The sequence below is a fragment of the Oenanthe melanoleuca genome, chromosome 1 (assembly GCF_029582105.1).
Source record: "Oenanthe melanoleuca isolate GR-GAL-2019-014 chromosome 1, OMel1.0, whole genome shotgun sequence".
In the NCBI taxonomy this organism is placed as follows: Eukaryota; Metazoa; Chordata; class Aves; order Passeriformes; family Muscicapidae; genus Oenanthe; species Oenanthe melanoleuca.
The window spans coordinates 105350099-105411991 of record NC_079333.1 but is presented as its reverse complement, the minus strand read 5'-3'; the positions used below and the strand labels follow the sequence as shown (position 1 = coordinate 105411991).

Below are 61893 nucleotides of genomic sequence, written 5' to 3'. Positions count from 1 at the left end.
CCACTCCAGCAGGTTCATGTCTTTTCTGTTCCCAAAGTATCTGTGAAACACACACTACCACATCCAGTGGGACTGTACCCAGTGCCATGGGGGCTCATCATGGGAGACAAACCAAGTTGTTTTGAGTCCAAGCTGGTCTCACCCTGTGTTTTGACAGAAGGTGAGATGCTGTTTCTAATTTAGAAGCAAAGGGTATTAGCTTTCTTCCAGAGCTGTTTTTTTTTTGCTGTGTGCACAGTGAATTTTCTGATAGCAATGTTTCTAATCCTTTCTTAACAGAAATAATCCATATCCACTCAGCTCCATTTACTCTGACATCTACAGGCTCTGTAGACTCCTTCCCACCATCCCTCCAGCTTTATGGGGGAGAAAAAGCCTCATCCAAATCTAAGTGATCCATTCATCTGACCTACAGCAGAAAGGGGCTGAGCACAGACCAGCCCCAAGGGCACAATGCCACTGAACTTTACAGTGTCTTTGAGAGGAAGAGTGTCTCTGAGTGCCATTTCCCTGCAGCAGCAGACTCCAAGAAGCACTTGAGGCAGTGGTACCCAGCAGAAACACCCCCTTTGGATGATTTGGTTTGTCAAGTGGCTCTGTTTGCCCCTCTGCCTACTGGGATTTAACCTTCACTTGAATATGCTCTGGTGCCTGGCTGGGAAGGAGCAGGGGAAAGGAAACATATCAATAATGCACTGAGGCATCCTTGTCAGCCCCCAGGCTGTGCCAAATTTGCATATGCTCCAAGCTGTAAGAAAACACTTTGCACAGCAGTGTTGCATTTAGCAGAAATTACATTATAATTTCAGATGTGGAAACTTCTATTCCAGGTCTGAGGCAAGGAGGTGTCCCATCAGGCTGTGCAGTCATTATCTCAAACAATTGAAATGCATGCTTGTGCTTAATCAAAATCAAAGGAAGACATTATTCCAGCCTCCACTTGCCAATTCAGTCCAAAGTGGAACAAGAATATTTAACTAAATTAGAAACTATATTATTTCCCAATAATTCTTTATGAGATGGAGTTTGGCCAGAGCAATTTTTCAGAGTGTGCATATTTGAGCCTCTATCCATCTCTGCAAAGCAAAATGCCCCCACAGAAACTCTCTTCTTTGAGAAGGGGAATGTCCAGATGCACTTAGGATCTGTGCTCACACTTTTCTTCCAGCTCCTTTATGCTGCCAAGCAGGAGAAAGGACTCGAGTTGCTCTTTGGAGGAAGTTTTGGAGTGCTGGCAGAAGCTTGGTGCCTCAGCCATTTCCCTGCCCTGATTTCTGCCAGGGACTGGCCAGAGCCAGGAGGCAGAGGCTGCAGGGATGGAGCCTGGCTTTCCTGCTTCCTCCATTGTGCCACATCAGAGCTTGGAGATGGGTGAGAACTTAGGCTTAAAGCTGAGGACTTGCATCATTTTCCTTTAGTGTGCTTCTCTTCCAGAGTTCGACAGGAAGGGTGAACACCAGTGCAGAGATGTCCAGAGACCTTTCTGCAAACCAAAGTGTGAAGCTCTTGCCACATTTTTATTTATTTTTTTTTGTGAGGTGATAAAAGTATGCAGTAGCCCAGAAGATGACAGCCTTTATTTCAGCCTTGAGCTCTGCTGTGCCATGCTGCTGAGCTGGCCTTGCCTCAGCTCAGCTGTCTGCAGCTGGTGTCTGCTGACAGAAGCCATCCTCAAATGCCATCCTCTGCCTTTTGGAATTGGGTCAGATGTCCTGAGTTTAACCAAGATTTTGATGAAAATGATGGGCTCAGGCTATAATCCAAGCAGTTTTCAAGTGAGTGGTCTGGTCATGGAAGTCCAAATGCCAACACAAGCAATAATTACATCCTTGGCTTAATTTTCAACCCCATTTCAATGGCAGCTGTCCTCTTGTACTGTGAGTGACAGGCATATTTCATAAAGAAGAACTGTGGGAAGATACAGATGGCAAAGGGCATCTGTCTTTTATTTTCTTGTGCTTGGTAAGGTTAGAGCCAGTGCAAAATCATGCCCCTCTCTGTTCATCACAGACTAGGGAGCACCACATCCCTGGGACTCTGGAAGAAGACATGTGTGGCTTGAAGGCACTGCTGGTCTCCTCTGGCACCCAGCAAGGTGCCAGCACCCCTGCTAAAGCTTCTCTCATCTGTAATTGGGTCTTGCTTGGGAAACTTTTTCCCTGCTCCTTCTATGTGTCCTGGATTATTCTGTCTCTGTTATGTAAGATGAGTCAAAAAACCCAAAACAAAGAGAGAATGAATGGAAAACAGAGCCTGGAAAGCCAAGCACTACAAATAAAGAGCAGAATAGGAATTGCAGCTGTAGCCCAAAGCATTTGTTGCCAAGTGGGAAAAGAAAAAGTCCCAGTTCACTCACAAATAGCACATTTGATTTCCCCTCCTGGATTTTGACCAAGATGGAATTTCCTTTCTCTGTGTGTGTGTGTGAAAAGCAACTATTGCAGGGGAGAATCAGCCCACAAGGAGGAGAACTGACTATAGCCATGTTTCCACAGTAGAGGACTCTCTGCTTTGTCAGTTTTTCTGTGTTTGCAGCTGGGAGCTGCACTCTGTGCAGAGCATAAAACCAGTCCCCAGCCTGACCCCAGCATGTTTCTGGCTGAGGAAAGCCCTTGCTGTCAGGCATCAGAACTGGTCAGTGGGACATGGGAACCAGCTGGTGGGAAGCCTGGATGTGGATGTGTCAGACTGTGTTGTCACATTTCCCTGGGTGGTGTTTTTGTTCAAATAGATAATGCTAATTTTGCCAGTAGTTGGGGGGTGTGTTTGATCCTGGGAAAAGAGAAGTATGAACCTGGAGGCTGAATCAAATGTCAATTGAAAAGTACTGCTGGTGAAGGACTAGCAAAGAGACCAAGTGAAGGCAGCAACCTCTTGCTTCCCCAGAATGGATTTTCACAAAGTAATAGAAAGCTCTGGGTTGGAGGGGACCTTAAAGATCATCTCATTCCAATTCCCCTTTGACAAAAATAAGCTGCTTGGAGCTCCATCCAGGAGCTTGAACACTTCCAGGAATGGGGGAATCCCAAATTCTCTGGACACCCTGTCCCTCACAATTTTGAGGCTGGATGTGCCTTTTTAACCCCTGGGTGTGTCTGGTCAGACCTCCCCCTGGTCCCACACAAAGAGCATGACTGGAGGGCCACTGTGCCTTGGGGGACACAGTGTGGGGGACATCCACATGCTCCAAAACATGGAGCCCCTACAACCTGGCACTGCTTCCTTGGGGTGGTGGCCCCTTCTCAGACCTGCCACATGGTGGTTTCCAACCAGAGGGGCTGAAATTGTCAGTTCCCATGCCAGGAGGTTGTGGAATGGGCAGGTAGTGAGGGAAGGAAAGCCTTGCTAGGCTGATGGTGCTAAAAATCAAGGCAGTAGCTCTTCTCCTGCAGCCCACCCTGTTTCAGGGTCCCTGTTCCCATGGGCTGGTTGATGCAGGGAGGAACAACCTGTCACCCTTTACAGACAGGAGCTGCATCCAAGGGGAGTGGGCCAGAAAGGAGGAGAGAGACTCTCAGGAGTGTTATTCCATCCCCAGGGCTTGGGCAAAGCTGCTATGCCATCTGTAAGCAAACCCAGAAGCTTGATTAAAAAGAGGCAGATCTCACATATATCATCTCCTTGTTTATTTTGGATCTCCTGATGTATGTGCTCAGTGGTGCTTCTTATTTCACTGCTACTATGGAGTATTAGGGTTCTTTCCTCCCTCTGCTACCCCTTCTGCCAGTGCTTGCTCTTATCTTTGTTTTGCTTCCAGCAGCCGTTTCACCTAAGGTTTTTCCATTTCCCAGGGGTGTCAATACATTCAGTTCCCACACTGCTGCTGAAGGACTTGGTGTAGACCTCAGCCTTTCCCACCTCAACCTGTATTTGAAAAGGACAAAACATTTCCCACTTCTGCCAAGGGAGTGCAGAGCTCTTTCTCCAAAAACTGGGGCACTGAGCACCTCTGCTTAGGGAAGGTGTCCAAAGACTTTCCTACACCCAAGCCTGGGTAAGGGCTCTTCCTGCTCCCAGTAGAAAGAGGTGTTTCCCTGGTGCTTCATCCTCACAGCTTTAATACCAGCAGCTCAGAGCTGGGGAGTTGTCAGTGGTGATAAACTCGGTCCCATTCTGTTTCAAAATTGGTTTAAGAAAGATGCCTGGCTGTTTAATATTTAAGCTAAATGTTTAATGTTTAAACAGGGAAATTGGTGTGATTGTCAGAAAGGGCATTAAAGCAGGATGGGAACTGGTCTATAATCTCTGACAAACGCTGCCCTTTCTCTGCAGCAGCCTGGTGCCTGGGGCTGCAGGAGTTTCAGAAATGCCAATTTTAATCAATCTCTCTCATTTCACTTCCTGCCTGCCAATCCCACAGCAGTGAGACGTGCCTTTCCCTGGGAAGGGGGAACATTGTACCTGGCCCTGTTTAACAGCTTGAGATGAGTTCAGCTGAACTGCACTGGTGTTTCAAACCCCAAACTAATTTCAATAGAAAATGTGAGTGGATAAGGTGAAAAGTGAAGCTGGACAGTGTTGGCTCACGGGTGTATTGCAGATAATTTGGGGTGCACACAGAAGTTCTGATGTTGTCCAAAGTAAACCAGAAAATGAACAGCTCTAATTGCTACAAATACACCTATGGATAAAATATTTTTGAACAGGTATGGGAAGTGTTTTTCAGGTGGTGGAAATGTCCCCGTGGGGAAAGCCTGTGGCAGTGTAGAACTGTTTCACACCACAAAGGCTCATCAGAGCCTGTGCTCCCTCCCTGAGGAGGCACTGTGGCTGTGCCAGGCTGCATGCACAGGAATTCCTGCTCAGCAATGGCTGGAGCTGGAGAGAGCACATTCAGCAGGGAGCCCTTGAATCAATCAGCAATTCATGTAACTCACAAAAAACTGAGCAAGAAAGAATCTGAAGAAAAGTTTATAAGAAGATCAAGGTTTCAGGACTATTGAAAGGCACATTTCACCCATGTTGAACAACAGTTGAGTTCATGGACACGTACAACGCTCAAAATTCATGGCAAAAGACCACATCATGATGGTACATTGTGAAACATACATTCCAGACTTCAGTAAAACACTAAAGTGATTATTTTAAGTGTATCATGTACATAATAAGAGCGGAACAGGCAGATGCATCCAATTACTGTAATTTTCAAGGCAGTAATTCGAACCTCAGATACATTTCTCCTTATTGGAAAGAAGGAACTACAGATTAGCAGTGAAATGAGGGGCAGCAAATGGACAGGGAGCCAGGGAGCTGCTGCCATTTAGAAAATAACAGCCAGCACCTGCTGCAAGTCGGGGGAATTTAACTTTGCTATTTCATTTCACTGTGCTGTGGCAGCACAAGGCTGGGCTGGATGGATGCTCTCAGGGCAGGCACCATGCAGAGCAGATGTGCACAGATGTTTCCTTGGCAGTGGGCAGAATGAAGCCCAGCCATGCCTCCTCTCTCCCTGTTCAGTGCTGTGCCTTGTGCTAATTACCTCCTCTCATCCAGCTCGGGGTTCAGTTTCACGTTGCGATGATTAATAATTAATCAAATGCATTTGAAAATTAATTTGGCAATTCTACGACTGATCGGCATGCTAATCTCTTCTGTGCAGTGGGGATGGTATGGGAATAACCTCAGATGGTCTGAGGTGAATGCATGAGGGCATTTACTGTCTTGTGTAGTGAAAAATAAAACACTGAGTGGGAACAAAAGCGTTCTCCCAGACCTCTTGGCGACTCAGAAAAGGTGTGATCTGCATTTTGCCTTGCCTGTATTAGGGATATATCATTGATATTATCATGTCCAACCAAAAACAAATGGACAAATTTGAAAAACACCCCCACAGCAGATTTAGCTGGTAGCAACCTCAGTAGATTCAATGCATTAATTATGGGACTAAAAAGAAAAATCACATGGAGAATAATATCTTTTGCTCTTTCCAGCCGTCCATGCCACTTTTCTCCAAAGTAACACTCATCTGGTGAAAGGGGAGGAGAGGGGGCGTGGTACCCGCTAGTTTCGAGCGATCAGTCCCTTTTTACAGGCGAAGAGCCCCGCAGCAGCCACGGAGGTGACACACAGGGTGCAGCTCAGCAGGCACAGCAGCCCCGGCGCCGAGGGCAGGTTCCTCTCCCAGAAGGTGGTGGGGAATGGTCGGGCTGGGACATCCTGGGGGAGAGAGGAGATGGTGTCTTAGGTTGCAATACAGGATGTGACCAAAAGTATGTATTCTATCACCTCTACTAAAAACCAGGTGGGGCAGTGATCCGTATCTCTGTGGGAGATATCTTCTGCTAATGGACCATCTGTTAAAAACCAGCTGGGGCAATCATCTTTATCTTTTCCACAACCCATCCTTCCTCCAGGAAGATATCTTCTGTTAATGGGCCATTGAGTCCCACTGCGTGACTGATAAAATTACACCATCCCATTGGGAGATGCCCCACCCAGTGAGAGGAGCCAAACATTTCCTACCTAGATAAAAACTGAGATTTTTGAACAGCAAGGTACATTCTTTCCACTGGATTCCAGAGGAAAACTGGACCTTTCCACATCATCCCTGGACCTTCAGAGGAAAAGTGCACCTTCTACAGGAGCACTGCTCCCCAACAGAACCACATCTGTCACTCCAGGAGGATGCAGCCACCACTTAATGGCACTGCTACCAACACCCTGACTGACAGGGTGTCAGGTTGTATTCTGACTCTGTCAGTGTTTTGGGATTGTTCTTTGTAATACTGTATTTCTATTTTAATTTTCCTAGTAAGGAACTGTTATTCCTATCCCCAAATCTTTGCCTGAGAGCCCCTTAATTTCAAAATTATAATAATTTGAAGGGAGGGGGTTTACATTCTCCATTTCAAGAGAGGCTCCTGCATTTCTTACAAACACCTTCTTTCAAACCAGGACAGACAGTGACTCTGTAGGGTCCCCCCTCACCAAGCGAGCAGGAAGGTGGCAAATGGCCCCCATGAGGCTGGGTATGTTTTTCCCAAGGACCAGATTGAGCAGGGTCATGGCTGTGAGATGTGTTTTCTCTCATCCTGAACAGCCACAGGACAGTGAAGATTGAGTTACTTGTGGCTGGAATGAATTCTATTTGGTTTTAAACCATGGGCTGGGACTGGGCAGAATTAGGCTGCACTTTTCAGTCCCTCAGGCTCTGAGATCATTGTCCTTGGCTCTTAGTCACCCACCCTTCAGACATGGGCAATAGTATTCCTTGGACAAGTCAACAAAATCAATACCATCAAAATGTGAGGCGACTAAAGCCTTGCCTGGCAGCAGGGTGCATAGGAATCACTGAAACAGGGACACACATGCCTAACTGGGTGACAGTGATACTCTGACTTACCTTTGACTCTGGCTCTGGCATCCAAATTTCACCCTTGGAGATCTTCCCCATGCTGTGCAGTACCTAGAAAAAATAATTACTTGTACCACGTGAAAAAAATTATAACCCAAAATACTTCCAGTTTTGGAGAAACTGAGGAAGTCACAGCAAGATGACATTGGTAAAAGGTGTAACTATGAGTAGCTGAAAGTCTTTTGAACCAGAAAATGTACAGTGATTTTTACTAGAGCTTCTCTAAATATTTTTGTGGGAAGTTTTTCATTTTGGTTTTTTTTCTGAGTAGAAATGCTTTCTGTCAAGGCAGATTGAGAAATACCAAGGTGAGGTTACTGCCATGCACTTGGGACACAAAACCTGTTAGGAGTGATGCTTCTGGGATATAGAAAGAGGAGACATGCAACCCTGAGCTCTCACAGCATTGAATTATGGAGCCCTCCCTCGCCTATTCAAGCAGTACAAAGCTCATCAAGGATTTTTCTTGAGAATAAACTGATTGCAACAATCATGGGGATTCTTGGGGGCAAATGTCTTTGTAACTACTGCTCACAGGAATGGAGAAAAGAGAAATTAGGTGACTTGAAATGAAGCAAGTAATAAGGATTATAAGGCAAATATGACATTCTGTCAAATGGAAGTAAAAGACTGATTTTCCCTTATATAACAACTCCGTGGCTTTGCCATGCAGCAGTTGTAACTGTAATGTGCACCCTTTAATGCTTTTTTCCCCTCCCTCCAGATTGTTGTAAAGGGATTTCACTGTGACTGGGATCACAGCCTGATGTGTGTCACTCTGAGGAGATTTAGACATTATCAGAGCTGCACATTACAATTTCATAAAGCTCAGCTAACAGGACTGTCTTGTAAAAGAAGAAGCAGAAGGGATAGACCAAAAACAGGAATAATGTTCAGTTTTCCAGATTTCTGCACAGGAAATAGCTGTGAGCATTTGAAATGACTTAGATTAGTTTTAAAACATGCAGTGATTCATTTGTTAGAAACTGAGGTAGTGTATCTACAAGCAGCATCAGGTTAGGGGATTTTTTTCCTCTAGACATGCAGTACATGGCATACACTTTATTTTAAATCTCCATTTCAGTAATATACTGATTTGGTTGAGATTCTTGGCTTCACTTTATTCAATAACTAATCAAGTACATTTAAAAAAATAAAAATACTTCGGTCACGTTGTTTTCTGGGATACTTCCTATCAATTTTAGGAGCCTTTGCACTAAATCAGACCCTCCAAGCTGTATTTAATCCTTTCTAGCCTTTTGATAGAGATGTAGAAAGCAGAGCAGTGGTCTGTACCTCTCTGGCTGCTCTCTCTCCTGCCTGCACGGCCCCCTCCATGTATCCACTCCACTGCGTTGCTGTCTCCGTGCCAGCAAAGTAGATTCTGTCAACAGGCTGCCGAATGATCCTTCAAAACAAGTGGAGAATGTCAGGTGACAAGTGACAAAAAGGCAATGATCCTTCTAAAAGCAATTTATGGCTTTGATGGAGCTTGTGGCTTCAGCTCTCCAGAATCCCTGTCCCTGCAGACCTGGGCTGAGGTGCAATAGCTGTCCCTGCAGGACCACCTGCTTGCTTCTGCACACAAAATTCAAGATCTGAGAGAGGGAAAAACCTAAGGCATAAATCAGTGCTCCCAGCTTGCATGCAAAATAATACAGGCCTTATTTTAGTGCTGGGATAAGGGATAATCCTAACAGCCTCCAGCAATGCAGTGCAGCTGATAGATTTATGTCTTCTGCATGGCAGCTTTGCTGTGATCCTGACGTTACAGTGGAATGAGAATGACATTTTTGCAGAGATCACTACTATCAGCTTCTATTTGGGGGCTGGACATGCCTGGCTGCTGAAGGTCTGGAATTCAGGGAGCTGCATTCACCCCACAGGGTCATAAGGGCAGACCCTCAGCCCTACAGTACTGCACAAGCATTGCAGGCAACCCAGCTGGAGGAATGGAGCTCCCTCTCCCACTGGGAATGTGCTTGGTCTAAGGGCTCCCATCTAATCCCCCATTAGTTTTTCCCTGTGTTCTGGAGAGCAGCTTCCCCAGGCCAGACAGCTCAACCCACCACTGCCCAAGTGCTTGGGTAAATGACAGGAGAAGAGACTGCACATGGGATGATTCTCCTCACATGATTTTGGCTCAGACAGGGTGTAACCCCATGCTGGACATGTTGAGGAGCTCCTGGGCTCCTCCTGAACCTCATGCACCACCTACACAGTCAGTGAAGACTCTTCATCTGACCAAGATGTGTGTCCTCAAGGGCTTGGGGGTCTCTACAGGGATCCATTGCAAATACTGCATAGCAAAAACTACTGTAAATAACCCAGAGGGGAAAAGTTTTGTGGCTTTAGCAGGTCCCTCTGTGACTGTGTTTCATTTCCTTGAAAGGCACAAGAGAAACTCTGCTCTTAGTAAAGTAAATAACAAGATCTTTGTTAGCTGGGGAGTGGAAAGAGGTTTGAAGTTCCCCCAGTATTCTAAATATGCCATAGGTGTGTTGCATAAGGTATAGCACTGTACATGAGCTAAGAAATGTGAATTAGAAAGCAAAGCATTCTCTCTTTTACCTTCCATAGGAATGCATTATGCCTGGTGGGAAGTAGGCTGTGTAGCAGCCCCCTGAATACTGCTCCTCACACCAGTTCTTCTCTTCATAATGCACAGGCTGTGAGTGTCAACAGAGAAAACAGTGAAACACTGGCAGAGAAATTGGAAATAAAGAATATATTTCTTTTGAAGAGGGGGAAAAATCAGGCTAAGAATTCCTGACAAATGAGTGCCATGTCATCTGGCTAATGCTATCCATCTGCACAAAACAAATTTTTGTGCTTTTACAGAAACACCAGTCTCCCATGGGCACATGACAGGACAAACTAAAACATGCACTGCCTTCTCTTTTCTTGTGCTGGGTGAGACTGGCAGTTCTTTTCTTCTTGTACTCAGTCCTGCCCTCCTCTTGGGAATATAGATTGTATGGTACAACATGCAATTTTAGGTACACAATTTAGGTGCCAGGAACTTTGCCTTCATTATCCAGAACAAAGGAGCAACATTATTGTACAACATAGGCAAAAACAGGCATTAATTCCTTACTTGTAAAGCCTCTTTCATCCCCAGTGCCTTGGCATATGCCTCACAGATCTTGGTTTTCCTATATGAAAATAAAATCAGAGTCAGAAAAAAAAAAGTGGAGGGGGGGGGCAAACCTCCCTACTCTCATCTTTCCTATAAAAATCCCAAATTTATTGCAACACATTGGAAAGAAAGTTGGGTTAGGCTTTGTTTTTAAGTCTGATTTCAAGTCCTTATCTTAACATACATATTTCAAATGCTGATGTTTAAAAGTTACATCTAAAATGGATCCAGGGAATGGGAAATGAAGGTTGATCTTGGCAATGAGCTCTCAAAAAATAAATCTTTGTAGAGCTATTTTAGGATACAAAGCCAATTCATTCTCATGTTCGCTGGTGTAAGACCAGAAGAGAAGCAATATAAATCAATTAAATCCCTACAGATTTACTATAGCTGGGAATAAAATATGAGCTGAAGAATGCAGCTTACATACCTAAGCAGAGCTCCTCCTTCACTTGCACAGTACCAAAATTCACATTTAAAAAAAATATTGTTTGTTCATTTCACTGACCAATGGGGAAACCATACTTTTGTAAACACAGAAATTTAAAAATTTTATCACCCAGTCTGAATCTGAAGGAGACCCAGAAGGAGACCCAAAAGGAGACATGTCAGCACTCCAGTATCCCTGGGTTAAATCATCATTCCATGGAGATGTAGTCTGGAAACATGGTTTGAAAAATCTTCTCTGTTCACATAGAGACCCAGAATTGGTAAATCATAGCATGGAAGTGTGGGTAAGACTTGGAAATTTAGAAATATGCACAACTGGATGAATATTAGCATTAATGTCTCCACCTTCTTATGCTAATATCTCAATTTCTGCCCCATTTTCCAGTGTTGGTAGTTGCACTGAGCATGTATAAATGTGCATATTCACAAACATATTCACACATTCCTGTGGGGAAGCACCCCAGAGAAACAATTTGTTTCTGAATATCTACATCTTCTGAACTCTTACCTCTCTTCCTTGCTGAGATGGGCCAGTTTGACAGCCTTTCTGGCAAGGATGAAACTGAAAAGAAAAATAAGGCATGTGAACATCACCCTAGCTGATTTTTTTTTTTTTTTTTTTCAGCAAGAGCTGCAAGCTCTTGCTCAAAATTACTCTAAAAAGGGATTGGCAAAGCACTTTACTGGTATGTGATGAGCTTCATGTTTGTCATCACACCTCAACATTTAATAATTACAGGTCACAGAGGTGAATAAGTCTGTGCAGGGTAACCTACAGAGCTAACTGAAAGGGAGGGTGTGCATTTCCAGAGGGCACCTATGTAGGTCTGACCCAAAAGGACTGAGCCCTTGAGCTTCCTTGAGCTTTTGAAGTGCAGCAGGCAGCTGCCTGTGTCACTTGGTGTTAGTAAGTGGTGGCAGCCTGCTGCTCTGACAGGCACTGCACAGTGCCATGCATCACTCCTGCAACAACTGGGATTAATATTTATTCGTCTTGAAGGAAACAGATTTGGCAATCAGTTCATCTAACCCTAGTGGAGATATTCAGGGGATGAAGTATGTTCCTACACTCTTTTAGAAAGTCACATAAATCCATGAGGAGAAACAAGGCTGGAAACTGTTTGCCATATGGGGTTTGGAGGAGGCTTGCTGCTCTCATGGAAGCTTTAAAGCCTTGAACATGCCCATAAACATGCACAGTTCAGTAGAAGTGGGGAGCTTTTCCTGCCAGACACTGAAGGAGTAGTTGCCTGACATTTATATTGACATTTTTTTGGCAGTCTCACCTCAGATTACAGTGGAAACACTTGTGAAGATTGTTTGTTCATTTGGTTTCAGCTATTTTAAAACCCAGTAAATGCTGTCATGTATTTTCCCACCTGTTTGTCCAAACTGTAACATTTTTACTTGACAGTTTCTACAGAATCTAGATTTTTTTCACTACATAGCAGCCTCCCTGCTCCAGCAGCTGATGTTCCTTGTCCTAACTCAGCTCAGTGGGGAGAGGACACAAATCAGGATTTCTTGGACAATTACATTGTCGTTTTGGACCAGGCACTAAATATAAAAGCCTAACATAAACCAAGTACAGGCTCAAACAGATAGGTTAGAGAGGGATTTATTTCTAAACCTACTCCACAGCAAAAAACACATGAAGTGAATGCTTAAAAAAGACTACAGCTGAATTCAGCAACTCCTTCCCAAACACATCCTTTTTATTAGGCTGTTTGTTGCAGAACCTTCACCAAAAGTTTATATGGACTAGAGAGGCACAAAGGCTTGGCAGAAGTGCAAACTCCATCTGTACAAACTGTGGAAGTGGGAAACACTGATGTAACCTGGTCATTTCCCCTCTCCCTCCTGCACCCACTAACTCTCACAAGAAGAAATTCACATCTGTGAGTGTGGGCTAGCAGCTTTTACCCCATAATGGCAGGGAAGGTTCCATCAGGTTTTGTGTCATCTATGGTTATTCCAATTGGAGACTCTTCATGCTCAATCATGAAGGAACCACAATAACCTAAGGGGAAAGAAACCCCAAGATGATTGTTAGAAAAACCTGTTGATGATCACTGTTCCTGAGAGTAATGAGCAAGGCAAATTATCCATAAAAGGAATTGTACAGTAATTCCATTATTACCAACAACACCTACATGTCTAAAGTGCCTCTGTAACAGTTTCTCTACTCTCTTCTCTCTGACTCTGGGAAATTGTGCAGACAGACTTGTAAAATTTTTTAAAATTCCACTTTCACCTAACAAGGAATTTCTGTGGATTGCTGCAAGTCCCTTTGGCTTTCTATTTTGGGGACAATAAACATCAAAAATAAATTGATCTAGTCAGAACTGTGGTGATTCATTCCATGAGTAACTTTGACCAAAACAAAACCCAGTGTAATTACATCTGGTTACTGTAGGCTAAAATTTACACTATTTTGATTTTGCTGGTGATAAGATTGTTAGGAATGGTGTTCCATAACAGTAATGCAGCACAAGCATGGGCTGTCTATTCCAGGATCACATCAGGACATGTTTCAGATGAACATGAGAAAAATCTCATATAGAGAATAATACATACACCTGACTGCATTCCTATCTCATCTCAATGGCCAGTTTATACCCTGAAACATATAAAAATTATATTACTTTGATTAAGAAATATTCTTACCACTCTCAATATTGTTAGGAAGAAAGTGGAACAAATCTATTCATACAAATAGTTCTGAAAATGGTATCAGTTAAAGTTGAGAAAAACAAGATATTACAGCATGGAAAAAAGTTAAACTAAAACCTAACCTACTTTTCCCAGTCCTCTGAGATATCAACTCTGCAGAACAGAAGATTAAAATCAGGGAAAGGGCTTGCTTACACCTTAAGCTCTGCTTGTCATCTGCTGTAAATTCTCTTTGGCTGACCTAACTGTCCCTGGCAGGAGAAGGGAGCTGATGCTGCAGGGAAGCTGATGATGCTGTGCTCTGCAGGTTTCAGCAAGGCTTCCCAGGGAAACACTGCTTCTTCTCTTGGTCATCTCACCTCAGGCAACTGCAATGAGATTTGGGATCCTGTTTGGGTCTGGACTCATCCTTGGGACAAGGCATGCACTCAAGCTCAGAGAAAGAGTTCTGCTTTCTGAGGAACTTTACTTTTCACTTTTCTGTATGTTTGATTTTGGGGTTTTGCACATTTAATCTTCCCTTGGATTTATTCCCTGATTGTTAGACAGCAGAGTGTCAAAATTTTCACAGAGTTCCCAACTCCTCTGCTTTCCCTACCTACCCTTCCTCCTCCAGAAGGCTTCCCTGTAGTACATCATGCACTTTATGACACTCCCCATAGGCAAACGCTGAATTAACTGGTTTCTCTTTGGTGGCAGCTCTGGTTTGAAATGAATCTTTGTTGTCAGGATTGGAGGGATGGCACTGATCACGTACTTGCCCTGAAATGTAGAACAAAGTCAGCACAAGGCACTGCCTCCCAGCGAGCTCATCCCACAGGATGTGTTTGAAAGACACTCTTAATAGCTGCTAACAGCCTTCCCACACCTGACCCTGCTAGGTGGCCTTCCCACACACATATTTCCAGGTGACAAAAGCAATTCTGCCATTTCAGAAAAAAGGAGCTGGAAAAAACAGACCAGAAATGAAACTTGGCTGGAGACAGGTGGGGACATGGGACAAGAGACATCCTAGGGCCTAGGTAAAACAGCCTTTTATCATCTCCAGAGAAATAAGACCCACATTTATCCCAATTATAAGATGCTAAAAAAAATCACATTTGTGCATATTCACAGGATGTTACTTCAGGACAAGGAACACTAAAGGTGGTTCCAGCTCTCCTGAACATGCTCCAAGCCTCTCACAGGCCCTGGGTCTGACTGGAGCAGTGCAGACTCTGTAGGGTGGCACTATACCACAACACAGTATAAAGTACACAGTACAGAGGCAAAATCTTACAAAAGATGTTTGAAATGTCTTTTTTATTTTTTTTTTTCTGTGAACTACAAACTTAGACACAAACAGGAAGGTTATTTTTCCTTCCTTTGAAATGGTCTCAATGCAGAACTAAAATGTAAAAATAGATAAAGGCATAGAAAGCTAAGGTAGAGAAGTGAGAGTAATAACAGAAACCAGGTAGCAGAACAGCAAGAAGAGAGCCAGTCATAAATAAATCTGTAAAGCAGGTTCCATGGAGTGTCAGCACAGTCCAAGAAATAGACACACACAAATGGGAACTTCCTGATTACATCTGGCTAAGAGCTACAGCAGACTTATTCCCCTACTAAATGCATACTCTACTTTTATTCTGATTGAATTACCTCATATATCTCATGGTTCAGAGTCTCCACAAGGACACTATCACCTGTCTGATCAATACTGATCACAGGTCTCTCCAGTTTAACTCTGCCTTTGAGGCGTTCCATTATTTTCTCCGAGATCTGACCAGAGCCCCCTTTAAACTTCCTCTCCTAAAACAACAAAGAGAAAAGAAACACAAACAAAAAAATTAACAGCATTAATCACAACAACATTGAATATGATTTCTGCTCACCATCACGAAATTCCAGGCCAAATCTTCAAGTCCTAAGGGTGTGTAAAGACACTCAGACTTTCAGAAGAGTGAGGGCACAAAGCTGAGCCTCCGTGGGGATTACTGACTAAACCACTTTTGCAATGGCTTCCCTAATGACCTGGCTTAAAGACTCTTTAAGCCTAGAGAACATGCACATATAATGTAGGCTTTCTAGCAAAAATAAACATATCACTTCATTCAAAACAGGTTTTAAGTATTTTACCCACCACTGTGCACCAAAGCCCTCAAGTGTGACAAAGAAAACAACTGTAAAATGAAAGACTGTGCTAGCCCAGAAGCAAGACAGATCTTTAACTGAGTCTGGTCTTAAGGGAGTGAGCTTTCTCTGTCCCTGGGAAGATAATGCTGTCAGGACAAAAGCACAATTTGTGACACACATTTCCCTGCAATGTCTGTGCAGAGGGTCAGGGGAAGCACTAGAGGCTCTTCCATCTACCAGCCACCAGTGGGAAATAAAGCAGCTCATTTTTACATGTAAGATGCTAGTACTGGCAGGGAGGAAAGGATCCATAATGTCTCATGCCGAAAGACTGAAATGGCTGCCCAAGCAGGTTTTATAAGGCTTGTCAGGGCCACTAAGCCAGAAAGCCTTAATGCTTTTGATCAACTAAAATTGATTGGGTGAGGGAAGAAGGAAGCATGATAGGAACAAAGACAGCTTTTCCCATCCAGCTACAAAGAAAAGGAAGTGCTTTTCCCAGGTAGCTTTCCCTTCTCCACACGTTTTGTTTAGCTCTGAGTATCTTGGGATTAATTTTATTTTTAACTCTTGCTGCAACAGCTAGCAGTTGCTGATGTAGGACAGCACACATGATTGAGGAGGCTCCTGAGGAAGAAGGCTTTTAGTTAGATCTGTCTCCTACCACAGGACAGCACCAGCACTGCTTACATCCTTGTGCTTGTATAGTCTCACCACAAGGGACAGATGTTGATGGAAACTGTTGCCATGTGAGCTGACTCAAGAAGGAAGGGCATATTTACTTCCAACTCTCGTCATTAGAGGCTTCAACAGCAAAAAACACCCACATTTCAGTCTGAAGTACACTTGTTCTGAACTCTTGTAAACATTCAAATGTGCCAAGTAACCCAGAGAAAATAAATTGGCTAAAAAGCAACACAACTGCAACAACAATATTGTGCTGAACTGAATGCAGAAAACACCCAATTGCTTAAATAGTCCCAATTTATTCCACATTTTAGCATAAAATCCGTCATTAAACAGGGCTAATTGACAGGGTTGTATCACCCCACGAGAACACATTTCTCTCTGTGCCACATGCTCTCATCTTTTCATGAAATGCAGAGTTTCAGTGAGCACAACACTGCACTTGCCCGTTACTGTTTCAAGAGAAGAGGAAGGAAATGAGATATTTTGTACCTGGCCCCCATTGGTGATAGAGAAAATCCTGAATGTGCCCCCACACTGCCTCACATACCACAGGAACCAGAGGGCAGAGACCTCGTGGGGCTCAGACGTGACGTTGATGTTCACAAAGGCCGTGGCAAAATCCCTGACAGCTCTGCATGAGACACAGGACCAGGAAAAGACTGAGAAAATACAACCTCCTGACTGCTTCCAGGATTTTATTTGTCATACTAAACAAGGGCTGCTTTCCCAAAGTCAGAAAAGTCAAGGTGATTAATATCTGTTCAGTTTTTCAGTCTGGATTGAGTCTGCTTAAATGGGTTTCTACCAGCACCTCCCTCCCTCCCAATGTATTTACCCACTTAATTTGAAATCCCACTGATTTCACTTTGGTTAAATAGTTTCCCAGCTGTTATTCCTTTCATCAGAATAAATATTTTTCTTAGCAGAAGAACAATTTTTGTAATTTGTTAGAGAAACTTTTCTGCACTTCTCATGGGGAGCTCAGGCACATAAGTTCCAGGGTCTCATGGGTCCTGAGGGACTGAAGCAGCCACAGAGCCTGGACATTCCCCACCTGACATCTAACACTGCTGTGCTGCTCTTTTGTGAAATCAAGAACCAGACTTGGTAAATAATCCAGACAGAGAAACCAAATTGGCAATCACTGCCATAAAAATAAGGAAAGGGTCACCTGCCTACCACAGTATGTTCTCTGAACATAAACAGAGAAAAGGCAGCAGGAGCAGAGGATCTGGCTGCTCACATTTCTTGCATTTGTGGCCACAGATTTCTAAGAAAATTGAGATAATTTTGCAAAGAAGGTAAAAGGACTTTGACTTCGATGAAGCTTCTCGAAACAACATGAATTTATTATCATCTGATAAAAGAAGGAACTTTGCAAGTTATCTGGGCTAAAATATGTAACTTATAAACTTTTATAACCTCATTTCCCTAAGTATGAAGTCCACTCACCCCTATTTCATCCTATTATGCACAAAAGAACCCTCTGTGACAATTGTGAGAGCACCAAGACATAAACAGCTGCAGCAGGTTCAGGCCTAAGAAATGTGAAAAAATCTCCAGGATCAGTAGATGCTGATCTGTGACACAAGACAAACAAATCTTTTGCAATCTTGGCACCAAGTCAGACAGAAAATGCTGTGGAAGAGCTTTCCTGTTTAAGCACTGTTTTTTAACTGCATGTAGAAAATGTGGCTTGGCTTAAAGATCTAAAATGGGTTTTTACTGAGTTTTTTAATGCATTTCAGCTGAGCACATCCATTAAAACTGGATGTTTTACTGACAACATTGGCAGTAGATGATGGACCTAGAAGCTGCCTAGCAGAGAAGTCTGTTAAAGGAGGGATCACTACAAACCCAGTCTGGCTTATGCTCCACCAACTCCATGGCTAAAAGCAGAAGTAAAAACTAGAAGAGGAAGAGTCAGTGCACTTGCAACAGCAGTTCAAAGTAACCAAGTTTGCAGGCAAAAGGCTCAAAAAACTAATTGCAAAGAAAACTCCAATGCCACAGAGAGCACAAGCGAGTCCAAAAGGCTGTACAGCACATCCCACAGAGCTAGAGCAAGCCCTGAGCCATAAAAACGAATTTCAGATGGAAAGTTTTGGTCAGGAAGCTGTGCAGGCACAGCACTAAACTGCAGTCAGAATGAAAGGGCAAACAGAGAACAGCCACACAAATAAAAGGCACTGAATAGGAGGGAGGAGAGTGTTAGAGAACAGCACAGGGGCTGGCACAGCAAGTGGGGACATGAGTGCTCCTAAGAGCACACTTCTCTTTGCCTTATATAAAGAAATGATTGAAAAGAGAAAGGAAAGAAAGAGAATTTAATTTCCAGTTGTCATCACCTCAACATATTGAACATTGGTCCTTTTTTTATTTGTACAGTGCAGTCCTTCACAGAAAACACATTGGTCATTTTATAGATGATACAACACCTTGAGCCCTCTTCCAACCAACTACTGTTGATGTTCTGTTGGATCTGTTACTCACAAACAAAGAGGACCTGTGGGATAATGCAAAGCTGAAGGGCAGCCTTGGCTGCAGTGGCCATGAGACTGTGGAGTTTAAGATAATGAGAGGAGTAGGGCAAACAGCAGAACTGCAGCCCTGGAATTTGCAAGGGCAGATTTCATCCTCCTCAAGGGCCTGAATGTCAGTGTCTCATAGGAAGCTGTACTGTAAGGCAAAGAGCCACAGGAGAGCTGGCTGGAGCTCAGTGATCCAATGGTTTGAAGTGACAGGATGGTGGGAAGAGCCCACACCAGCAGTGCTGTGTGCAGGGACCTGCTGAAGCAAACCCCAGGCTCCCCCAGCACCTTTGATGCCACCTTGCCAGCCAAGCAAAGCCCATCTCAAACACCTCCTGATCTGTACTCAGCTGTACCACAGAACCTGCCAAAAAGCCACTATCATTCCACAGCTGCAATTTCAAAGCAGGTAAAGATTTACATACTTGGTCCAGCAAATCTTATTTATCAGCTCTTTCATGGTCATTTTGTCCCATTCTTCAGCATGTGGGGCATCCCATGGTGCATCAACAGGAATCTGGAGACAGAGGTGAAATATCCAAGAAATGATTCAGTACTCCACCATTGCCTGGTCATAGCTAGTTAGTAGCACAGATTTAATTAATATGTTGGCCAGGAGTTTCTTTTGTCCCCTGCACATGGATATAAATTTGGAACAAATTCACTAGATGGAATAGTTTCCATTCACACCTTTGGGAATGAATTGTACCATAACCACCAAATCTGTCTTTATCTGACCAGTGAGCCACATCCATGTGGGACTCATCTGGCTTTTAGTTGTGCAGAAGTTATTCCAATTTAGTTCTCTTGACATGCTCTAGAAGTTGAATGGAAAGTTCTTTTTCCAGTCAGTTCCAAGATGAGTATCCAAAGGCTCTCATGTCTCTCTGCTAATTGCAGAGTAAGAAAAGATGTCTCGATACTTTGAAATATTTTAGGCAGTCAAATTCTTAATAATAATCTTTTGCATGTAAGTAACATGATGTGGAGGATACCCCTTAACGTTTGAAAAATTACTATTGACAAAATAAAATGTGCAGTATAATACATAAATTTGATTCTGCAAAACCACATAAACCAATGGAATTTGCAGCAGTACAGTGAGTTACGCTTGAAGATTTTGGTAAGGTAAAGCCCTTGGTTTGTTGCTAGATTATATAGAAACTGATGAATATTTGAAAGAGAGTATAATGTTCCAGGGGCTGCAATTGTGCTGCTTATATTCTGAACTTTAAAAATAAAGTTACTGTGAAGTCAAACTGGAGCCCAGCTTAGGCAGCTACAGAAAAAAAAATCATCTTTACTCAAAATGCTGTCATGAGGGAAGGGGAAAAAGCCCATTCTAATCTCCCAGCTCATGGAATATTTTTTCCTGTCATGACAAAATACTTACACTGAGCTCAATCTCATTTTTTTCAGATATCTTAGATATCTCCAGGTCTTTTTATCTCCTCTCTTAGGACAGTGTGGGTTGGAAGGGGCCTTTACAAGTCATCTAATCCAACCCCCTCTCAGTGAGGAAGACCTGTCATTTCTGACAGTTCCTGGGCAATATAGAAACCTTTCTGATGGATGCTTTCTTTCTGCTTTGTTTCATTGTTGAGGGTTTTTTTTATATTGAAGAAGCAATAAATAACCCTGCCAGAAACAAACCAAAAACAAACTAAATTTATTCATGGTGACATAAACATTGTAGGAAACACTGAATTTTCACAGCCTACCTCTTTTCCCATCTTGTCCATGGTTCTCCAGAAGTGATTGTAATCCAGATAAACCAAGGGATTCCATGTTGAAGGGCAAATTCCTGAGAAATTTCGTGACTTTCCCTGAAATACACATAAGATCACAAACAACTGAAATACAACAGAGCTGTTCTTCATTACTCAAGAACACAAAATTCTCAGTCATCATGTTTGGCCTTTTGTTCCAAAAGACCTGGCTGGGTTTTGGCTTTTTCTTTTTTTTTTTTTTTTTTTTCCTGCAAATCCGTGCATGCAATGGAATGCATGTTGCTAAGTAGGAGGGATAAAAACAGCTGGACTGGCACTAAAAAGGACAGTAATATTTTTTATATTTTCTATTCTGAAGGTGTGGGGAAGGGTACATTTGTTCTGAGCAGTTGTCAATTTCTGGGCTAAGGATACTCAAGCCATGGCCAAAGAGGTAATATTCCTTGTTCCTAAGCATCCTTCATTATTACACTTCAATGAATCTACTATTTGCCTGCTGCTGAAATGTGCATCCTGAATTTTGTGTGGGTCTAAAATTGAATGCATTTCAAACTATTTAAGCACCTTTATGGTACACCTCACTTTAAAAGCAAACATTCCATTCTTCCATGGAAGAAACCTAGCCTATAAAAAAAAGTATGAAGAAGAAGTTTTTGGCTGCAGGAAGAAAAATATTGTACACTTGTAAAAATGGTGTCAGTACTTACAATGTGTGTGAGACAGAGCTGCAGCAGTGGCTGAAACTGTTATTATCTGAAACTGACTGTTTCAGATAATCCTGTGATATAATGATAAGAGAAACAATCTAACAGCAGCTGCTTCTTCGTGATAACTTTAATCTGAAAGAGGAAGGGATGAGCAGGTAACATCTTCTCTTATTAAATTGCTTTGAACCTTCCCCCATGGAAGTCAGTGGTGAAATTCTCATCACACCTCTCTATTGTCTGCTCTTCCAGATGTGTCAGAAGTTTGTGTGAAGATGTAGGGAACACTCTGACCATGACAGGCAGGAGCTGTGGTGCTAAAGCAGTTTGCAAGCTGCTTCTCAGTGCCATGGACCCCGTGCCAGCCCATCACACCTGGCAGGTGGGAGTCACAGACCAAAAGAGGCTGCAGTGCTGCAAATGCAGGGAATGGGGACCCAGGGACAGAGGACACAAAGCAGGAGCCAAACACACCTTCCTCACACTTGGTGAGAGGGAATTTATTGATCTTCCCCACTGACAGTTGTGTGTTTGTGTGTAAATACACATGGGTTTCTGATATTCTGCAGAACATTTTTCTCTGCAAAGATCATAACAAAGATAAAAGGTGCAGGACGAAACTCAGAGAACATAGTGAGCTTTCAGACTTGGAAAAAGTGGTAAAACACTGAAATTCCTGCACTTTGGAGAACATGTCAGACCCAGGGCAGGTACAGCAGGGGAGGAAAATGTATGTGGTAAGTGGCCACAGCAAGACTTGGCTGACACTGCCTGCTCCTGTCTCCTCAGTGCCCCAGCTCTGGAGCCCATCAGGTCACTCTGTGCTGCCCCTCCTCACCATCTGCACTGAGGGCAGCAGCAAATCCCCTCCTGTTCCATCCAGACTCAACAATTTCTGCTCTGGGCCAAGCAGAGCACCAGGGTGTGATTTCAGCACTTAGTTCAGCCTGAGATCCACAAGTTTAATGTTTTAGGGTTGTTTTTTAATTTCTGACAAATGTTGTGCTTTCAAGTCACCAGGAGGTGGCTAGTTACCTCTGGATTTCTGGGTATGTAATCTCAATCTTGTGTACCACATACTTTTTTTTCCCTTTCATCCCTATATTTTTCTTTTTCAGACTTACACTGAAGGAAGGTGGCAGGAGGGATGCTGCTCCAGCCTCCTCCAGGTGCACACGTGCATGCAAAACATTTCTGCCATGGCAAGAGCTAAGCAAATGCCCCTGTGAACACCCTGCAGGGAATCCTCCAAACAACAGCAGCCCCTCCTTTCACTTGAGGACAATTTCTCACTGCCAGGCTGCAGCACTGTGTTCAGCCACAGAAAAGAGGGCCAAACAGGGCATGCAAAGGAATATACTGCATCCTACAGCTTTTGCTGTCATAAACTAATGCTGTATCAAACTAGGAAATACTGATACCAAGCAGTAACATACTTCTAATAATTTTATTCTTACTGCACAATATTTTACTTTTCTAAAAGATCATCAAACACTGCTTCTAAAAATTCATTTATTGCTAGTCTTTTCATTCTGGTTGGGAACACAGGTGCCATGCACATTCCTTCCTTGACATGCATTAACACCAATAACTCTGCCCTTCAGCAGAGATGAAGTGCAATGCTGCCAGGCCACCCAAATCAGGGTGAAGAGAAGTTATTACTGCCCTTCTGCCCTGTTGATAGTGTAGGGGGGCAAAGGGAAAAGATAAGCCTGTGTCCAATCAGGAATAGCAGCAAAAAGTTCCTGGTTTTTCACTGTTCAGTGAAAATCTCTTTTCAAAAGTCTTTTTGATAAGTGACTGTGCTTGTACAGAATGATGCAACTTGAAAACAGCTCTCCTATCCTTAGCTTGCTTAGCTTAAAAGGCCTTTGGTCAATGGCACAGCCCAGGGAGAACAATGGAAATATATTTTATCCTGAGAACTACGAAATGCCAACGGACAATTTAAAAAATCTAAACTTGTGTTACTTGTTGCTCTCTTCTCCATGCAAAAACCCCACAACTTCAGTAAGACTGAAGCCTAATGGCAGGAAAAGCTGGAAAAATACAACAGTGCTAACAGACCTGGAAGGGGCTAAGACTGAATTCAGAGAGGCTGAAATAGTTCACAGACACAGTGAACACCCCTTAGGGCAGGGCTGGACCTATCAGAGATGGGATCAGAGAAAAGCCAATTCTAGCAAATTCCAGGAAAGAAATTCCCATTTCCCATCAGGCAGAATAAGCCCAACAGCCTTAGACATAGCAGTTCTCCAACTTTCTCTCTGGCACAAATATCTCCACAGGAGGAGGTAAATCTAGTAAATCTGAGTGAGCTGGGGCTGGTAAGTAATTAATTTGGTTTCAATATTGCCTCCCTGCTAGGCAGAAGAGCTCTGGCTGCAAGTTTCACAGAGGAGCTCACTGCAAACAGGGAAGGCCTTGCAATATTCCATTTTTAAAAAGTTTATAGTGTTCTGGATGTATTAATTTCAGAAGTACTGTTTCCTTAACTGAAGGGCAATAACCTACTGGCTTAGTTCCCATGTAAACACATGGCTGCCTGACTGACCCACAGAGTTTATCTAACTCTTTTTTTCCATTTCCTGCTGTGTCAAGTGGTTTCCTGCAGACCTCACATCTGAGTCCTGCTGCCTGCTTGGATTAGTTACCCCACACCAATCCAAAGAAAACAAGATCCTCAAGCACCATCCCTCAGTGGTTAGAAAGGAGGCAGTGAGAGATGAGCTCTACAAGATCCCTTCCCTGCCCAGGGCCATGCTGGGGCTTGTAGCCACAGCTACAGGAATTAACCCCAAGCTGTGACACCACCCCAAGTTTTAAGTTGTCCCAGAGGAGCAGACAATTGTGCCAGATTTGAGAAAGGCAAGTCTGTCTCCTGCCTGCTGTCCCTGTGGTGTGATCCCTCAGGTGAGAATCCTAGTCCTGGAGCAGTGCTGTGCCTGGTACTGTCTGATTCCTGAGTCTCAACAGCAAGTTTGTGGTGATGTGCAGAGTTGTAGCCACAGACCCACTTGCTGCATCCTGAGCTCTTAATCTAAAGGCAGGATGAAGGAAAGAAAGAATTAAATGGCTAACCTGAAGCACTGTAGAGAAATCCTCATATTTTATCAAGTGTTTCCTCCCTCTGAAAATCATAATTCCTTATTAAGTAATACTATATACCCTGGAGGCGTGTGCTGCTGCCAGAAATTGGAGGGGTGCAGTTATATGAGAAGGTTGATACCACACCAAGGCCCAATGCCTTTACTTTCTAGGGTCTTCTACTAAAAAGGTGAAAACAGCACAGAGCTTCAAGGACCTCTGTTAAAACAAAAAGCTGTCTGCCAGCTCAGGGAAAACTCCAGTACATCTGCCCTTTCCCTTATCTGTCCAAAAGCATTCCTGCTGAATTATGGACAGTAGCCACAGAGAAATTTAGCTGGAAAGAGGGGTCATAACAAACACTAAGGTTTTTAAGTTACAGATTTACAAGGACAAGATACCAAAAAATTCCTGATTGACATTAAAGAGTCCATGTTACCATGCTAACTGATGGGAAAGAAACAACAAATTAAAAAAAAATAAACAATAGTTACATATTTGGATTTTCAAAGAAACTGCAACTACAAAAGAAGCCTGCACCAATGAAGCAACTTGGTTATTAAAGCTTGCAGTACATGGAATTTTTCCACACACATATGGGAAAAATTCTTGTCAGAGAAAAGAAGCTCATTAAATCCCTCTCGGGATTTTCACTTTCTCTTGGCTGCTTCCACTGCTCGGATAAACCATTTCCCCACTTTCTCCCAACTCAATCAAAGCATTGTCCTGGAAATCTTCAGACAAACTAAACTGAACCAATTGTTATGGTAAAGAAAAGACCAAAAATCTCTTAATCCAAGGGTGCTGGAGATTACATACAGATGTCACAAACACATCTAAAGCTGTGCTAGGCACTGCTCAAAACATTTCCTCCCCTCTGACAAAACCACACAACATTGCAGACTTTGGAGAAAGCTCCTGGGAGGAGACCTTCCTGTCTGGCCCTGGATACAAACTCCTGGACAGCCACCAACTCAGAGAAACAACAGCTGAGACACAAGAGGAGAAGATTTCTTCAGACCTCTCAAACCTGAAAGGCAGCAGGTGAACCATGGCTGATGTTTTCAGCCCAAGAAGCTGAAAACTTCCATCTTTCAGATTCATATTTAATTTCTGGTGCATATGATCCTTTAATATCAAAAAATCTCATTCCTACACTTTCTGCTATCAAGGAAATACCACAGGTGCTTGTGTTCCTGGAGCATCTTTAATGAATATGAGGGGTGCAACTACAGCTGGGAGAGCACAAACCCCTACCTGCACCTCACCATCCAGCCTGGTAACAGTGTGCAGCAGGCAGGTAAAAGAGCCCTGGGCACTGAGCAGCCCAGCCAACAGCCAGGATTGCACAGATGGAGTTTAATAAGCTTCTTCTAGAAGTGGGAGATGAGAGAGGGTTCAACAAGACATCCCTAAATCAAAGGGCATAGTGACTGCACAATGTCTCAAGGAAAAAGAAGGAGAAAAAGCTGTGGAAAACCTTAGGAAAATAAAATGGAATAAAAGGGCTACAATGCACTGGAATAGGATGTGGGAGAAATGAGACCTACATTATTCATCCAGTGCTTAAATCTGGGAGATCTTAAAGCCCCTTTGCTGTCACCCTGGTCCAACAACTACAGTTCTGATTAGCTCAGCAGGACAATGATGACAAATCCAGAATTGATCCACAACCAGTGATCCAGTTGAATAGCTCATAATGCTGCCTCTTGCTAAGAAATACTCTTTCACTTCAAAGAAAACATACAAAATTACATGGTCATTAGCAGGGACGTGCATAATGCAGTGTGGGACAATAAAAAGCTGCAGCTTTGGTGTCAAAATACATTAAGGGCTCAAAGTAATGTAACCCATTAGAGCCTTTTATTTAACATAAAGAAGATAAGTGCCTTTTAGGATGCTGAAAGATTCATGCCTGAGCTTAAATTAGAGTGGGACAAACATTCTGCTGGTACAACCCAGCCCATCTCTCTTGCTGTAGAATTACATCAATTTTGTATGAGGGGGTGACAAATAACTTTTTTAGTATTATGGAGTGGCTGTGCAATTATTTAGGATGTGGCTGTTTTATGAGCATGGCATCAATCTGCCCAATAAGGAGTGTCTGCAGAACCAGATGGTGAAACTTTGCAGTGTGAACACATTGCTCTAATTCTTAGGAAAAAAGGGGGAAGGTAATAGAAATGAAAACAGTTAAGGATCCATCACATAGGATGGCTTGTCTATATCAAGTATGTCAATAGTGACTCATACAGGCTTCAAATCTGGTTCTGCCAGAGTCTGTTAAATACCAAAACTAAAGAATATTTTAAAAATTTGGAAGTGATGGTCTTTGCAAATTAAAAGAATACTTTGTGTTATGGATACAGACAGTCACATCTCACACCTATGAATCTTAGGCCTTTCTTTGTCCTGCTGCTCTCACCTTGCACTGGTTTTGGCCTGGGTAGGACCTGTGCAAAAAATATCAGTGGGCTAAAGATCTGGCTGGAAATCTGCTCTGAGGACAGGTTTCATTCCTGTTCACTTTAGCTACACCAGTACTTGATCAAAAGTGGCCACCTGGATTCCTGCTGCCCACATCTCAGAGGTGAAACTTTTGGTGACTCTTGGGAAGGGCTTGTGTGTCACCATTAGCTGGAGAGGGAACCTCAGAGTCTCAGATTGGTTAATTAACTTCCAAAGACCCATTTGTGAGATGAATCCCACTCCAAGGGACTGGGAGAGATCTCATGTGAATTCAGTTATATGGGCAAAATAAATTATCCTACTCCCAGGCTAGTTCCATAATACTGTTGTGCAGTATCATCATTCAATACTATCCATCAATACTATTATTTTTTAATTTACATTTGGCTTTTATTTCAGAACAAGTATTTCCTGAATTTCAGGCAAAACTTTCTATGCAGGGTACGTTCAAAGACAATATGCCAAATGCATCCCAGATTTTTTAGCTGCTGTCAGCTGCATTTTCTGAACACTTTTAAGAAAATAAGAAGTAAGTTCAGTAAGTTAAAACAGAGTAACAGCCCTTCAAGCAGGTGCTTTCTGGATTACTAAGGGTGAGTTTTAAATGAAACCCTTTTGATGACTGTCAGGAATTCCCAAGTTTCAGAGCTACCTTTGGGTAGCTCAGCATGGAAATGCAATACTTACCCCTTTATGATGGAACATCTCACCCTCAACATACACTTTATAGGTCTCCACCCCCAGCTCTTTCGCCAGCCGCAGAATCCGGTTTTGGGTGGGTCCCACATATGATCCACCAACATCCACATAATTCACTTTGTCATTCTGTGAAAAAGTACAGGAATCAGAAGCTGTGCAGGAAGCTCCTCACTACAAACATCTAGAAGCTGAAAGAATTATTCCATACTGAATGTGTATGGAATGTATTTGTGTATGATATTCAGGAGGATTTTTTTCATGGAAAAGGTTGTCAAGCACTGAAATGGGCTGCACAGGAAGTCACCACCCCTGCAGATGCTCAAGAAATTCAGATTACTTTTCTTGTCATGGTCAGACATTTCTGCATTTCTGCAGTTGAAACCATCTCCAGCATCAAGGCCTGTTTTTTCTCTCTAGATACTTGCTTAGACTTAATGCTGCAGATGCTGAGCACTGCACTGCAGTTTTCCAGGAGAATAATCTCCTTTCCAGCACTGCACACCTTGGCTCCAGCCTGCTGCTGTCTGGATAGGGACCCCCAGCCATGCCAGCCATGAAAGGTGCACCCCACTCTCTTGGGAAGTGGGAAGAAAGCAGAAGGTTTCAGGGATGCACACAGGGATTACAGCAGGCTGATCTCCCAAGACAATAACTCTTTTTAACACTGTTTATAGGAAGTATTTTAAGCGTGGCATCCTCAGTGTCACAGAAGGATGATGTTTATACTCCATGTTTCACACACAATGATTTCTGCTGGAACACCACTGTTTATCTCTGGTTCCACAGCAATGGCACCTGACATAATTTACACCTCCCTCAATTCCAGGGTGGGAAGCAGAGGTAATGTCTGTATTACATTATCCTGCTCCACAAGTGACTCTTCATTTCTTTCATTTCTTTTTCTAATGGCAATCGAGATGCAGCTCATTTATAGAAGCAGGAGTGTTATTTCAGATAATTTTAAGACATTTTAAAACATATGTCTGAGCCATATTGATGTCTGGTCCTGCTCAGGCTGCTTCTTACAGGGCTCTAAATTATGATGCTTGTTACAGGATGCAAAGGGAGATGGGAAAAAGAGGGCAAATGCTCTGACACTCATGGTCTCAGATGATGGTTTTCAACACATTACTGAAGTTTAGGTAGACAATATGCATTTTCCCCATATCTACTAAGCCAGTCACTGCACCTTAGAAGACTGTCAGGTTGGCCAAACAGGAATTCTTGGTGAGCACATGCTGACTGATGACTTTTTGATTAGCTGCTCTGCTGTCACTTTCTGAGGGATTGAGCTGAAGCTGTATCTCCCTGAATCAAAATAATTGTAGTTCACTAGGTCAAAATAATAGAAGTGACATCTGTCACATCATAGAGCAGCACAAGTGAGAGTCCACATGTCATGAAACACTTACCTGGATAGTGAATGTCCTTCCTCCAACTCTGTCCCGGGCCTCAAGGACCACCACGCTGACCCCAGCCTCAGACAGCAATTTGGCTGCTGACAAACCTACCAAAAAAAGAGAAAGTGCATTAAAGCAAGTGGCAGCAATCAGCCACATTCATGGCCAAAAACTGAACCAAAGCTTCAAGGACAGAGATTTCAACAGGCTGTTCTCAAAAACTCCTGTGAGAAGTTAGGAATTTTGCAAGGTATCTCACCCCAGGAATGATGTGGCTGCTGTTTAGTTGCATGTTATAACCACTCACAGCATTCACTGACTGAAGTTTCTCCTTGGATTGGTATTTTGGCCTTTGAAAAGCAGCAAAACTTCAATTATTAAGGGACAGACACACATCTTACTCTTCATTTGTGCAGCCTATGGAAAGGCAGCACCCAGCTTGGGGGACTTGCAGTGCTGCAGTGACATCAATAATGCTCCTCTCCCACATCAGCCCTCTGCTCCTCTGCTGCCCCTTGTCCTCATTCACATGCAGAAGCAAAGTCTGCTTCACTGTCAGGACTCATTTCCAGCAGTGGAGTTTGACCATGACAATCAAACAGGCTGCATGTAGATACTTTATAAAAGGAATTATGGTCTCAGCAAAAATCATCTAATTATGGGACTTTGTGATGGAGCCACGAGAGACAACCAAAAATTCAATAGGACAGGAGACCTCTTTGCTTCTGACAGATGCAAGCTGAAATTGTAGAAAGCAATCATGAGTTGGTGAAATCAGATTATCCCACTGCCCTGCAGGCCAATTTGGCACTGAAGCATTGTTTCTTTGGAGTTGTTTCCCCTCCTTAAGTACACGAAAGGCAGCCCTATTGATCAGAACTTCCAAGATACCCTGCAGGCAGGAGTAACAATATTACCCTCATGTTTATTACACTACCTTGAAATGTGATTAAAATCAGCAGTTTGTGAGCCTACAAAGAATGCATGTCTGAAAAGAGGGAGAGGAATTATTTTGGGAAGAGTTAAATGTTCTTCTTTTTCTAAGGGCAATACAGAATTGACCATAAACTTCTATGCACAGAATCTTTTAATGGGAAAGTGGAACACCATTCACTGGAAATCAGAACTGAGGAAGTTCAAATGTCTTGCACAGGAAGCAATTATATACATAATTTTCATACTCATCTAAAAGTAACTTTATACCCTTGCACCATATTGTTCAGACTGCTGGAGCAGAAGTATACTTAATTCTTCCATCTATCTAATATTCTAATTTTTTTAATTGCAAGCTAGTTTTCAGTGGAGTGGATATCTTATAAATTGATCTAATTTATTTCAGTGATAATTTTTTCCCTCCATGAAACTCTAGAAACAATTTTTTTCTAGCTAATTCTTTAATCCACTGTGTGATGGTTTCTCTTCCTCCCCAAAATAAATGTGGAAGACACAAATCTCTGATGTTGAAAACACAAACTTCAATATTTTCTTCTAGATACATAATTTTTTATATGCAGAAAAATGAGATTTTAAAATATATAGTGGGTTTTATCACAAAATAGTGGAATATCCTACATGTGTAAAGTAATAGACTGAATTCTCTATTCTATGTAAATACCACTGGGCACTCAGACATGACTGGGCAATTCTTTGGTAAGAAAGTTTACTGTAGATATACATGCCTTGAAAAAATTGCACATGAAGCAAAAAAAGTCCAGCCTAGGTATGAAAAAAAATTAAATGCAAGTCTTTGGTGCCTAAGACCATAATTTCATGCTGAATACAACAGCTCTATTCCTGCCACAGTTGTTTAGGAAGACTAATGATCACACTGGCCTGAGTTGGAAGTTAAACTCACTACTGCATTAAAGCTTAATTATGGGATATATCCAAATAAAGAAGGGCTGCTAAGGGATGAAGAACTTGTAATGTGACTGAGATTCTCTAACCTGTTTGCCTGTTAAACTGTACCTGTGCTCCAGACTTACAGGTGGTTAAGTTTCATTATTGCTAACCCAAGGGTCATCTGAGAAACTGGTCTAAAAGAAGAAAAAGGCTTTGAAGTTTCACAGACTGAGAAACAGCAATAAATAAATTGAGACAGCAATGGCCTACTGGGAACTGGGAGAGGGCATGACTCATAAGAAAAACAATACAAAATATGTTTATTTAAGATTACTACTACATATTTATTAGCTCAAAGCATGGAAAGTATTTTCTTTCAAAACAGAGGACTAGGAACAACACCTGCACAGAGCACCTCTATGTCTATGTCTATGTCTATGTCTATGTCTATGTCTATGTCTATGTCTATGTCTATGTCTATGTCTATGTCTATGTCTATGTCTATGTCCATGCCCATGTCCATCTATCTCTATCTCTATCTATCTCTATCTCTATCTCTATCTCTATCTCTATCTCTATCTCTATCTCTATCTCTATCTCTATCTCTATCTCTATCTATCTATCTATCTCTATCTATCTCTATCTCTATCTCTATCTCTATCATCTCTATCTCTATCTATCTCATCTGTTGGTCCCACCTCTTTAGTTCCATCCTGGTGAGAATGAAGTGCACCAGGTCCAGGTGCTTCCACAGGTTTATGTGAAGCACCCCACAGGTCATGAAGCCTCTGTGTTTTTTATACACAATTAACTAAAATGACTGCATATTTACCCTTCATCTTCTCTGTAACTTGAGTTTTCAAGACTTTTGTTGCTGCTGCAGTATCCTGGACAGGACTGGACACCAGAGAGCGACCATTTGATTGATTGGGTAAGAATGAGAGAGGAAGGAATGAGACCTTCTCCTTAGCTGCTCCTTCCCCATCCCTGTCTGCTCAGTTCCCCTTAGACTGCACTGAGCTATGCTCTCAATTCCTCTACAACATCTCCATCCCAGAGGACATCATGACCTGCCAAGGAGCAGGGAGGAAGATGTGGATGTGCCATCCCTGCAGGTGCTCCAGGCCAGGCTGGATGGGGCTTTGAGAACTCGGTCTAGTGGGAGGTGTCCCTGCCCACGGGCAAGGGGTGGAATGAGATGGGTTTTAAGGCCTCTTCCAATCCAAACCATTCCTTACAGACACATTATTCCAGGCCAAAAGGAGCACTAGGCTCAGTGCTGAGACCAGGCAATGGAAACACTGCAGGTCTGTTGGTGTGGCTGTGGTGCAGACACTCCTGTCACAGCTGAGCCTGTGGCTGCATCACCTCCACCTCCCCCGAGTGCAGCCTTGAGATAAAGCTGGAAACAGCCCCAAATCACTGGACAAACTCCTTCCAGATATCCCCCTAATCCCATGAATTACAAATGCACTGCTTGCCTCAGTAGATGGAAGGAGCCTGCCAAAACCATGCCTCATTCACAGTATCTGGCTGTGGAAATTCACTTAGTGTTAAATGAGAACAAACAAGGCAAGACATCCTCCACAAGGGTTTCTATGGAAATCTCACAAGCAGCTCCCCTCTGAAGATGCCATGCAGGAAAAGCTCTGTTCCTATTGATTTTGCAGTGCTATTTAGGATTCAGAATTGCTGCTGCTACAGATCACACTGTGGCTACTTTCATGCCAGAAAATTGTCATAATCCTACCACAAGCAAAGCCCTTTAAAGAGCATCAAACATTGGACATAAGGTAAAAAGAGAAGAAAGGAAGGGGAAGGGAAAAGGAAAAGGAAAAGGAAAAGGAAAAGGAAAAGGAAAAGGAAAAGGAAAAGGAAAAGGAAAAGGAAAAGGAAAAGGAAAAGGAAAAGGAAAAGGAAAAGGAAAAGGAAAATAATGCTAACTTGAGGACTGCAAGACACACCCCATGACTGAAACATAAGGATGCTGAACAATACTGAATTTTATAATACAACAAAGCCCATCTCTACCTCATAGGAAAGAAAAAATCAACTTCACAATTAGTGAATAACACTAGGATTTAAGAGACTTGAACTTCATTCCAGAGGAATCCTGTAATGTGGAAAATGGTTACTTGTTTGGTTGGGAAGTATTTATAAAAGTAGATTTATGAGAATAATTCCAAGTTGCCTCAATACTGGGGTTGATACAGGGCATATGAGCAGAGATGAGTTCTACAGCACAAGCAGTGAGAGTTTTTAAAAAGTTACTTTATTGGAAATGTCCTTGTGATTGTATACTAATAGTATAGAATTATACTTCTCAAAATCTAGGCTCTGTAAATACAGAAAATTCCTTCATAAATCCTTATTAATCCACCCTACTGTACACAGCATGGGATAGCTACATTGTGAGAAAGATTATTAACTCATTACTGTAGTGTTCTAGCAAGCTTTAATTGAGGAAATGGGGAAAAATCGTCCTATAAAATCCCTACATGCTTCTGATCTTGAGAGGGGAAATAATTTTAAGACTTTTTTTTCTCATTTTTCTAATATACATCAGTAAAACAAGAGAATTGGCAATAAGTCATTATTAAAGTTCCAATGTGGCGGCATTCTAATGCTGTGATTATTTTTACTGTTTAATTGATGAAAAACCTAACTTTTTCTAAACACAATTGAGTAATTAAACATGGCAATGAGCACCTTAAAATCAGCTCTCATTTTTCCAGCTAGAAATTTCTTTGGCAAGTGAAAATGAACCTGTCAATGAGATTAAGGATTTGAAGATTTTAAATTTCCACTGAAAATATATTTTAAAAAAACCCCAAACCAACAATGCTATCAATTCAGTAACAGCATCTTAAATCCACACAAAACAGCAAGAATGCACAGTGTGGTTCACAAGTCTACATTTATTTCTATTTCAATGTTGCCTAATACCATAACATCACTAATTTTCTGCTTGTCAGAAACTGTGGTTTATCTTGCCATGTTTTCTTACACATCCCTTCTTGTAGAATACTTGGTACTGGAGAGAGATTGAATTTATGTATTTTGTCATTTTCAGGTAAATATATTGAATTTCTTTTTCATCAGTATTTTTTCCCTCCTAGGAAAAAAAAAATCCACTTGATTCAGCAAAGATCTTAGCCAAAAGAGAATAAATATTTTCTATTACAGACTACATTGTCCAAATAAGACCAAGCCTCTTACTGGTCTCAATGGCATCACTGTCTAAATGCTAAATGCAAGCCTTGTTCTGAAGGGCACAAAGACAGTTTCTCATGGACAATGTTAACAGGAATACAGTGGGCAGGAAGAGGGAATTCTAACCCAAGGATGAATCCACTCCTCTGCACACATCCACTGGGATTTTTCATGTCCACAGCTTCTTGCAGTAAACATTCATTTCCCAAAGTAATGCTCTCCCCCAAAACAAAGGCAGAAAAGAGTTAATGAGTATAAGCACAGGGTTGGAAATGAGGCATCTTTCCTCCCATTACATATTAAAATGAGCAGTTAAAATGATGGCAGTTTGATACCACCTAGTATAGGAAACAACCAAGGTAATTACACACATTTATGACTACTGACAATTTTTTTAATCAGTGTTGTGCAGAATAAATTCCTGTTATCCAAATGGTGACCTCCAACTAAAAAAGTATGTGAAAAAATGTTGCTGCTAAATTATGATCAGTGTCATCACCACAAATACCAATAACATCAGCACTGGTGTTCCCAGAAAAGGCATAATGCCTGTCTCATGCCTGGTTTTGTTATGTTAGGGTATTTTTAGGAATCTGTCCTAACTACTTGGCTATTTCTTTTGCTTGTTGGGACAAATAACACTCATAAGACTTCAGCAGCAAAAAGCAAAACACATTATGAAGAATGAGGTAAATGGAATTGGTACTTCTGCTTATTTGCAATTATTGTATAAAGCATCCATTACATTTTGTATGGGGTTCATGGAGTTTTGCTCCTGCTGTAAATTTTTTCTTGTAATGACAGTTAGCTTGCTAGAAGTACATTGGGAACTCAGAGACCTGTGAAACATTGTTATTCATTTCTGCATCCCCAAAAATGGTCTTTAGGAATCTCTGGTACTAAATGACAGCATCACTGATTATCAGCTTTCTGGTTGGATCCAGAAGGAAGGAAGGAAGGAATTGTGTAGATGGAACCCAGCACAGGGCAAATGCAAAGTGGTAAAGACAGAATACATTTTATGAATCAAATATTACATCCCTATATGTCAAATCCTAGGTAAATACAGAAGTAACAGTATGGAAAAAAAAATCAATTGAAAACTAGTCCAGACTTATACAGGTCTGATTCTATCTCACACCAACAACTGTGTGTTTGACAGTTTATCTGACACCACCACCCACCAGCAGCTTGGCGTGCTGTCAAAACAAACAGGGCAGTATACAACAGAAGTTGTGCTGCCAGCATGGCAAGCAAGGAAAATCTGCATTTCCTCATTACTCAGTCTCTCACCCAGAGCCCAAAGCCAAGGCGTAGGTAGCTCGAGGGGTAAGGCTGTCGATCACACACTGTGGAGCTGGAGGTGCCAGCACAGAGTGCTTTTCCACAGAGAGAAAAACACAAAAGTCTTAATAATATATCATATGTTTTATTTCTATAGAAAGACTAATCACTACTATTTTTACATCCCAGCTTTCCCTACAATTTGTGGCCCTTAGACTCTTCCATAAAAATAGTGCTGTTTCCTGCACATGGCTGGGAATCTCAGCTTTGATTTTGCAGAACCATGCAATCTCCTTGTGTCTAGATTAGAGCAAACATCCTTTTCTGTGGAAATAAGAACTATCCATGCCAGCAAATTCTAGTTTTGAGTGTAAGATTCAATTACATCTGGTTTTCCTTGTGTTTTGTAATTGTAACACAATGTGCTGAAATTTCTTCCAAAAAGTATTTACATACAAGATTTTTTGGACGTCTCTGCTTCTGGACATACTTCTCCATATCTGCTGCCTCTCTGGTTTGCATTATGTAGACAAACATTATTCATTCTCCATGCAACCTTCTGATAAACTTGGCTTCCACACAAGGTGAGGCTGGCACATGAATATACTCCCATGAAAAAAAGTTAAGGTATTTTACTTACATTTTTTTTTTTTTTTCCCCTTTCCAAACTTGGAACTACTTAAGCTTGAATTTTCAGGGTGTGTTTTTCAGGGTGTGGCTTTTTGTAATTCTTTTCTGCTGGAAAATCTTGGTCAAAATTGACTGTCTATTTCTAAATGTCTAGGGAAAACATATTCTTTGATTTTGAAAAAATCATGCCTTTTTAAATTCCTATTTTGGAAGTTGCAGCAGTAACTTGAAATTTGGCAGGGAGGGAACCCTGTCAACATAGCACATTTTGTTATTCATGTGAAAATATACCCCAATAAGGTCAGTTAGAAAGTTTTGAGAAATTACAGGTCACAGCAGTAATTTTTCAGATCTGACAAGCTGAAGAATCTGAGGTTTCTATCAAAACTCTCTGAGCACTTAATGCTGTCCAGTTGTTAATCTGTTTGAGGAATGGCTGAACATCCAGGATCTCCTTACAACATTTTGTGCCATCAGCTTGCTGGGTTTCAACAAAAACACTTATCAAGTAAAATTAATCAAGTCAAAATTAATCCAAAACAATATTCTTCAGTTCAGTAGAAAACACTATAAATAGAAAATGGGAGCAATATTCAAGCCATATAAATTAAAACTCCCTGTGGGTTTGGGGAATGTCTTTAACTTCAGGCACCAGTTTATTTAATATACCTGGGTATAAAATGCTGTAATTAATATTAACTGTATTACAGGAGACATTATCTATTAGGAGTGACACAAACGTGTGCCTGGGGCTTTTACTGGCCACAATCCACATTTTTAACATGCAAGCCCAAGTGGAAAGAGGAATCTACCCCAGCTCCCTCTATGTAGGGCTGATGCAGCCTGGATGAGTGTGATTCCATCAGCAGGAAAGTTTCAGAGGCAGAAGCCACCCAAGCAGAGATTTTTCTCCAAAACCAGAAGATCCCTGCACCCCAGGACTGCAGCTCCCTACAGGCAGAGTGGATTCTGTGTCCCTGGAATGACCACACTGTGGTGTGCATGCAGAGGCAGGAGCATGGATGAGCAGAACATTTTAGACATTGTTCAGAAATTGCCTCTCAGGACCATGCTTTGGTTTGAGGAAACTCCAGAGCTGCCTGTCAGGATTTGAGCTTGGACAAATATTTTTAAAAGCCACAGCATCACAGCTGGGAAGTTCACACTTAACAGAATTTACACCTCATGCAGATTTAATGTATTTCTAGTAAAGAACTAGTTTATCCCAGAGTTTCCTATGCTCTCCTTCAAGAACCAGGTAGTGAGAATTAAAAATACAGTAGGAGAGGAGACAGAAATCTCACCAGATGAGTCAACTGCAAATTCAATTTCAGAGATACAAATAGCAAGTCAAGACTGGAGTCAGAGAGATGTCGAGGGGAAATCCTGTCCATAGTGGAACATGATTTATTATGTATTCCACCAGAAGCAGAACTCTAGATACTGATTTTTTTTTTTTTTTTTTTTTTTTTTTTTTTTTAAGACCAGCAAGCAGCACTGTCGTGTATTGTATATTGGTACAGGGAATAGTAGCTGTGAGAAAAGCAAAACAGACCAGAGCCTGATCAGAGTTTAATCCCCAGCTATGAATAACAGTGTAGAGATTAATTATTAAATAAGGTATTTCTTGTTTATTTTTCAATGGCTGTTTTCTTAAAATGATGTCTGTTCTAATTCATAACAGGCAAACACCAATTTCTATGCCACTGGCATGAGCTTTCCATTTCCAGCATGAAAAATGCTCCTGTACCCCAGGAGTGCTGTGACATGTTTATTTGTCTTCCTCATCCCACCAACCAATTTTCAGGGATTTTGAGCACCATGAAATTCTCTGCTTGGCTCCATTTCAATCCTCACACCAGGTTTGAGGTGTAGGTGTTTTCGTGCTAGTGAGGCAAAATACCACATCTCAAACTATTTTCTGAAACACTGCAACAGGTTGGGGACCTGGAAGAAAGAGGCACCCTGAAGGGAACAAGAGCTTCTCAGAGGTCTAAAAAACATATTAAGAGGATGTCATCATCAGCTGCACACAGAATGGATGGTAATTCCCAAAGGACACTGTGTGAATTACAAGAACCCTAAGGATTGAACAACCAAATGTCTCATGCTAGCAGGAAAATTGCCAGGCATCTGATAAAACTAAAAAGCAAGGAAAACCAGGTCTACACTCTTCCTTTCTGTCTAGTGATGCCGTAGATTATTTGCATATTTACATATTCACAAATAATTATTTAAACAATTGCTGTTCTTTGAGTAAATGAAATAATGCAATTATGAAAAACATTTGCTCTTTCATGCATTAATTCACTACAGATTACACCAAAGGAAAGCCTCTGACTCCTTCTCAATATTAATAAAACCTAACTTAACCCACACCAATAATGGCTGTAATATCACTGAAGTCACAAAGTCACCTAACTCACCTTTTCTGAATCATTAGTGAAGTAAGAACTGCCTGAAAACTGAGACCTGGCCAAAGCTGCCAACACAAAATTGACCTGAGGGACAACCTAAACACTAATTTTCTCCAACACAGCAACATTCTCATCATACAAAAATAGTAACATAAAAAGTAATTAATTAACGGAGTTTTCTAAGCATAAGGATGAGGGACCATGATGCAATTGCTGGTGTCAAAGTAGATCTGAAGAGTATTTTGGGAAGTGTGAGGAGCCCGTGGCACTTGGGGAATTGGGCTGCCTCTAGAACAGCTCTTGTCACAGCAACAAAGCCCAACCCAGAGATATTCCCAGATGTTTATTCTGCAGCATTTTCCCAAACAAAACAACTGCCACTGATGTGTGGGAGACCTGAAAAAGCCACGTCAAAGCACCATCTCTGTGGGGATGTACCAATCCCAGCCCGTATCCCAGCCTGTATCCAGCCTGTATCCATTCTGTATCCATTCTGTATCCCAGCCCGTATCCCAGCCTGTATCCAGCCTGTATCCATTCTGTATCCCAGCCCGTATCCCAGCCTGTATCCAGCCTGTATCCATTCTGTATCCCATTCTGTATCCCAGCCCGTATCCCCGTCTGTATCCAGCCTGTATCCATTCTGTATCCCAGCCCATATCCCAGTCTGTGTCCATTCTGTATCCCAGCCCATATCCCAGCCTGTATCCAGCCTGTATCCATTCTGTATCCCAGCCCATATCCCAGTCTGTGTCCATTCTGTATCCCAGCCCATATCCCAGTTTGTATCCCAGCCCGTATCCATTCTGTATCCCAGCCCCTATCCCAGCCCGTATCCATTCTTATCCCAGCCCGTATCCATTCTTATCCCAGCCCGTATCCCCCATCCCCGCCCCGTCCCGCACCTGCGGGCGCTGCCAAGTCACTTTCCTGCAGCCCCTCTCCCGACGAGCACCCAGAGCAAACCAAGGCGAGGAGCGGCGATTTGTCCCCCCACCGCGGCTCATCTGACCGTGTCCCTCTCTCCCCCGAGCACCTGCAGCCCCCGGGCCCTGGCCCGGCGCTCGCCCACCGCCACCCCCGCGCCGCCGCTCCCGGGGATGTCCCGGGGGAGGCGGCGGGGCCGCGCCGTTCGCCCCGACCCACCGGAGATGCCGGCCCCGATGACGATCACGTCGTATCTCTCGGCCATGGCGCTGTCCCCGCTGCCGCCGTCGCTGTGCCGCCTCCGGCCACGGCCGCGGCTCCGTCCCGGCCCCGCGCTCCCTCAGCGCGTCCCGCCCGCCCCGGCCCCGCCCCTGGGCGTGGCACCGCCGACACTCCACCAATGGGCGCTGCCTGGGGGCGGGGCGTCCTCTGACCACGCCCTCCCCGGCCACGCCCTCCCCCTGCTCGCTGTGCGGCCCGACGGGACGGGGGATGCTCGGCAGCGCCGGGAACACCGGGAACAAGGGAACACTGGGAACAAGGGAACACTTGGAACCCTAGGAATAAGGGAATACCGGGAACACGAGAACACTGGGAATAAGGGAACACCGGGAATAAGGGAGCACTGGGAACAAGGGAACACTGGGAACACCGGGAATAAGGGAACACTGAGAACATCGGGAATAAGGGAACACCAGGAACAAGGGAGCACGGGAACACCGGGAATATCGGAAATAAGGAAACACTGGGAATAAGAGAACACCGGGAACCAGGGAACAAGAGAACAGGGTAACACCGGGAATACGGGGAATACCGGGAACAAGGGAACACTGGGAATGCCGGGAACACCAGGAACAACAGGAACACCGGGAACAAGGGAAAGCTGGGAACAATGGAACACCGGGAACAAGGGAACACCGGGAACAATGGAACACTGGGAATAAGGGAACATTGGGAATACCGAGAACAAGGGAACAGTGGGAGCACTGGGAACATTGGAAACAACGAGAACAAGGGAACACGGGGAACAAAGGAACATTGGGAATACCAGGAACAAGGGAACACTAGGAACACAGGAACACCGGGAACACCAGGAATGTCACATCCCGGGGCGCGCATCGCTCCCGGCTCCGTGCCGCACCGTGCCGGGGGATGCAGCCGGTGGCAGCGAGCCCGGTGCAGGATGAACCAGCCCGTGCTCCCTGAACCCTGCTGGTGACACAGTGGCTGCGGGGCAGGGGGAGATCCACGGAGCCGGAGGTTATGGCAGCCTCAACCTCACCCCCCACTAGAATCAAGTCATACTTGATCCCTGAGCCGGGGAACAAGGGGTTAACCTTTCCGTGGGCATATCTTCCCAAAGACAATGCCTGAAATAATAATTGCCTGTCAAAATTCTGTTCGTACTTAGCTACTATTACTGCTCTGGAATGCACGGTGGTTGTGATGATCCTTGCCATGGGTTTTACAGCTCGTACGGGTTTTATTGCCACAGTGTAAATGTCATTTCTGTGGAATGGTAAAACTAGACAGCCTGTCTGTCCTCTTCCAAGTGAGCACAGGAGACCTTTACAGTCCACAGGAAATCCTAACGCTGTTTCATGTTAAATATTGGTGTAAGTTCTGAGAGTTGCCCAATCCTGCTATCATATTTCGTGCCTGGGTATGACCAATGAATCCAGTGGGACTGCAATGCTTCTTGTGTACTTGGAAATGAGCTGGTTTTCTCTTCTAGAGAGAAAACATAAGACCTCTGCTTTTTGTTGATTGTGCCAAATGAGTGAGGTGTAGACCTGCTGGTGTCAACAAGAGGAGGGTTATAAAAACGTTTGGAGCACCTGTCCTATGAGGAACATCTGAAAGAGCTGTGATTGTTGGAGAGGAGAGGAGGGGAGAGGAGAGGAGAGGAGAGGAGAGGAGAGGAGAGGAGAGGAGAGGAGAGGAGAGGAGAGGAGAGGAGAGGAGAGGAGAGGAGAGGAGAGGAGAGGAGAGGAGAGGAGAGGAGAGGAGAGGAGAGGAGAGGAGAGGAGAGGAGAGGAGAGGAGAGGAGAGGAGAGGAGAGGAGAGGAGAGGAGAGGAGAGGAGAGGAGAGGAGAGGAGAGGAGAGGAGAGGAGCCTCTGGACAGACCTTATTGAGGCCTTTCAGTACTCAAAAGGGGACTATGAGAAAGGTAAGGACAGACTTCTTAGCAGGACCTGTTACAACAGGACAGGGAATAAGAGGTTTAGACTAAAAGAGAGCTGGTTTAGGTTTGCTATAAAGAAGAATTTTTACTATGAATGTGGTGAAGCAATGTAACAGGTTGCTCAGAGAGGAAATAGATGACACATCCTTGGAAGCATTCAAGGTCAGGTTGCTCTCAGCAACGTGATCCAGTTGAAAATGTCCCTGATCATTGCAGGGCAAGTGGGCTGGTTGAGCTTTAAAGGTCCCTTCCAACCCAAACCACTCTGTGGTTCTATGACAGCAGTGACTGGATGCAGAAACATTGATAAATCACTAAGCAATGGTGCAGGAGACAGAATAATGGATCTTCTTCACCAATAAGAACAGGTACTTTATAAAGTATAAGTGCAGAGCTCAGTGAGTGTGTTGCAATATCTGCAGACACAGAAGACACTGCAGAACACCAGATCCCTGCTGCACTGGGAGATCATCTGCTGACACAGAAGCTCATTATCACTGTGATTGCTGCTGCTCCTTGCCAGGGCAAAGGGAGCACAAGGGGAGCAGACCGAGGCTGAGAGTGGTATGGATTCTGAAACAGAAAATCTAATGTACTTACACCCACTTTGTGCTCAGTGGGGAAAACAGTCTCTGTTTCTCGAGGGAGATAAGGACACCCCTCCCACAGCTCTGCTGGCTCCAGTGGGCAGGTCACAGGGAGTCTGACAAGTAAAAAACGTCACCCAGGGGCACCTCCCTCCTAATTCAGAAGCCAAGTTTGGAGGAAAGCAACAAAAACATCCTTTGTGATAACAGCAGGAAACTTGTGTGCATCTAGATAACTTGCTGATAGATAAGCTTGCCAACAAATCTCTAGAGCTAAAAGGAGCCATAGGAGTCTTGTGCAAGGGCAGTGGAGACTGAAGTTGTTCTACCTAGACCAGCTCTAATGATGAGAGATGATATCCAAGTGTGAATTATACAAATTGTCGGCTCAACTGTTGTAGAACAGACTGAAAAAATTCCTGAGGGGTTGCCAAGGGTTACCTCAGGCTTTGACAGATTCCAGAGGTGGTGATGCCTGTCAGAGCCATGTGACTGCTCAGTCCTTGGCATCAATAAGAGCACTCAGAACAATTCTCTTCCAACTCAGACCTGCAGACATCTAGAATTTGGAGGGGAAAAAAAACCTGAAGCCTTGCTTGAGAACAACAGGATAAACCAAATAGAATTGCTGAAAAAGCAAGAAGTAGGGAAGGAAAAAGATGATGTGTTGTACTGAGAGTGATCCTCCTCTTCTAAATGTGATGGCCACGTTTTTAAAGGACTTTAAATTATTTGAAATGTGTCAGAAATCAACAGAAATTAAAGGGATGACAAACCTTACACTAAAGGAAATTCCAAACAGATAAAATTTTATTTGGAAATAAATCAGTTGTCATTTAGAAAGGAGAGTTGATTAAGAAGGAAATGCTCACCAATGGGCCCTCTTTGTTATGCAGTATAAAAAACAAGGGAACAACACTGAAGGATGAAATAGGAAGCTTCTGTTGCTGAAATAATTTCCTAGCAATCTCTTGAGCTGATTTATGTCTGCCTCAGTGATTGATTTGTGGCAATAATTTGCTGAGTCTGCAGAAAGTGTGTGATCATAAATGTGAAGGTATAGAAAGTCACAGACATAGATTTTCAAATTTGCCAGGAAAAAACCACTGGAAGTTGTGGAGAAATACAGTGGAATACCAAGAACAAAGCTTTCACTTGAGATCATATCTATGTCAGCAACAACAAAAAACTGTTGGGTGGCCCCAAGAATGGGCAAAAATGGATCAATTTGTTGATCAAAGAACATGAAGTATCCACAAGTAAGTGGCATCACCAAGTCTTTTATTGTACTACCAGTGTTTTGCTGCCAGTTTTGCCAGCTACTGATGTAAGAAAGTCAAAATTCTCAGGTCATGCCATCAAGAGTCACAGTTCAGTGCTATTTTGTGTCTGTTTAATAGCCCAAATGATGAGTAAAATCAGTCATAATTGCTGTGAAAGACACAGATATTTTGCATTCTTTCCTGATTTCAATGTTACTTATTTTGCCAATGCATCCAAAAATTAGAACACAAACATAGGAAAAATCCCTAGCATTGAGATATATTGTTTTAAAAAAAATGAAATATTTTACCTGTTGTACATATATGTATTAGTACAAGTTTTTTAGCTATTTATTTGTTTTATGGGTGTATATTGAAAGGTAATAGAACCTAAGTGCTGTGAGTGAAGAGTGCATTATCCCTAGAAGACTGATTGTCATTATCAAGGTCATAATTACCACCACTTAGCCACCTTTAAAGTCGTGTAATTCTTGTATCTTAATGATACCAACAGAGCCCCTCTAAAGTACCCTAGAACCTGTCATCTTCAGTGCTACTGTCAGCTGAAGTTCTTGCCATTAACTCATCATCTGTGCTGATTAGCACTCTCCTGTGCAGGCACAAGGATGAGCTTTCCAGGGAGCACCAGAGCCTTTTGCAAAGCCTAAATCACAGAAATTTGCATTCACACACATTTTAATTCTGGTAATTATAGGGTTAGCAGTCTGGGCTGCATCAAGCTGAAATGTGAAAAAATGTGAGAAATAAACTCTCCCAGACATCGGACTGAGTAGTTCTGTTGGGAGTCCTTTTGTGGAGCAACTTCAGAAGTTAGCTGTAGGTGATACTGTATTTTGTAAGAACAGTTTTCTATTTTGGAACAGTATCTTAGATTATCTTAGGCTAATTTTAAGGTCAACAGGTAATTTATATGGCTAAGGATGTTTATAGATGGTGGTTTTCTTCCCCTTCCCCTTCCCCTTCCCCTTCCCCTTCCCCTTCCCCTTCCCCTTCCCCTTCCCCTTCCCCTTCCCCTTCCCCTTCCCCTTCCCCTTCCCCTTCCCCTTCCTTCCCCTTCCCCTTCCCCTTCCTCTCCTCCTCCTCCTCCTCCTCCTCCTCCTCCTCCTCCTCCTCCTCCTCCTCTCCCTGCTCAAGGATTTTATCAGTAATGGAGAACATTAAATACCATGTAGCACATGGTATTTGGACAATGTTGCACACCATAAGTAGGAAAAAAAGCCCTATAAAATGTTCCAGGCTTTAGAGTATTTTCCTCTGAAATAAATTCCAAACAAACAATGGTAGATCATTGTCTTCAAGGCTTTTGTGCAAGAGGAAGGAGTGAAAATGTGTATTCACTAACAGCAAGGAAGGAGTAACACAGCCTCCTGCCCAAAGCAGATCCAGGGCTTGTGCAGTTTGAATGCACTAAAGGATGGAAAAACCAAAATCTCTGTGGGCTTCAGTGTCTGACCATCCTCAGAGGGAATCCTTTTTCCTTACATTGAGTTGGCATTGCCTGTGGCTCCAGGTTGTGCTTGTTGTCCCTGTTCTGTCACAGGGTGCTGGGCATAATTTTGTGTTTTGGAATTTCCTCTGTTGGAGTCATTTCAACAAGCATTGAAACCATGACACTGCAGAGTAGGTGTTGAAAGTAAAACATCATGATACCACACCCTCAGTGAGTCCCTTAGGGAATAATCCTACAATCCCTTCACCTCTCTCTGGTCCCCCAAATACAGAGTTATCTAGATCCACTGGAATGGTCCCAGCTGGGTATTCACAAATAGATTGTTCAACATCTTTGCAAAAATTTTTTAGAATCAAATTGGTAAACTTTGGATGGCATTGTTGAGTATTAATCTTTGTTTTGTAGACTAGGATGCAAATTCTTAGTTTTTTAAGATAATTTTCTTCCTTAGATGTGTACTCAAAACCATCTGAAAACCATCAGCAGTCTGATGTTGCAGAACAATCTTCACTGGTATGAAAAATGGGTTTGTACACAAAGATGGCTGTGGCATTTTATTCATCAGTGTTCATTTCTACTGACATGTTTTCAACAATCATAGTAATCTCATGCTTCCTGACCAGCTCTTTCTCAAGCACTGTGCTGAACTCCAATCAATGAATAAATACCTGGAAGCAAATAATCATCACTCATGGCTATTAGCATTTGATTAGTTCATTTTGCCTTATAATCACGACCAGGAATCTTCTGATACACAAACACAGACAACAAAAATTCACTCTCCTTGGCCCTCTCCTTGACCCTTGTTTCCCTCTTGCTCATTTATAGAGCATCCTGGTGCAGTGGCTGTCCTGAGTGCAAGAGAGTGGCAGTGGGACATGGAAGGGGATGAGGGGAGTGGGGTGCTCTGAGTCAGCCCCCAGCACTGGCAGAGCTCCTGCTCTTCAGTGCTGGATGGATTCAGGAGCTCCTTGTCCACTCTCCATCCCCTACACAGCTCCACAGCTCTCAGTTCCTCCACAGCTCTGGATGCAGAAGGCATCCTTATGTGACTGCACTGCATTTGAGGGCCTGGAAACTTTCAGCAGGAATATAAATATTGAAAGGCAGGTGCCACAAGGACAGATCCAGGCTCTTCTTGGTGGTGCCAAGGACAGGAGTCAATGAAGAAAATGAAAAAAGTTCCACCTGAACATGAGGAGGAATTTCTTTCCTGTTCAGAGACCAAGCAGTGGAACTGATTGTCCAGAGAAGGTGTGGAGTGTCCCTCACTGGAGATATTCCAGAACCCTCTGGACACAATCCTGGCCCATGTGCTGTGGGATGTCCCTGCTCAAGCAGGGGGTTGGACCAGATGATCCACAGTGATCCCTTCCAGCCTGACCATCCTGTGATTCTGCAGTGGAAAAAACTGGCAACTGCATGTCAGGAGTTTCCTTAAAGCCATGGTGGAAAGGTCAACTACTATGACTTCAATACCCCTAGGTAAATCTACTAGAATATATTTAAAACATTAATTCAAATTTCAAAGTGCTCCTTTACATTTAGGAACAGAAAGAACAAAACACAAGCTTGAGATTTGCTCCCTCAAGAGCAGTGCCCTCAGCTACATGCAGTGAAACTTTCTGCTCCCCCAGAGAAACCTGTTATTTACTCACTGGATGAAGTTCTGCTACCTCAAGGTGACAAAAGATATTTTGTCTCTAGAGAGATGTGGAATAAAATTTTAAGAACTTTTTAGCCACCAAAATATTAGGTAAATGTTTTCTTTTTTTGCTAGGATAGCATCAATAATTTCATTTTCCAAAATATTTCCAACTCTTTATTTCATTGTGTAATACAACAGAATTAGGCATGTGGGGTACAACAATGCAGAAGATAGTTTGTGAAGGAGACTGAATTACCTCATCCAAATTTTTAAAGTAACTTCTCTGCATGGCTGTGCAGTCTGATTAAAACATTTATTGATCTTTTAACAGCATCAGACACTCCTGTTGGTATGTCTCAGAATTATCAAATACTTTTAAATGAAGAAAATGTTTCATTTTTTTTTCAAAATTTGAGCATCCTACTGATGAGCATGAGTCAGGCTTCATCAATGGGTGAAATACAGCACAAATCTCCAGGTACCAGAAGCCAGATATGCCCAGGCAGGTCTCACTCAGAGAAGGGGATGTTGGGTTCAGAGTGAGGAGTTTTCTTCCTGGTGTGGGAAGACACAAACACAATGCTCCAGAAAGTGGCAAGTGAAGTACAATAAGCCCATTTTTTCTCCAGGCTCAGACACAACCTCTCTGAAAGAAAACAGTGATTTTTAGATGTCTGTACAATTCCATAGGTAGTCAAGTTCCATTACAGTGACAACAACAGATTTCAGAACACCTCTTGAAAAACATCTTCTGAAGGCAAAATGATCACAAGATACAATTGCTGCTTTTAAAAATGTACAATCCCTCTGTGTGGGAGTGGTTGTTTTTTCTTTTCAGATGTGAAAGAAACATAGCTGCAGATACATCTCCTGCAAACAAAATAAATAGAGGTAATTCAAGTTAAAGTTAGCATGGATGACTAAAAAGATTATTCTGGTAACTCTTTTTTAATCTCTTTAACTCTCCATTTTTTATGTGCATTAGTTCAAATGCCAGTGTCAAGACAGACATGAAGTCTTTCCCTTTCTCTCTAATTCGTTCTTCATGACTCATTTTGCCTTCAAAAGGAGTTTATTGTAATAACTATGGCATAAAATATAGTCACTGACTGCAGCAATAAGGATTTAAAAAATATGTATATGTCTGTATTTGCTTTCAAGTTAAAGAAGCCCTGAAATGTTTTTAAAAATCTGAAATTCAATAAATTCTTCAGGAACTTTTGTTTGACTGACACTTTCAGCTCCAATATAACCTCCAATATAATGAATATAACCCTACTCATAGCCAATATGAAGTCAGTAGGGGATACCTGGGAAGGGAGGTCTGGAAGAAGGGCTCCAGGCACTCCTCAAACCCCTGGAAATCCTTCATCCCTTCTTGATGGGGGGAGACCTTGCTGGGCAGCACATGTGGTGCTGTCAGTGCTGTCCAAATATCTGCCAGCAGGTGTCTGCAAGATTTCTGTCCAAAAGTCGTGTAAAGAGCCCAGGAAGAGGCAGAGGTGACAGCAAGGAGGAGCCATGGCAGAGCTGCCTGAGCTCTGGAAATTGGGAGAGGTTTCTGTGCCATCTCTCCTGGACTCAGCCCCTCAGCAGGACATGGGTTCACACTCAACCTGCACATTCCAGGTCTCTGACTCTCACTGTGTACCAGACTCACCTTCTGTTTTTTCTGAGGCATGTTAAATTGACTTAATTCCATTTAGATTTGCCCAGACTCCCTTTTCAGGTTTTAGACCCCATGTGAATGCCAGCACCCTCTGACCTTTGGAGGGTTGGTGTTACACAATGTGTGACCCAGCCAGTGAATGGGACTTTGTGTGAATACCTGAACTTTGCTCAAGTTTTTAAAGCACTTGAAGCAAATTTATATTGTGCAGTGTCATTATTGCTATCAAGTTTTCTCTGTGCCCTTCACCACCATCCCAATATCAGATAATTTTTATGCATCAGCTTTCAAAATGAACTCTCAGTGGTATTAAATAGATGTCCCTTTAATTACCAGCTCCATAAAAGAGAGGCTTGTATATAGCTCGTGGATTGCTGGTATCATTTGAGGCTAGATCAAAGCTTGTATAAGAGGAAACAACAATCTGAACATAATGCTACCTTTGGAGAGCAAGGATTTGTTGTAGATCACAAAGCCTGGCTGCAGCTTGAGCAGGATTTCAAAAGCAGAACTGCCATTAAAGGCATATGGGGAGATGAGTGGAGATCATCAGTGTAGACATTGAAATAGCAAAGAAGATTTGGGCTGGGAGAGCAAAAAAGCCTGGTAGAAGCATCAGGAATAAATAATCCACTTACAGGCATCAAACTCCAGCCAACAAAACAAAACAAAACAAAACCAAACAAAACAAAACAAAATAAAAAAATAACATCAAAAAGTTTTGCTACAACTAGATCAGAGAAATTTGTCATGCCCTCTCACTGTCTATCAGGTAAAACAGCATTGGGATCCACAGAAACATCCAAAAAGAAATAGAAGTTGTTCTCCACTGCAAATCCTGCACAGGAAGCAGTGAACTGAAGCCATGAGCACAATTTCATCTCTCTCCTGGATAATTGACTGCTTCACTGAACACCTAAAACCCTCAGCACTCCTCCTGAGGAGCAAAGTTAGTGCAGGTTTGGGAGCTGGACAACCCTTTCTGCCAGCTCTCCTTTAAAGCCCCTCACTGGATGTTACCCTATAGATGCAGGACATTTTCTAGTGTGACCCAAGGAATTATATAATGATTATGATTTGTAATAAATCAACAATGTTAATTACTGTTTTTCTTATTGCAAACCCAAACAGAGGATATCAGATCCCAACATTGTGCTCATTCCTAAAACTGACTTAGAGGGAAGTGCATCCTTTTTTCTCACACAATCACTCAAATTTGGATGAATAATTATTAGAAATTGGACAGAGCAATGAACTAGCAGATTTTGTAATTAGATGAATAATTTTAACTAGGTGAGGCATTAGCATCTAGAAGAAAATGAAAATTCAATAACTACATTAAATTTCAGCAAAATGGGTTAAAAAAGTATAATGCTAGAGAAACTTGTATCTCCATTCTCAGACATGGAATTATGGTACTTATTTCTATGGGTTTTCTACCAGCACTATTAATGTCAGCTGTGGTTAGAGGTAATTAATATCACACATTTCCTACCTTCAGAACTGAAGTGCTGAAGCAAAGTTACATAAATAAACAAAAAATTGTAAATAAATTGGTTAAAGTTAAATTAATGAGAATTTTTAGTAACTTCATTGACCTGTGGTGTAACTGTACTGCCTCAGCAGTATTTATGATAGTGACTACTGCTTATCTGGTGATGTCAAACATTCTCTAAAATAATATTGATTACTTCTGCTTCATGCAGCTTAATAACATATTAAACTTTTTGACTGCTTCAGAGAAAAAATGTCTTAATCTGGATCTCCATTCAAAAACCCCCTCAAACCAAAAATAATCTGTGATCAAATCTGTCAATGTGCTTCCTGTAAAAGAAAAACAACTGAGTGCACCCTGTGATGAAATCCACCACCTTATGCAGTTTCTCAGAGCTCTGTTTAACAGTATTCACCACCAGCTTCCATTAAAAAAAAATAAAAATGCGTACAATCCCAGAAGGGAAATGGAAATCCCTGCCTGCACATAATTTCTTGATTAATTTCTTGATTAATAAGTGTGGATGCAGCATTCACCTGCAGAGAGCAGGCAGGGTGAGTCTGCAGGTCCTTGCAGGATTATCCACAACTGGAGCAGAGCAAAGCAATCAAAGTTCAATTTGTGGAGCCAGGGCAGAGAGGGAGGGCAGGAGAGCTGCTCTGACTGAGCTGCCTGCTCCTTGCCTTGGTGATTTATCTCCAGCCAAGCTCCCAGCACAGATCTGGGTGAGATTTGCAGCAGAGGGAGCAGCTGTATCTGTGCTCTGCCTTTGCAGGCACTCCAGGACAGGGCTGCAGTTCTGGTGCCAGCACAGGTGCCCAGACAGGGTGGCAGAGTCTGTCACCAGCCCATGAAGCTGCTTGTTCCTGCACAGGGCTGGGGCCGTGGGAAGCAGCAGCAGGCAGGCTTGCAGGCACCTGTGCTCCTGAGTCATTAGAAAAATCCATTGTCTGCTGTCTCTCCTCTTAATGAGTCATTTAAGAGATGGGGTGATCAGCACAATTTTCCTAATTTTTTGAGGTATTTCTGAAGGAACTGTGAAAGTGGTTTTCAATCTTGTGAGCAGCATTATGAACCACAGTGTCATTATGAGTTCAAACCTCACCTTACACCTGTGAAAAGAGGGCTGAAGGAAAAAACACACATGGGAGTGCACATTTACATTGAGTTGGTAGGACAGAAGGCACCTGATGGCAGTCTGGACAGGCACAGCTCCATCAGCAGTGTCCACTGTAAAGGTGGTATTTGCACCACTTAATTAGTGGCTTGTCTACAGTTTCTTCTGTCTTAACTCAGAGCCAGGATTAAAAAACACAAAGGAGATGAATTTTCTTGTGTTTAGGCTTGGTTGTTTATTAAATTATATCTAAAGTACAGAAAGTTCTGCAATACTTAAAAGTGAGCAAAATGGAGGCCTGAATCTAATTAGTTACAAGGTCTTTTAAAGCTGAACAGTCCAATAGAGTATTAGCACCTATATTATTTATATTTTTGACCCAAGAACCAAACTCCTGTGGCCCTCAGTGCAGCCCTAACTGTCCAACCAGAAACTACCACCTGAAGAAGCATGAAGAAGAAGATTACCTAAAGGAAACAACACCTAAAATCCTCCATCTTGTCCCATACTTATTACTGTATCATAAAAACCCAAAATTCAAAATCCTTCACCATGTGAAAGCACACACTTCTATTTAACTACACATCCATGACTTTAACTCCATCACCCAAATTTGGAAGCTTCTCCAAGGCCTCCAGGTCAAAAGCAGTGTTCTCTAGGGGGTCAGTGCCAGAAAGCACAGAAAGCTCAAAAATCCCAGGTTTCTGTGATCCAACATTCCACAGAGCTGCTGTCCCCAGGAGCCCCTCTACCCACCAGTCTGGGCAGCCAGTGCCAAGGGCAGCAGGGACAGGGGACAGCAGCCAGCCCAGGGGGACAGGATTTCTACCCTGGGGTTTGGGAGTGGAGCCATCTGGCTGTGAGGAGTGATTCATAGCACCTCTCCTTGTGTGTCTGCAATGTGTTCAAAAGGGACTGGAAGGAAACTGAGCCTCCAGAAGCTCTCTGCCCCTCCAGAGGAAGCTTGTGACTTCTCTCCTGCTGCAGAGCCTGGGGGATGCAGCACAGGCTGAACTGCTCAGCCAAGACACAAGGTGAAAGCACCATCAGCAAGAACTCTGTGAATCTCACTTCATAGTCTTGTGTACTCTAATTTCCCTTTCTGGACTTTTTCTACATGACAGAGCCACCTGAGACAAGTTCCTGCAGCTTCCCCAGCCTCTAGCAACTGGAGGTGCTTGCCTTGCCTAATGCAATGCCTCAGTGTAAAGATTATTTCTGTGTATCAACTGTACAGTGCTTAAGTAAGCAAATATCTTATTTGGTGCTCTTTGGATTTTGACTTCTGGCAGGTTTGAATTTTACTATCTTGAACATCATAGAGGTATCAGAAGGGGCCTACAGCAATAAACAATTCATTGTGTTTGCTCTCCAGTGTGAAAGTTCACTTTCTGAACTGGGGGAGCCTCCTATATGGGAGGTTTCATATCTGCCAGAAGTTTTCACCTGCAGGACATTTTGTGTTTGCAGGCATTGAAGTTTGCACAGTGGTGAATCATGGAGTCCTTTGAAAGGAGAATTTCACCTCTTTTGCAATTTGAGTGGCTTTCAAATATATTTCTAAAGAAACAATACCTAGATTTTTTTCCCTGAGAAAACCTTTTTGTGGTGAGAGAATGACTATGAACAGGAGATTTGTGGAAAGAGAATGAATAAACCAAGGTACAATAAAGTATTAGGTGTACAATTCCTGTGTGTTTGTGGGCTAGGACCTGTATCAGTGTGAGTCACTCCCAGAATGCTTTGTTATTTTCTCTATGTTTTTTCTTTGCCTATTTAAACCATTAGCTTGTGCATATACTTATTGTAATTTTAATAGCTCCTTTTTTCTAGTGTATGTTTGCCATCTCCTCAGAATCCTGGTATGTCTGAGGTGTGCTGATCACATCCAGATCTGTTAGTGACTAACCTCACAGGAAATAATCCCACCTATTAAATATTCTCCTATCAGGACTGTGCTTGATCTTTAGTTTTCCACAGGAAAAAAATATCTGTTCATGTGCTATTAGATACTTTTAGAGTAAAACATATCGATTATCTACATGTTTGTTTGTTTGTTTTCATGGAGTTTTCCCTCGGCTGGGACAAAGAAAAACAAAACAAAACAAAACAAAACAAAACAAAACAAAACAAAACAAAAACAAAAAAACCCACAAAAAAAAAAAAAAAAAAAAAAAAACCACAGTGTAGTAGCCAAGGGCAAGCAAAACAGGTTGCAGACAAGTGTGACAGAATTGTTCCTGTGCTGACTTCCAGGATTTTCCTCTCCAAGCCTGGGGAAAAAGCTGGATCTTCTGTTTGCATGGCTTTAACCTCCTGTACATGAAAATACATTAATAATTTATTTCTGGGACACCCATAACCAAAAGCATTCCTTATTGTCAGGCCAAGTAAGCAGGGAGTGGCTCTGAGTACAATGCAGCTCTCTTGATTCACCTAATGAGAAGAAATTTAGGTTGTCAGTAGAGTTCAGGAAGGTGGGGTGTGTTTCACAGGCAGAACTCATTCTGCTTAAATTGCATTTAGAGGTAAATATGTGGCAGTGTTAGGTAATATAAAAACATAAAAAATAGAGAAAAAAAACCAACTTTGCTTTGGAGAAAACAGTAACTGGAAAGGAAGTGGCACAGAGCAGATGAGCTCCTGCACAGCACACAGGGCTGCTGTCCCCAGGTTCACTGCAGAATGCAGAATGATGAGAGGCACGAGCACAGAGACAGGATCAGGGCTCCTGCTTGTGTTTTTATCCACTTCAGTGCTTCCTTGGCATAGCTGAGACTTGCAAAGGGAATTATTGAGATCCCAAGAGAAAGATTTCCCATTCTATCACCCCCAAGACAGATGTGCTGACTGTATTTGTTCCCTCTGGGAAATTTCCTCCTGAGCCCATCACTGAGTTTGTCTAAATGAAAAAGATCATCTGGGTTTTAGTTTGAGATGTGTGGACAGCTCAGGTGATGATCCAGCTCTCATGCTTCTAGCTTGACCTGCATTTTGATGGTTGCCATCAATCTGCTAAAATCACAGCACAAAATCTCTCAGACAGGAATGTGTGCAGTGAGCTCTTGACAGTGATGACTGCAGCCAAAATCTCCTTCTCGTTCCCAGATCCTTTAACAAAGGAATTGTGTGCATATAATTTATTTTATTAAATTCACACACAAGTGTACAGATATGAGCACACAGAATCCTTAAATCTCAAGCACACTTCAGCCTCCCCTCATCAGGAATTTAGAATAAACACAGTTCACATGCTAAGGCTACTCCCACAATCCATTATACCAGAAGCTGGCAAAGCCTTTAAAATGAAAATGCAAATTCAGAAAAGGAAAAACCTGTTAAAAATAAACCAATGCATTAACAAAAAGAATATTTAGGTAGTTAACAAGTGTGTTTTCTGACTATCTAGCAACAATCCATTTCAGAAGGCAGCAGGAATCTTTAAGCACCCATGGAGGAAATAGATAAAAAAAGGAGAGAGGATGTTTTTTGTTTTCAGTTTTATAGGACTATAGCTATGGTGGCATAAATATAGAAAACCTCAAAATCCTGGAATACTGTTAAGCATTAACTGATAACTTAATTTCCTAAAAGCAATTTATGAATATTATAATTTTTTTAGCAGTTGATGTACTTTTTTAGTACAGGTACTGTAGCAGTTAGCTGAACTTATTATTTTTTGCCATGAATAGCAGGTAGGTGCCTGCAACACCTACTGCAAAAGCAGGCAAGCAAGAAAAAAAATAGTCCCCTCTAACATTCCTGGTTTCTGAAGATTGCATAGGATGGGCAGGGTTAAATTTAACAATGGAGGTGGTCACTGAAAGCTGCAATCCAAACGAGGCAGGGCCATAGGCCAGCATGGTTTCTGGGCAGTTTGGCAAACGCAGCTCAGGCACAGTTTGATCCTGTGAGAAGGACAGGACTGATCTGGGGACAGCCCCTGGCCACTGCAGTGCCCTGGCAGCAGCTGCTGCAGATGTGCAGCTCTGATGGGAGTGAAAGGCTGCTGTGCATCCACTCATGACACAAAGCCAGGCTTTATCACAGTTTCAACCTTTGACATCAACTAAGGCCATAGCTGTCCCTCATTACTTTGCACTTTCCTGCATCTCTGGCCACAGTCCATCTGATTAGGATGGGATATAAAGCTGAGATACTACAAGGATGGCTCTTCTCACCAGAACCAGCATCCACTTTTCCCCCAGGAGGTGCAGCAGTTCCAGGCAGGGGGTTTGGTGAGAGGGTGGGGGTGACAATCAGAGACACCTGATGCCTCAGAGGGACTCTGCCTCCTCTTTCCCTCCTCCTCACCATGCTCTGGGAGTGCTGTCAGGAGCATTTTTGAAGCCCAGCTGTGAGTGTGCGTGACATTCTCCTTACCCAGACACTCCAGTCCATCTGGCATTTTGCAGCCCCTGAGAAGTGACCTCTCCATGTCTCAGCAGCCCCTCTCCAGCTGCCCATGAGGGCAGGGCTGAAGCCATCTGCTGATGTTTGTGCCTGATGGCCAGAGGTGCAGGCAGGTGACAGAAAGGAGCAATGTGGGCAGGGGTTACCCCCAAATCACAGGGTACACATGATCTCAGAGCTCCCAGGACTGGGGGTGGCATATAGCCCAACACCATCAGACAGAAAAGGAAAATTGGCTTAAAACTGTTTGGAACAAAAGAAGAAGAAAAAGAGGAACTGATTGGAATAAAAAGAAAAAGAGATGTTTGTGCTATTTCTTTTGCTGTGTTTGAGAAGTTATATATGCAGTTTCTTCTCTGCAGCTCTGGACAGCAGGAGCTCACTCCTCTAAAACCAGCACAATCCAAGATTTCCATAAATCTTAAGGACCTGCAATCCAAAGCTTTAAAGACAAAGTGTCATAACTGTTGGATTTTTGGTGGAGGCAGAAGAATTGGCAGGTTTGTGTCTCAGTTGTATGGAAAATCCAACAGTTGTAGTAACTTTGAGAGAAAACAGAGAAATTTTGGGTATGACTAGGAAAAGAAATCCTGAGCTCTCAGTGGTTGTTTTCTTTATTCTTGACTCTTTACAGTCAGGCCTGAGGCAGCTGGTACAAACCTACAGCATTTCCAGTAGTGTCTTTATGATTTCTGTCCAAGAATAATGATTTTAAAATGTATGGCACCCTCAGGAACAAGCTTCTGGAGACAAGATGTTTTATGACAATTAGAAGTATAGAGATCTCCTTCCACACCTACATACTGCTTGTGCTAATGCTCTCCTGTAATAAATACTTTCCCTCTTTTTATTTCCACACCAAAACACAGGCTGGGTGACATATGAAGCATTTGTACAATGTTTGCAAATAAGTTGTGCAAAATCCAGTTAAGGCACAGTGTTGGCACTGTAAGATGTGGTATAAATCAGGTGTTGCTTTCCTGACAGACAGCAGGCTGTGTCCCAGCAAGATCAGGCTGCCAGGCACCCTGGACACTGAATTTGTCACTGTGCTCATTTATCTCCTGTACATTCATCTCCTGGACATGTCCAGCTACACTGATATTACTGCATGGAGTGTTACTGCCATGAGTTTGACCCCACTTTGGTGTGGGACTCCTTTTCCCAAGCCTCTTCACAAACCAGAGGAAAGTCCCACAGCCACCAGCATCTCCTCCTCTGTGTGCTCCAGAGTCCAGGACAGAGGTGGTGGCCCAGGCACAGGAGAGGAGATGCTGGGGAAGGTGAGCTCCATGTGTGTTCCTGTTGGGATTCATCAGACACTGTGAGCCATAGAGGTGGAATCACCTTCCTGAGGCTGCTGATCCCACCAGCAGCACAGCCCATTGCTGCTCCTTTGCACAACTTGTTAACTGAAACCATGATGTTCAACTCCTTCACTTCACAGACATTTCACAGAGACCTTTTGAAAACATGGCAATGAGCAGGAATGGGACAGAGTTCATATTCTTAACCATGTCAGAAAGGGTTGTAGCTATGAAGATTTAGCTGGATCACGACATTTCCCAAGGTAGTTTGCAATCTCAGTTTTACCTGGACAGAGAAAGGGAACAGGATGTGACAGCCACCATTGCAGCTGAGACAGCACTGGCTTACATTTAGATATTCAGAGATAAAACTGTAAACTGGCTGAGCTTAACCTAAAGAATCAACATCCTTGTAACAGACCACAAACATTGGATTACAGATATTTCACAGGCTAAGAAAAAGAACATTCCTGTGGTCTCCCACACAGCTGGCTTGAATTAATTCTCCTGCTCCCAAAACACAAATAAAAGACTTGGTGGTAATCCCCAGCTGCCAATTAAAAGTAAAGAAGATATCTTGGCCCAAGCTAGACAATAAAGTCACACAGTAACAGGCTGTCACTCCACTGCCTCTTTCTCTCCAGCTTCTGGTACTTGCTTCATGGAGACAGATTTTTTAACAGGGCCTGTTGTGATAGGACAAGAGGAAATGATTTTAAACTAAAAGAGGATAGATACAGGTTAGCTATAAGAAAGAAATTCTTATGATGAGGGTGGTGAAGGCACTGGAACCAGATGCCCAGAGAAATGGTGGATCCATCCCTGGAAACAGTCAAGGTCAGGTTGGACAAGGGACTGAGCAACATGATCTAATTAAAGATGTCTCTTCTCACTGCAGAGGGCTGTACTGGATGGCTTGTAAAGATCCCTTCCAACCAAAAAAATTCTGTGATCAGGCTGGACAGTGTGATTCTCCAGTTTGGTGGGTACTCAATCCCATCCTGGGATTGCCCTGCTTGCCCAGGGATAGCCATGCAAACTAGATGCCAGCTTTGTTAACACTGAATACCTCTGGAGGAGTAAAAGGTGCCACCTGATTTTTCAGTCAGGTGCTTTCTTTTCAAAAGCAGTAAAGCAAAAACAACAACAACAAAAAAAAATGAACTCTAGGAAAGTAAAGGATCAAATTATTTGTTGAGCATTTCACCCTTTGAGGTTTGAAACAGAGATTTTAGATTATTTCCTCAGCCTCAGAGCTTGTCTGACTCTCCCTCTCCATTTACCGGAGCTACCTTCTAGTTTATGTAAGTTGTCTGTGATTTGCAGTGGACTTAAACCCTCTCAACAGGGGTAAGTGCTGTCCCTCCTGCTCAGCAGCTTCCCCTTCCCATGACAACTGCTCCTCCCTGACACTCACTGACTCCTCTGCACCAGCTCCTTTGAATCTCCTCTTTCCTCTTCCTCTCTCCTCCTTTCACACCTTTTGTAAGGCTGATTCTGTGAAGGCTGTTTCCTGATTAATTTTTTGGCAGTCTGTGTCTTCACAAACTGGATCAGGGATGGGTTGGACCATCTCCACCACTCTCTCTTGAGCAGACTCCTTAGGGATGCAGTTTGTTGAGGGGTGAGCAAGGAGGGCACAGTCCCTCTGTCCTGGTTTGGAGGGCAGGTGTCTGCCAGTAAAGAAAGGCAGAAGACTCTCTTTGAAATGGAGAATGTGAACCCCCTCCCTCCAAATTATGATGATTTTGAAATTAAGGGGCTCTCAGACAAAGATATGGGAATAGGAATAACAGTTCTTTACTAGGAAAATTAAAATAGAAATACAGTATTACAAAGAACAATCCCAAAACACTGACAGAGTCAGTATCCAAGCTGACACCCGTCAGTCAGTCAGGGTGTTGGCACAGTCCCATTCAATGGTGGCTGCATCCTCCTGCAGTGGCAGATGTGGTTCAGCTGGAGCAGTGCTCCTGGAGAAGGTGCAGTTTTCCTCTGAAGGTCCAGGGATGATGTGGAAAGGTCTGGCTTTCCTCTGGAATCCAGTGGAAAAGGCTGCTTTGGTGTTCCAAATCTCAGTTTTTATCTAGGTAGGAAAGGCTTGGCTCCTCCCCCTGGCTGGAGCATCTCCCAGTGGATTGATGTAATTTTATCAGTCATGCACTGGGACTCAATGGGCCAGCAGCAGATGATATCTTCCTGGAGGAAGGATGGGTTGTGGAAAAGATGAAGATGATTGCCCCACCTGGTTTTAAAGATAATGTGTGCCACAGAGATAAGGGTCACTGCTGCACCCAGCTTCAGCAGATGGTGACAGAATCCACATTTCTGTCACATCCTGTATTGCAACCCAAGACACCCTCATAGGGGGCAGCCTGTGGGATGGCCTGGGCACTCTGCCCCTAAACCAGGGGAAAGCCTTTCCAGGGAAAACAGCTGAGCTGGGTCTGGGGTGGCCACCTCCCACTAAGCAGGCTGTCACCAGCTCCATGCACCTCTGACAGCCTGCCTGGAAAAGCCAAGGCATCTACTTTCCTCAAAAAGCAAAACTCCAGAGCTGTACAGGATCTTTAACAACTCTCCTGGACTTCAAGCTTAAATTAATATTTTAGACATTAATGTACATGATGTTTATTCCTTTGCTTCCTTTTTTTCCCTGCCCTCCAGTTAGACTAACTTATTAGAACTCCCCAGCTCAGTTCTTGCTCAAGGCCAAATCACATAAAAAGTATTGAAACACAAAATTGCACCATCTCCTTAAAAAGATATCACTAATGCAACAAGAACTTCAGAAGTGTTTATGTCTTTTGAAAGATCTCATGATTTTTTCTCTCTTGGGCAGTCTCTAGGAACTTGTGTTTTCAAAGCTTCTACTGGGCAACAATCTATAGAGACAGCAATGCTCTGGGGGCATTTCTTGCCCCAGAGTCCCACCCCTCCATAACCTGCAGCACCCTGAGGTAAAATATTCTCTCACAGGCTGGGTCTGACTAGCCTCCAATATCATTGACTCAACCCCACTCCAAATTAATTGAGAAGTTAATTCCTGTAGATTAAAAAAAGATACGTTTCTGTGTTGGACATTATTTTACAATTTTGATGTGCTCTAAGACAAACCTCCTGCAGAATGTTTAATATTGACAGAGACTGTCTGGGGGTATTTTTAGGCCAGTGCTCTAGATTTGAACACTCCCACTAATGGATACTCCAGGACAATGAATGCTGTAGACAAGGAGTAATTAACTGGGTTTGGCTGGAGCTGGGAACTGTCCCTAAACCTCAGCACTCCCCTTGGCCAGGGAAAATGTGTGGATCTGGATAGAGGCACCCGGCATGGCCAAGCTCCAGCTGCTTCAGGGTGCAAGGAGTGAATGGAGAGAGACAAGAGAAGGAGAAGGGTCTGGAGAAGGAGTTGTGGGCAGGCACAGGAAATTGGCTGGCCATTTCTGGCTGGTTATCTCTCAGTGCTGAGAGAAATCAGTGGTTCCCCTGGGGAGGGAACAAAGAACTACTTTTCAAACCCAGATTTCTGTATTTCATGTGTGGTCAATTAAATTGCTCTAATCTGCTCTTTTGAGATTCTTGGTAGTGTTTGCTTTGTGGGAAGAGCTCTATTTGGGATAAACATGGTGTAAACATTACAAATGGGTATTTGCCAGGCTATGCTGAACCAAGCCATTAGCTAACTGAGAAGAAGTATTCTGTGAAACAAAACTCAGGTATCCATTTCCAACAGGGCAAGCTGCTCATGCAAGAGGACAACAAGATTCACAGAGGTTGGATAAAGGGCAGGAGCCTGCTGGGAAAGAGCTTAGAAAAACACTGGCATATTACTTGGTGTGCACATCTCAAATGCTTCAGCACTGTCGAAACATTTTGTGAAATAGTTGCTCCCATACCTGTTGAATTAAAGGAAAGATGAGTCCTCTCATTTTCTTAGCTTTGGCAGTGGGCATGGAAATGATGCTGTGCTGGCCTGTGAGTGTGGGGGGGATACATCTGCTGAAGATCAAAGCACAGCCAGGGAGCTGCACTGAGTCCCCACACAGGACACCTTGGGATGTCTGTGGGGTCACTTCCTCACTCAGTTGAGCCCAAGGTAAAAAACAGAGCAAGGAAAGACACGCCAGGATGCCTGGGTTGGGTGCAGTCTCATCACTGAGCACAGCGGCAGCTGTGCAGCAATGCTGTCATCAATGAGAGCAGGTTCCTGCAGGTTCTCTCCTTGGTCTGGGCTCACCCACGACCAGCCCCCAGCTGCTCCCTGGGGCCAGGCAGGAGCACAGGGGTTTGGCATCACAGTTACCTGATTGCTGCAGTGGAGAACACCTGGGCTCCCACATGCTCTGTGCTAATTGCTGCTAGTGAATAACTGAACTAAAAAGGCTTCAACTCCATGATTTGGGTCAATGTCTACTATTCATTCATCAGTGGACACCACCAATCATTTCAAGCTTCATTAGGCATGCAATTATGCTGAAACCCTTTTCTCATGCATGACTTGGACTACCAAGAAAAGGGAGTAATATAGAAAAAACCCAAAGCCTCTGACTTTGCACAAAGCCTTTGACTTTGCCCAAAGGCAAAATGTCTGTGTGGCAAAAGAATTTAGAGGTCAATAAAGTATTCCACAGCTGTAGCCAAGCTGGGGCTTATATACAAGCAAAAATACTAATGATGGATATTCCTTGTTTAATTGAGCAATGGAATGACTCAAAACCCCAACACAAACTGCATCAACATCTGTAAGTGTGGAGGTGCTTTTTGTTGTTTTGTTTTGTTTGTTTATTGCAGGTGATCTCCTCCTGTGAGGACATGGACTGAAGGCTGATCAGTGTTGTTTGGTGATTTGCCTCTGTTGGAATGAGTTGTGAGTGGAGAAATGAGGACATGTCAGAGTTTAAGGGCAGCTCTAGAGACATGGCTAGCTCATGCAGAATTTGTTTGGCATTAATTCCTGAGTTTTTCCTGCCAGAATTCATAAGCTGGACTATGACAGAAAGGCTTCCTAAAACCAGCATCAGACCACATCTAGTGGACACAGGGTGAAAATAAAGGCAAAATAAGACAGGTTGAGAGAAGGCATGGTCTGATACAGCTCCCAGTGGAGTCCTTTTCTGAAATGAGAAGAAACAGGATGAGGTTTTTCTATCTGTGTTAGGAGAAAATATGCTGGGCAATTAAAATGAGATCAGAATCCTGCCTCTCCAGTGCTGGCAAAGAGACCTGAAATGATCTGTCATCAAATGGCCTCGGAGAGGATCATCAGGAAGGCACAATGTGATGAAGCTGAGAAGCTGACCTGAGACCTTATTTTGGCTTTTACCAGTGACTGGAGAAATTATTGCTTTGGTATTTTAATTGCCACAACCTCTGCAGAGGAT

At 42.9% G+C, this 61893-nt stretch overlaps 1 protein-coding gene across 1 annotated transcript; it reads right to left on the bottom strand.

Moving 5' to 3' along the window:
- Positions 1-4895: 4895 nt before the first annotated feature.
- Positions 4896-39707, bottom strand: LOC130260120 (amine oxidase [flavin-containing] A-like). Its single transcript, XM_056505271.1, has 15 exons — positions 39574-39707; positions 29054-29148; positions 27630-27767; positions 20674-20778; positions 19378-19469; positions 16911-17052; positions 15258-15407; positions 14219-14378; positions 12867-12963; positions 11452-11505; positions 10452-10509; positions 9926-10023; positions 8651-8762; positions 7343-7405; positions 4896-6156 (listed from the first exon to the last, which is right to left on the bottom strand). The coding sequence occupies exons 1-15, from the start codon at positions 39617-39619 to the stop codon at positions 6001-6003; spliced, it is 1566 nt and encodes a 521-aa protein (XP_056361246.1). The 5' UTR covers positions 39620-39707; the 3' UTR covers positions 4896-6000.
- Positions 39708-61893: the final 22186 nt, after the last annotated feature.

What these genes read in the sequence shown, in the direction of transcription:
- LOC130260120 (XM_056505271.1), bottom strand. Translation starts at nt 39,619, where the DNA reads ATGGCCGAGAGATACGACGTGATCGTCATCGGGGCCGGCATCTCCG. An exon ending in GAAGGACATTCACTATCCAG is followed by an intron (nt 27,768 to 29,053) that starts GTAAGTGTTTCA and finishes ACTTTTTCACAG; the next exon opens with AATGACAAAGTGAATTATGT. An exon ending in GGATGAAAGAGGCTTTACAA is followed by an intron (nt 10,024 to 10,451) that starts GTAAGGAATTAA and finishes TGACACTCACAG; the next exon opens with CCTGTGCATTATGAAGAGAA.